The sequence below is a fragment of the Tachypleus tridentatus genome, unplaced genomic scaffold (genome assembly GCF_004210375.1).
Source record: "Tachypleus tridentatus isolate NWPU-2018 unplaced genomic scaffold, ASM421037v1 Hic_cluster_2, whole genome shotgun sequence".
Lineage (NCBI taxonomy): Eukaryota > Metazoa > Arthropoda > Merostomata > Xiphosura > Limulidae > Tachypleus > Tachypleus tridentatus.
In genome coordinates, this window is record NW_027467782.1 from 29,582,610 (window position 1) to 29,654,698 (window position 72,089).

At 33.2% G+C, this 72,089-nt stretch overlaps 1 protein-coding gene and 2 long non-coding RNA genes across 43 annotated transcripts; 2 read left to right on the plus strand and 1 right to left on the minus strand.

The window, feature by feature from the left end:
* Positions 1-6,749: 6,749 nt before the first annotated feature.
* LOC143242558 (dynein axonemal heavy chain 7-like) lies at positions 6,750-36,325 on the minus strand. Of its 40 annotated transcripts, none has more exons than XM_076485995.1 (9): positions 34,951-35,012; positions 33,859-33,938; positions 26,608-26,785; positions 22,454-22,518; positions 21,263-21,446; positions 17,509-17,786; positions 9,721-9,932; positions 8,119-8,263; positions 6,750-6,810 (listed from the first exon to the last, which is right to left on the minus strand). In XM_076485995.1, the coding sequence occupies exons 3-6, from the start codon at positions 26,608-26,610 to the stop codon at positions 17,589-17,591; spliced, it is 450 nt and encodes a 149-aa protein (XP_076342110.1). In that variant the 5' UTR covers positions 26,611-26,785; positions 33,859-33,938; positions 34,951-35,012; the 3' UTR covers positions 6,750-6,810; positions 8,119-8,263; positions 9,721-9,932; positions 17,509-17,588. The 40 variants fall into 40 exon arrangements, with proteins under 40 accessions (XP_076342110.1, XP_076342109.1, XP_076342108.1 ...); XM_076485994.1 differs by having other exon boundaries at positions 8,119-8,279; XM_076485993.1 differs by having other exon boundaries at positions 8,119-8,922.
* Positions 36,326-38,825: 2,500 nt separating this feature from the next.
* Positions 38,826-42,389, plus strand: LOC143243121 (uncharacterized). 2 transcript variants are annotated; one of them, XR_013023919.1, is made up of 3 exons: positions 38,826-39,112; positions 39,815-40,118; positions 42,214-42,389. It is a non-coding gene; the product is annotated as an uncharacterized LOC143243121 (long non-coding RNA). The 2 variants fall into 2 exon arrangements; XR_013023920.1 differs by having other exon boundaries at positions 39,855-40,118.
* Positions 42,390-61,077: 18,688 nt separating this feature from the next.
* On the plus strand, positions 61,078-68,697 carry LOC143242561 (uncharacterized). Its single transcript, XR_013022926.1, has 2 exons — positions 61,078-63,768; positions 66,122-68,697. It is a non-coding gene; the product is annotated as an uncharacterized LOC143242561 (long non-coding RNA).
* The last annotated feature ends 3,392 nt before the right edge of the window (positions 68,698-72,089 follow it).

The following is a 72,089-nucleotide window of genomic DNA, read 5'->3' on the forward strand; positions in this document are numbered from 1 at the left end:
TTAGCCGGTTTTATTGTCGAACGCCTTACCTTATTCGCCTTAGCAGCTGAAGCCGATGACCATAGTGTACGTTTAGTGTACAGTTAACAACAGGTTCGGGCCTCTCTAATCCAGACGTGCCCTACATCACCCCCCTCCGCTCCCTTTAGTCTGAGCCTCGATTTTACAACAGGGCTCATTAGACCTGTGTTTGTGGCTCTCATTAAACCATGAAATTTCAGATTATCACCACCCTTTAATAAAGTGCTGGTGTTTTATGGTAAAAGAACAATATATTCTCTTGTCACACATAGTAAAAATATTGTATTTTCTTGTATAATTGTTGACTACATTGTTGATCAACAGACAATGTATATAACACGGTGTACATGTCTCATAACAAACTATTCTGACTTTTTTTTTCGTTGTATTCTCGAATTTATCAAAACAAAACATCACATATATACCCGAAACTGTTATTTGTTAAGCTTCTCATATATGTATGTATATATAATAATAATAATAGTGCCCCTAAATTCCGTAAGGAACAGAGGGCCGCAAACTCTGCGGTTTCAAAACAGACTTGGTTTTTTAGTGAGTAGGTTGTTAGCCTACGGCCCGGCATGGCCAAGCGCGTTAAAGCGTGCGACTTCGTAATCTGAGGGTCGCGGGTTCGCATCCCCGTCGTGCCAAACATGCTCGCCCTTTCAGCCGTGGGGCTTTATAATGTGACGGTCAATCCCACTATCCGTTGGTAACAGAGTAACCCAAGACTGGGCGGTGGGTGGTGATGACTTGCTGCCTTCACTCTAATCTTACACTGCTAAATTAGGGACGACTAGCACAGATAACCCTCAAGTAACTTTGTGCGAAATTCAAAACAACAACAACAACAATTGTTAGCCTACTGCACAACCCCAACCAGGAGGACAATTTCTCGGCCCACTGAGTGGAATCGAACCCCTGATGTTAGCGGTGTAAATCCGAGACATACTGCTGGACTAGCGGGGAGCGTGTATATGTATATATACACATTAATTCCAGCTGACAGGTGATATAATTAGTCTCATAACTTAATGATTTGAATGATGCAAAAAATTAATTATATTAATTATTACAAAGTCAAATTGTTGCTATTATTGCAATAACAAATACATTTTCATCTGGACTTTTTTAACCACTATGGTAACTTTCAAGATGATATACATTTAATCACACAAAAACTAAAATCCCACATTAATATAGTGAAGGGACTGGTGCAAGATTTACCTATTTCAGCTCCATTCAGAGAGCACCCAAAGAAACTCATGGAGTGTGACACCCAATAGCAGGAGCTTCACATGGATATACTTGTGGGATACTACTTGTGCAAAATTTTGAGAAATAAAAGTACTCTGAGTGGCACCGTGAGCCACTTTACAGAATCCTGTAAAATAGAGAAAATGTATTCATCTGACTAAGGATGGTAAGTAGATTGGAAGATAACAGACTGGAATAGGCAGTAACTCACATGAGATGAGACAGCCAGGTGATGAAGATAGTGTGTGATGAAAGTGGAAGATGTAGTCCACATGCCAGTCTGTAAAATGTCATCAAGTAGCCATCAAAACAAGAGGCAAAAGAATGGGTGAGATGGGAGATTTGATGAGAAGAAATATGGAACAGCCTGCAGGTATTGACATCCAATGAAAAGTAGACCAACAACAGCAGTTGACAAACTAAGCCTGTAAGTTTAGATAGTGATAAGTCCCTCAAAGAAGAAAATCCCAGGGAAGAAAGAAGTGAAGAAGGGAGCCAGGAAATTATGAGATGTAGGCTAGGTAGCAAGATACAGCATAAACAGAATGCGACAGAAGACACAAGTCAGATTGAGCATGGAGTTGTGAAATGGAAGGGAAGTATGGGAGAAGGAGGAATCACCTTCCCAAATGCTGAAGTCTTAGAAAGAAAAGAGACCAGACACGATAAAGTAAAAGATATGGAGGATAGAAAAGGGTATGGAAAGAGTTCAAAGCATAGAAGTCTGAGAGGTGGTGACCTAAGGGAAGGAGTAAGAGGAAATAGAACTGTAGGGAAATTTAATATCAGGAGTAGGCGACCATTGGCTCAGAGAAACTGGGTAAGAGTATGCACGATTATTAAGGTCCAAACTGAGCAAGGGAACAGGGCAGGGATATCTATGGAAGGAGAGGAAAAATATGGATAGAACTGGGGAAGACAGTACCTTGCAAAATCAGGAAAGATAATGGGTGGTAGACAAGGCAGCCTAATGACCAACAATGGTAGAGAGAGCCAACCCTTTGTTGAAAAATATTGTAAAAAAAAGAGAGATAGCCAACAATGAGACAGTCAGGATGAAGATGGTGATGAATAGGTCAGAATGAAAACACTATTACACTGGTAGATAGACAGGGTAGATAAGCAACAAGAATAAGACAGGAAAAAGATCACCATATAAGAATGGCTGGTTTGACAGGTAATGGATTGGATAAATCCCAAGTATGAAATCAAATAGCAACATGTTGCAGCAAGAAAGAAGGTGTGAGAGGAAGGAAAAGAGGGAAATAGCAAGACAGAAGGCAAAAAAAGAAAACCAGTGATGAGTCAGTCAAAGAGGTGCCACAAGGGCCCATAATAAAATCATGGAGGTGTGGCAAAAGCACAGATGCATAGACTCCCAGGAGAGAGCTCGCTCATCTGAAAACCCAAAGTCAATAAACTATTCCATGGGGCAGAACAAAGTCTGGTCAAGATATATGGCCTACATTGAGGTTTACAACATATAGTACATGACAGACAATAAGGCAAATGTATTGAGAAGTGACACACGAAAAAGAAGGTATAGGGTTTGAAAACAAAGAGTCCTGGATCTGATACTTTTCTGACACTTGATATAAGATATGACTGTGAAGTTTAAAGAGTGAACCATAACTAAATGATCCAACAGGAGGGGTAGAAAATGGGAACTTGCCCAAAGTACTGCCAAAAGTTTGAGTACATTAAGCTGAAGTCAAGATACATCCTTGATCAGAGTGTTCAACATAAGGTTGTCATTCAGAGATGCCTCTCTTCCTAGTAAGAATATATTGGTGAAAAAGGCATAAGAAAAATTTGGGTGGAAGTAGGTGCACATTTATAGTGGTATCGAAGTGGTAGACAGCCACTCAAAATGTCTGTGAGAAGAGAAACAGTAGGCCCAAAGGTTCCTGTGATTCATTACACTGGTTGCACAAGGGCATTCAGAGATGGTTGATATGAGCATGGCCCAGTAGAATAAACAGTTTCAGGAAAGCTATAGTTACTAAAGACAATAGAGTCTCTCAGGCAACACGAGTAGGACAGACTCACATCCCAGTGAGAGAATGTTCCATCATTTGCAGATAGACAGGGTAAGATTCAGCCCAGCTGAGAAAGAAGTTGAAAAATACTCCCAGAAAAACAAGGTATTTGATGGGATAAGAAAGCATTTAGAAGTCTTGGCAAGCCATCCTACAAAGACAGTTTCCTACAGAAGGAAAGTATGAAGGTAAGACTTCTCCTGTTAATGGGACAGAAGAAGCCAATCATTCATGTAATAATGAAAATCATAGAGCAAGTTCTTTCAGATGGTACACAAAAGCCTTGACTGTTCTGTTAAAGACATAGGAGGTCAATGCAATGCTAAAAGAAAAAAGGATCGCTGAACTGGAAGGAATGATTTCAAGAAACAAATTTGAAATATTTTTAAGACTCAGCATTGGGAATATGAAGAAACATATCTGAGATGTCACTCTTGCTCATCCAAAGTCCAAGGAAAAGAACCAACAAAGAGTAAAGAAATTTTCCATGCAAAATGAGGGATGACCACCTAGCAGATGAAAGTGGAAAGGTAGATTACCAGCCTCCAGTCCCCAGTTTTATTGGGGACCACAAACAGGTGAAAGTAAGACCCTCTCTATGACTTGTTTGTGCAACAGATCTGGCACAGTGACTTCCAGATATTGAAGATAGATGTAATTTGAGAGAGAAGTGAAGTTAACCAGCTATTAACTGAGAGAAGAATTGAAAGGACAGTCCATGAAAACTAACAAGTATGACCCATCTAACTGCAGATAGTTGTTAACAAAGATGTGCATATCACAAAGACCAGCCCCCATGACAACTGAATCTGCTCCATTGTCATTGATGAATCCAGAAAGTCTGACACTGGGCTGAAGAGTATTGAGCAAAAGGATAAAATAGGAAAAGGGGTAAAAATATAGGAAGTGGGAGGAGTATAATGAAACAAGTAAACAGGGAAAGAGTAGTAGTACAGTCTATGGCAGAAAGGAGAAGGGAACAGGAATTGCCAGAAAATTCAAGTAGGGCTCGATGAATTGTCTCTTACATGAAGTGAAGAGAGGAAAGGTAATAAAACACAGAAAGTAGTATTAAGCAAAGACAAGAGAACTAAGCACTGGAGAGTGAAATCGACCTCAGTGGGCTTGCTCCCAAACAGGCAAAAAAGATTTCAAGGTCTATGACTCTAGAAGGAGGAAGTTCAGTTAACTGTAGGCCATGATAAAGGAATTAGAAAGCAAGGACAAGAAATAAGATCACTGACATGGGGTAGATCTATAAAGGAAGCAATATTATTAACATAATTTTCAGAAGATAGAAAAGAATCAAAATTATTTAAGTTGGGAGTTGTGATGTAGAGAATGGGAAATATAGTAAGACAATGGAATGAGAGATAGAGTGATAAGGTCCAAATAGCATGAGGATGTCTAAAAATTCTCCTCAACGACAAGAGAGCATAACCAGAAGGGGGAGACAAACAGTAAAAGTTGTCTTTCTCATCATATTCCTTCTCAAAATGAGGGGAAATAATTCATGGCTGCATAATAAAACCTACTACCCTATGCACAATGGCTATCATGCCATTTATGTTTAACATGTTTTCAGTAGCCAAATTAAGAAATTGACAATTGCAAGGTTATTCCTCATCTCAGCAGATGCCAAAGTTGCATGAACTTGAAAGTTCATAGTTTGATAAACTAAAGAAAACAAAGTTCCTTTATTAGATTGCAAACCTCTGTAAGTTATGAATACAACAAAATACATCAAATACACACAGTGCTAAGGAAGATTAATGAAGAATCTCAGTGGAAAATCTCAGTGCACAGGAAGATTATGTCATGCTCATATTAGTGGAGGGCTTTTATTACATAATAACATCATTATGTAATGGTGAAAATCATGAGAAATCTAGTGAGTGTTGGTTGAAGTTGTTTAAAGAATTGTGGAATGCAAATCTCTCAGGCAGATGCACAAGAAAGATTGCTTTCTGTGTGAGAAGGTAGGTATGGTCTCAGAAGTAAGACATTTTATATTAATGAATGTATTATTGTGAACAGTGTGATCTATCTAAAATATTTATCAGGGTTAATATAATACAGTTCAGAAAATGATGGTTTAATTAAACACAAGTGCAATAATAATGTGAATTTACTGAGCTTATTTGGAAATATGCAATCCACTTTGTTGATTTTAAAAGTAAAATATACACAAAACTTTACTTAAAACACATTGATAATAGCAAAACAATTATGTCATTAACTGAAATGTTGTGGAAAGCAAAATATAAAACTAAGCAATTACACATGAAAAGTGGAGTGGTCCACAAATGGCATCTAGCACATGAGTGGCATGTGCATTTATGTTAGCAATTTGCTTAGAGATGTGAAGTGTGAAAGTTGGAGTAAAAGTTAGCAATGAAGTGAATGTAAGGAGAGGTATTCCTAACAGTTGGCCAGACTTCTATAAAAATTATATATCAGTGGTGAAGTGAAGGTGACAACAGCTGAGTGCTTAGCAGGACATATTAACGTTATAAAATATAAACAAATCAAAAAAAACAATTCCCTATTTTGTTTATTTGATTTATATGTGTATATATCTTTATTTAAGTTAGGTAGTGAAAATTTATGACCATTTTGTTTTCTTGAATATTTTTATAGATACTTTTTTAAATTTATGATGGGGAACATCCCAGAGGTGAAAACTGCCATTGAGTATACTAAAGTTATCTTCTGAATGAGATTAAACAGTTTCAACAAAAAGGACTGCAATTTTACCTTTTGAATCAGTTCCAACAACTCACTGGATTTCTTTAGTTTCTCTAAATTTTTTTCAACCTGGAGAACTGCCAGTACATGTCTGTCTAAAACAGCAGCTTTCATGGTGTCTCTCCAGTTCTTGTCTACAGTTGTGAATCATCTGTATTGTATGATAAGAGTATTAAGATGATGTAATTATTCAAACAATTATTTAAAAAAAACATCTAAGATGTTGGAACACATTTAAAGTTTAAATGTACCACAAAATTATTTAAAAGGTGGTGCTACCCGTAACAATAGATTTAAACAAATAAAAATATGTTTTCTATTTGTATTTCTTTCCTGTATGGAACGTTTTTAATAACTGCATTTTATTTTTATCACAACTACATTTTTCTATTTCAACTAATAAGTATAAGAAGATAATTGAATTACACAAAGCACTAATAATTATATTTGATGTTTAAAATACTAAGCTATATACATAAATATGTATATAAAGAGAATAAAAAAGTCAGAGATAAAACAATAATATATAAATTGTCTTCACACAAGCAATAAAATACTACTTATACAAATTCTAAAAACATTGAGGAAATATTAAAATAGTTGTAGTGCATACCTTCCCTCCTCTGGCATTTGAGCCATAATATCAGGGGAACTAAAGATTGGCTCTAAATATAGCCATGTAGCTTGAACTTTTAACCACTCATCAATTATCTCTCCTAACATCAACAACTTGTGTTCCCACTCTCTGTAAAAATGAAAAATAAAAAAGTGAAAATACTTCACAATTTGAAATATATAGTATATGAAATATAAAGGTATATATAGTGTTTATCATAAAATAAAAGTAATATTTAACAAAGAAAAAATTATTAGAATATAATTAATTTGATAAAAATATTTTATCAAACCTTTTTTTACATTTGTGAAACATTACCTTTAAGTTTTTCTAAAAACACAGTAAACATTACTCCTTAGTATAACACGTTTCTTTTACACTATCATTTCAAACATAGTCCTTTTTAGATTTTTTTCATGTATATATCTATCTTTATGTGTATTTGTCTTTAAGAAAACAATACACACACATACACATGTATATGATTATATCTGTACTTAAAAAAATTGAGAACGACCATCAACTATGTTACAAAAAAAAATTAATTTTTTGCAGCTTACTTTAACCACAAATAGAGTTAGCTAGCATTCCTCTCAAATGAAATGCATGTGTATCAACATAAAACTAATTTATTCGTTGTGGGCCTGGACTATTAATGAAATATCCAGTTTCAGACAAGAAAGAAGACTGAATATTGTTTGTGAGTTTGTAAAATTTTAGTATATAAATAATTATTTCTCATAATTATTTTTAATAACTGTTATTATAAATTGTATTGTTTTTTTGTATGTCAAAATTGGTTTGTGTTAAGAAACTTGTGTGTATTAATCCTGTTGGCAAATATTGTAAATTTAATACATTGTGACATTTAATTATCTTCTAAATTAAAATTAAAATGTCTAGTTATTTGAAATCGTAATATGTAATGTATGTAACGTAATTAGTTGTAGACTAATAGATAAAGTATAATATGTAACATACGTAATAAATGTCAATATTATTTTCATTTCTTACCTTAGAGTTCATCAACTCCTGAGTGCTTTTGGAATGGTTAAAGCTTTATCTACAATGTGTTTGTACTCATCACAAATCCTACAAGATAAAAACTTATACATGTTGTGCCATGTTAGTTAAAATTAAATAAAAGTAGGCATTTATGAAGAAAACTCAAAAACTGCATGTTAAATATATAGAGCAATCAAACAATTTCTCTTAAGTGTTTAGTTTTTTCACATCTGTATAATTAAAGTGTATTTTCTTTAACAATAAATCATTACTTCTTGGTGTTCTTGTGTGTCAATCATATGTGCAAACACAGGTATTTTAACCTTTAGTGAATACAGTGTACACAGTGTAACGTGGTTTCATACACTTACTGCTACAGTAATTATATCTCATACACTAAGCCAATAATGTACAGTGACTCCTATTTCTTACTTGTGTCAAAGAGGCATTAAAAACAGGAAGTTCAATTCCAATAGCTGTTCAGCAAACTTATTCCTTTCAGCAACCATCCTATTCAAAAAATCCTCCACAATAAGCAGTTTGAATATTCCAACTGGAACAGCCTCTTGTAGCAAACCTGTAACCAGTTGAGGCTATGCAATAAAATAAATATTAGTTGGACTGATACATTTAGCTCGAACAATCAGCCACCTGTCAGTTTATACCAGTATTCCAGTGCACTGTCAGTGTCTGGGTTATTGTATCTGCCATGAATGAAGCAGTTTGGAAAAAAACCTAGTATTTACACTCCAGTCCTCTTGAATCATCAGGCTCACAAGCACCGGGTTCATAATTACTACCTACTTCATCCTCTTCAAATGACTGTGCATTGGAATTTTGTAAATTACTTGCAGTTTCATTCAGAGTAAAACTCTAAACAACTTTGCTATCTTGTTGCCATAATAGTAATCAAAACAAGGCACTGCAGAAATCTCAGGTCATGTGAACTGAAATTTTAGTAAAAAAATACTTTCTACTAATTGAAAGAGGGAAACACACATGCATGATCATTGTACAATACTAAAGGACTGTTTATCTGTTTGCTTACACACAGTTATAGCATCTTTGCTGATTGATGTGTTAACACATCATTAGTGCCTGATTAATAGAAATGACTCATTAGTACTTCATTGGTGATGAACATGTTAATCCAACAATAATAGTAAGGCTTTTCTCAATTGTACAGAATTTCCAGTCATCGTGTAAGTCTAATATTTTGTTTATTAGGGTGAAAACCTGAAGGTGAAGAATAGAAGTGATATAAATAAACAAACGAAAATGGTTATAGTTATTACTAGGAAATAAGACTTTATTAGTTAAAAGAAGTTTCAGTTCTATATCAACAAAAATCATAAATAGCAAGAGTACTACAAATGACTCAATACAATCTAATGATTTTAGGATTTCATTTTCTAGTTCATTGATTTACAACAGTAAGTAAATTTTACAATTTTTTTTATACTGGTTGACTTTCATTAAGGCATTTTATTTTAATTATGATCTGTAATAACTGATGTAGTTCTAAACTAGTTGGCTTTTGACTATAACATACATAATTTTTGTAAGGGTCAGATATGTTTTAAAATTGTCTTTCACAAATTATCAGTGTTACCTTTTAGCTCTTTTGAATATTTGTAGAGAATAATAACCCAATAAACAATAGATTCCTACTTCCTTCTATATATACTTCCTTCTGTTTAATAGATTTTACAAAAATACAACTTAACAACTTATGCATCATTTTTTATTTGTTATCTTTTTTATGTCAGGATAGGTTATCAACTTTAAAATATTTTAATAAATTTATAAAATGACTATTATCAAGTAGATAAGATAATATATTAGATGACATAACTGTGAAGGTACTTATTAGTGTAAATTAATATTTACTGTGCAATAAAAAAATGCTACACACTTTTTAAATTAACAGTATGTATCTAATACCCTCTCATTTTATGCTTTTTGTTGATAAACTGATTAGATTAGAATTTATAACATTAAAAAAGTCTGTGCTTAAATTTTTTATGGTGTTACCTTTTACTTTCTTCCTGGTGCTCATTTGAGATGTTATTCAATAACTTTTCCAAAAGGATCTCTGTTTGACTAGCTAAAGACTCATAATGTTCCCGAAAATCCAACTGGAACATTCCAAGATCAACAATTTTGTCTGCAGTGTACATAAATTTGTTGATCCATGATTTATACTCATAAACCTGTTTTCTCCATACTACAAAGCTGCTCTCACTCTAACATATTAAACAGTGATTTTTTCAGTCTAATGAAGATGCATTATTGGGAAATAAAAAATAATAAACTAAAAAATACATAAAAATGTTATCATAAAACTGTTTTTGAACAAAATTTACAGATTTAAAACATATTTTAGGATAGCAAAACTATTTTAGAATTAGGACCTCCTTCTTTTCTTTACTAACATCTCTAACTGAACACTTCAATGAATGAAGTTCTTAAAAATAAGTTCAAACAGTGTTAGGTAGTGCAAATCAAAGACCTGCATATCACATAACAAGGTTCTTGAAATTTCAGTGGAAAAAGAACTAGAAGGTTTCGATGGAAAAATTTAATATCTAATAAACTTAATAAAATATCAAATTAAAAGTATTTATATACGTCTAATAATGTAAATGAAGAGAATTTATCTTTACAGGAAAACTTTGCAAAAAAAAGCATGAATATGACTTATTGCAAAAGTTTTACTATATCAAAGAAAGAAAAATAGTTTTTTGAATCAATAATACAAGTGAGTTTGGTAAACCTTAGACACAGAATTATAAATTCAAAATGCAAAAAAATTATTTTTTTAAAGTTCAGAAGTTGACATTTTTCATACACTGAAAATGTATTATAAATAGGTACTTACTTCGTCTTACATAAAGCTATCTCAACCTTTTTCTGCCCTCTAAGCATTGTAAAACATTTTCATGATCAGCCTGCCAGTTAATATACTTCACCAATTTCACATGATACCTCAACATGTACATATCATGTGAATACTCTCCACTAATTTTTTGCATCACCTACATTTGTGCAGCTACCTCCCTCTGCTATTGTTATTCAATCCTCACTTTCATGGCAGGTTATAAAGAAGAACACCAGCCAAGGGTAGAGGAAGTAAGCAGCTATCAGAAATGCATTTTCAGTGCATGAAATATGTTAACTTCCAATATGGTCTTACCTCCTTTCATATAAAACTTGAATTCAACACTGCAAAGTTTTAGCATACAATGTGGGAACCAAGTGGAAAGTGACTCCCCTGAATGAATGTATGTGCTTTGAGATGAAAATGAAACACACTTATGAGGTACCATACTGACTTCTGGAACAGGTATGCTCTTTGCTCATGATGTAGGAAATGAATCTGTCATAGGTGTAATCCACAGTAAAATATAAACAGAATTAGCTACATACACGTGCAATCTCAACCAGACAAATGAGATTTCATGACTTGTCCTTGGCATTAGAAGGTTGATGATGAAAAAAAGATAAATTATGACATAAACATAAACGTGACTAAGCCACGTGGACTGTGTTATCTATATATATACGTAACAAGCCTAATCATAAGTATACAGGAATTAAGAAGTGGAAGTTAGCTTCTGGCTGAAACTGGACAAACTCCCAAAACCACATTAGGAACAAGAAGTATAATACATCAAAACTAGCATTACAGGGTTGCCTCAAATCAACCTCATGAACAAAGCAATATCTGTAACCAGTGTCACGAACAGAAATCGTTCATTACCCAGTCATAAATACAGGAAAGAGATATCCAGCATCTGGAATTATTAGGAAGATTTGTAACACTTACTCAACCATAGGAACAGTGCACTTATGTCCTGTATCTGTCACTGAGAAGCAGGTGAAGTCCCCCAAACTCAATTGTAGGAGCTGGAAAAGAACCTCCTGCAACCAGAATTAATGAGAATAGGAGTCTCTACCATAAACAGCTATAAGAATAGGAGAGTGTCATCCTGCACCTAGTTTTAAGAGGAGGATTCTGTATAGGCTGGGCCTGCTCTAACCTATTTGTTACTTTATTTTGACAGGAGTCCACCTGATAAAAGCATCCAGAGGAAATGGAAGAAGGCAGATCAGCCTTGCCCTCTTCTAACTGGTAAAGTAAATTTCTAGTCTCACTCATGATCAATCTTTTCAGAAACTAAGAAATGGGTAAGAACTCCCATGTTACACTGAAAGAAAAAAGGGGGAATTACATGTGGTGGGGAGTCCAGAGGACCATCACACTAGAGAAAGTACAATGGGTATCTTTAATTCCTACTTTTAAAAGCATATCACTCCCAATTAATGCAATCAAAAGGTCAGCAAGCATGGGTGATAATCCCCTTCTGCTTTACTCAGGAAGTCCATGAGTGATGGTCTCCAAATGATATATACATATACATACCACAGGGTATGCTACAAGTGGTCTTGTTGAAACATCCCATTCCTACAGTGAGTGTTATAATGTAATCATGACGTCAATAGTGCATATCTGACCAGGCAAAAAGATATGACAAAATGATGAATAAGGTGAGAAAACACATTGTGGAGGTGGGGGCCTTCCATGGAGGAGTTAGAATACACCAGCCTAATGAGTTATTATGAAAAATGAAAGGTTTCCAGGGTATAAAAGTTGGGAAATTGAACCTCAAAAGTAGTCAGGAAATACCACATAAAATCATAAGGAGAGAACTAGACAAAAGTTAATCAGCATCAGCACCAGTGAAAGATGAAAGTGATAGTCAAACAGCATCCATGAGCAGCACAAATCTTAGGGATGAAAGACCAGTTAAGCAGTATGACATAAGAGAAATGGTAGAAGAAGCAGGTAACATTGAAAACAGAAATATCTAATTTGTGATTTCCATAAGCAATGAGGAGAAGAAAATAAAATCTTGAGGGGAAGAGGATGATGGAACATGAAAATGAAAGTTCAAAGGAAGGATGGTAAAGATGTAAAGAATCACACAAAGATCCCAATCATCCATATTATAGGAACATAGAGGATGCATGACTTGAAATAATAAAATGGAGAGAAATGAAAGGGAAAGACAAAACCTGCAGAAAAGGAATGTGTTTGACAAGTCTATCAGATATCTAGAAATGACCAACGTGGAGAACCCTTTGTCAAACAACCAGGTGAAGAACAATGAAAGAGAATGAACAGAAGGGTAGAAAGGAAAAACTCACAACAAATAGATCAAAGTATTAAGGTATACTCTCACCTATGTGGTAAATGGACATGAAAGGGTACAAAGAAAAAAAAAAGATGTAACACATGGAGTCAATCCCTGGGCTGAAACAATGCACCTGACAAAAGCCATGTGTGAAGGCAGAGTGTGGTGACATCTGGACGAACAATATATAACTGAAATCAACAGAATACAGATTTAAGGGTAGACAAAGGTTACACAAGTAAAGGCTGGAGCAGTGAGAATGATGGTTATATTGGCCAAGACAGAACCACTAGTAAAACAAGACATAGTGTGGTTTGGAATAAAAATAGAACTCTTGAAAGAATATCAAATAAGATATTAAGCATAATTGTGAAGAATTCTCCATACTTGACTGAACACGACTACCCCCAAAGTTAGTGGATAATAAACAGAAGAAGAAAGAAAAGGAAATTTGGTGATCCAGTGGAGAAAGGCATAAATGAGATATCTCCAACTGAAAACATATCCACCTACAGGCCTGTAGATTAAGAGACTATTCCACATGTAGAATCTTGTTGGGAGGAGATAAAATCCACTACCAGATTTAGGAGAAAAGGCAAGTGAAGACCACAAAGTGGTAATTGTGGGCCCAGAAAAGAGATTTAGGATCTGAAAACACAGAGACCTTGAACTGTTACTTCCTGGCTCTGTGATACGAGTTACTACAGTGAAGATGTCAGAATGTAACATTACCACCCACTCCATGATAGAGAGAGGAAGAAAGTAGGATAAAGCTTGATGAACTGCCAAAAACTTGAGAATGGTGATATGGAAAGAAGAACTCCAAGCTGTAGATTACAAGGATAAAATGATATTACTAGTGTCATGAAAATAAGAAAAGAAACCAAAGCAAAGCTCAGCTCTGTAACCAGGAAAGAATAAAACATGTCAGTGATGGAACAAAACAAACATTTAAGTTCTAAGTTTACAAAATTAGTATGATAAGGCACATAGTGAAGAATTACAAAAAAACAACAGCATTTATTCAAATAGAACAATCAAGTACCTATTTCTGGTATGTAATCTAGAAATTATCTAAATCTACCTAATTAGCAAAGTACTTATAAGTATCAAATAGACAACCATCTAAGTGTATCTAGCCCACAAAATATGTAATAATAATAACTGTGCAAAATGATTAAGATTACCTAGAAAACACATTAATAATCCACATCTAACTTACAATTCATCTGAAGTAATCTAGATGACAAAGGACACATAATTACATCAAACACTGAAGAAAATTATGAGAATAAAGCATGGAGATAAAAACAATGAAAAATATCATTCTTATAGATTAGTGAATTACATGTTACTAGTAAAGATATGTGACATACAAGCTATTTAAACATATATAGCTTAAAAAGTACTGATAAATATCAGACAAACCATCTAAATCGGCATAGTCCACAAAATAATAAAAAAAATGTGCAAACCAATAAAATTACCTAGAAAACACATTAAGAATCAATATTAATTCACAAATCCTCTAAATTAACCTAAAGAAAAAAGGACACATTTAAGTCCTACACTAACAAAAATTAAGATGATAAAGCACACAGTTAAGATTGATGAAGAAAATTATGAAAAGATAATAAGAATTGTTTGTCTGAAGTTAAGCACAAAGTTTCACAATGGGTTATCTATGCTCTGTCCACCATGAGTATTGAAACCCAGTTTCTGATATTGTAAATCCACAGACATACTGTTGCACCATTTGAGAGCTGGAATAACAAATAAGATGTTACAAGTAGTAATCATGTGTAACTTGCAATCAATTTAAACATACTTAGTTAAAGAACTTAGTAAAAATAACCTAACAAGCCCTTGAAATTTGTTAAGTCTACACAGTATTTAATATTAATGAATATGCAAAGAAAAACAACAAAGTAATAATCAATATCTCATTTGCAATGCCTCTAAAGACACTTAGATGACAAATGACACATAAATTTCTAACATAGCAAAGTCCAAACAGAGATGACAAAAAATACTTAATTCTTCCATTTTAGATAAGGACAAAGCCACACAAAAGTATTGGAGCCAAGCTACAAGTGTATTAACCAAGTGTGAAGCATTCATGTTGAAATACTTATCATGGATTCCCTGATAGAGCTGGAAGCAACAGGATAAAGGACAGGAAGAACAATTCACCACCAAAGTGAATGACATTGCAGTACAGGAATGGGTGGAAGGTGAAAACTCTTTAAGAAGTGTACAGTGTAATAGATTAAAATAAGCTACTGGAGAAAAAGAGTCCAAATTATTTTCTCATTAATTGTATTTTTCTCAGAAACAATGCCACATGAAAAATAAGAAGAAATAACTGTTGAACATACAAACGTAGCTTCCTGCAAATTAAGACAAACTTTCTTTACAGATGAAGTCTAACCTGATTCCTGAGAAGCTGTTTAACAGTAACATTTTCGACTGTAACAGGAAATGCATAGTTGACACAATGTTTGCAATTCATGAGATCTCTTATATTTCAGTAGCATGCAAAAAAACATAACTAAACAATGCTGTACCAATAGAGAAGGTGTGAAAGGAGGTAAGACCATATCAGAAGTTAACATTTTTCTTGTGTATTTCTTTCAGAATCTGCCAATTCTTAAAAGTGAGGATTGAGTGAGAATGGCAGAAAGAGCTAAGCTGCTTCAATATAGGTAGCACAATACTGTTGGTGGAAAGTAGTCGCATGATATGTACATGTTCAGAAATGGTGCAAAATTGATAGGGGTATATAGACTGGTGCACTGATTGAGAAAAGTTTTTAACAATGCTCAAAGAGCAAAAGAAATGTGATATAGCTGTGTTTGAGATCATACTGGAATAATTATTATTAAAACAATGCAACACATATAATACAATATGTTAATAATATAATAACACTTATTTATTGCTAAAGTACAGTTTATTAATACAATCACACTGTCTGCTTTAAACTCAATTATCAAATAATACAAATATTACTATGTAACCAAGAGTTTACCAACACAGTTACATAATAAACTCTCTAAAGACACAGAGCATTGTTTACTAACACAATCACATTGTAGTGTTAATGAACAAAATGACATTATGATTTTTTTGGTTTTAAAACACTTAAGTAACACAGACACAAATATCAGACACTAAATATTCCACTTAATAAATCAAGTAACAAAAGTATTTAAAATTTTTACTCTCAGAATATAGTCTTCTAACATAGTCCAATGCAGAACTTCATATTGTTTTACATTAACCTGCTATATTGCTGTCATTTACACAATATTTAATTATTCTTGTTAATTTGTCTTGTGAGGTTCATTAACATATATTTCTTTACATCTAGCAAATGTTTAGTATTATTTAATTGGTCCTGAAGTCTCCACAATGTTCTATTTACAAAGGCCTTCAGTAAATTCTTAAACTAGAAAAACACATTATAGCAAAAAAATATCTAATAATAATGGCCTCTGAAGAGAATACATAAAAAAAGTTTGTGTGTGTGTTTTCATACAGCAAAGCCACATTGGGCTATCTGATGAGCCCACTGAGGGGAATTGAACCCCTGATTTTAGCGTTGTAAATCTGGAGACATACCGCTGTACTAGCGGGGGGAGAAAAGCTTTAATGAAGAAATGTAGTAAAAATTTATTGTTGTTTTAGTAAAATCCTACACATTGGACTGTGTTTTCTGTCCACTGTAGTGAATTGAACTCATGAATTTAGAGATTTAAATCCATAAAGTTACTGCTGACCCACTGGGTTTGGGGACTGCTAAAAGTTAGAATTCAGTCAGTTTTGCTGAGGTTTGTTTTTGTAATTATAAATATATTTAGAATAACTTATCCATTTTACAAATGCTCTTAAATGTTTACTACATCTATCATACATATATATATCAAGCAGAAATGTTGTTTGTGCATATACACTTCTCACCTACACTTGGCATGCACCTTCAGGGCCTCTACAGAAAGTCTTGATGGATCAGCACATAAACTTAGTTCTCTATGTTATCCCCCTTGGCCACTATGTATTTTACCTACTATTTTACTGATATCTATTTAACTCTGAAAGTACTCTTAGCACCCTCCTAGGAGTGATATTGGTGGGCTTGCATTTGGATCTAATCGCTGTATGTTACTTTCTAAGGACTACTGTGTCTTCTCCCCGTGTGCTGAGAAGATATATCAGATATTTGAATATCATAAGCATGGGATGGCTTTGGCATGACTGTAACCATTCTGCACATTACTCAAGCCTACTCAGTTAGAGACTGCATGATTATTCCCATTTCTAAATAAGTCATATGTAGAGTTTTTTGTTTTAATCTGTAATTTGTCTCAAAAGGACAGTGTACATCCTGTGCACAATATTGCTGTGGGTCCATACTAAATTTTGCACTTCGCTGCTCCACTAGAAGTAACATGTTAGGCAGCACAAACATAAGCAGTTTTTCTATTATCCCATAGTTAGCCATCATAATCAAATATAAAATGATTAAATATAATGGAAAAAACTGTTAATTCTTTATATTTTAACATGATCACTGATCAAATGATGCAAATAAATTTCCTACTTTAATAACTTGAAAACATACCTCACCATCTAAAATGTAAAGATACTTATTAAAGTTGTTCATGTATTTCTGAAGATGCTGGAATTGTTCTTTGACAACAGTTAATATCTGTGTCTTGATAATACTTGAGAGCCAAAACATACTGTATTCAGATGATTTTCAACTCGAGGAATTATTCTGACAGAATGAAGCAAAGAATCCAAGATATCCAACAAAACTGTTTCAAAATTATGGTAAGTTGGTTCAAGTTTGATCTGCTGTCCAACTGCAACCAATTTTATAATAAACATGTGATTTTCCTGAAACAAAAAAGACATGTATACAAATTTTACTCTAAAGAGAAATAGATATTTTTGTGCAACATACTGGATGGTTGCATCTTACCTACTCTACAAAGCCTAAAAACACATTTGTAAAAGTTTAGAAAATATTTTAATGTTTTCTAACTAATCTGTAACATTTTTTTTCTTTTTGTGACAAGCAAGTAAACAACTGCATGAAGGTTGTATAGGTATGCAAACATGTATTTTAAAATGCAGTCCTCTGTTATACAGAACTTATCAACTAAAACTAACTGCTCACCATACTTAACTCTCAATTTGTATAAAATATATTTTTGTACAGCCAAGGATTTGAACTGTACAAGTAAATGGCTGGGTTCATTTTCTACTTATGTATGTGTGGTGATGAAAAGCATTATTTTTACAGTTAATAGGTTTTAATTTTTATCTTATGTGGAGTAATAATCAAAGTTTAAATTTTTATCTTATCTGAAGTAATAATCAAAGTCTTAATAAAAAAGGTAAACAAAGTTCTGATACTGTAATGAACATCACATATGAACACAAACAGTACAAAATGATTTACAGTAATTTAAGGTGTATGTCTAAAACTCATGAACATTACACTCAGATTAGTTGACTAACTTTTATCCACAAAGAAGAAAGAAAAGTATATTTAGCCCATATTTGGAAGTAAATTTTCTACAATGCTAAATAAACAACAAAACCAATGTTTAAAGTAATTTTTTAAGAAATTTTCCATTGGTTTTTTTGTAAACAATGAAAATATCTTTTCTGTGGTAAACTTTAGAAAATAACATGGGGATGTATTAAAGGTACAAGTTCTTTTACAAGGCAATCAAGCTTGGTCATTGAAATTACATAATATACATAGAATTATGCTATTTTAGGTAAAGTAATAAAAAACAAAAAAGAAATGAATCCTACTAATTATAAGCTAATCAAGCTTACAAAAGTTAAATGTGAATTAAAACACACAAGAGAAACAATCATGTATACACAAAAATGTTTTGGGAGAGTAACCAAAACTGTTTTTCCTTCTTCTCTGAAAGCTGTTAGTTTGTATCACTGTAGTTTAACTTTTTTTTAATGTTGAAGAATATATACTCAGCAGTGTGTTGTGGTTCTTGCACTTGTATACTTCTTTGTAAACCTTTTTTTGAAAATGCAGAAAAAAATGTTTTAGGACTGTTTCTCTTTGTGTGTAAATTAAAGTTTTTCTACTTTTATTCTTAATGCAAATCTTATGTGAGTTGTATGATAGTGTCAGTTAACATTAACTTTGATATTCAAAGATGACTACAACGATAACTTGAATCTTATAATTCAGATGTTTTACCTCCAAAACATTGTAAATGGGTTGGTAAATGTTGTGTAGCAACTTTCCACTGGCTAAGGCTAACCACTTCAAAAAGAATTTCAAAAGATTAAAAAAAAATAGAAAGACACAAGAGGCTTATGCCTATCACTATTATAAATAAAGAGATGTGTAAACTGTGGGAGATGGCAGCAAGGGCTTAAGCTTTTATAAGAAAGGGTACATCAACTAACAATGATTTTCAGAAAGTTAGGAAGAGTATTATACAGTGGAGGTAACTGTAACGAGCCTGTTCTATTGAACAAAATATTTTATTCATTGAATTGTATATACAAGGAACTACTAAAGAGAAAGTCAACAAAAGAAACAGAGAAGGATGTGGATGATAACCTAAGAAGATTGTAGTTATGGGTGATTCCTTGACAAAGTATGTGAATAGGATTGTCTATGGGGTAAATACAGAGAAAATAATTAAACAAATGTATTCCTTTAGAAATAAAAGGGTAGCTCCAAATACAAAATCAGGTTGGTTCACAAAGGGTATAAGAGATAAAATTAAAGAAAAGCATTGTATATTCAAGAAATATTACAAAGTCTTCAGATAAGGTAAAACCCTTTAGAACTGATAGAGATCGGCCTATATTTAATGATTATGAGAAGGCTGGGTTATTAAATTTGTTTTTCTTCAGTTTTAATTAATGAATATTTAAAAGGTATTCCTAATCTTGAACAGGTTGAAAAAGATGAATTCATTAATTCTGAGATTGTTTAGAAAACATTGAGCAGTTTAAAGAACGATAATGCTACTGGGCTAGATATTTACCAAGAAATTTGAAGGAGGTTAAGGATTAGATATATAAGCTGCTTGCTACTATTTTTGTTAGTTCTTGAATAGTGGGCAGGTGCCAAAGGATTGTAAGTTAGCTAATATTTCACTCCTCTTTTCATGAGAGATAATAATTCTCCCAGTGATTATAAGTGTATTAATCTTACATCAGTTGTGAAAAAAATTTAAGAAAGTCTGATAATAGAGGCTTTACAAAGTCATTTCAAAGGGTTACTGATTATGTAGATGAGGATAACAGTGTAGATTTGGTATATTGACCTTCAGAAAGCATTTGACAAGGTGCTAAATAAAACATTTAAAAGGAATTATCTCTGTAGGTATTAGAAAAAAATTACCTAACTGGATAGAAGAGCAGCTGAATGGAAGATTGTCACTGTAAATACAATTCAGTCACACTATTAATATCACAAGTGAGAGACAGGTTTAGAACCTTTGCTCATTTTTTGATTTACATCAATAACATAATAAAGGAATGATTAGTTCTAATAATAAAATAATTGTACAGGTGAGAAAATAACAAATGCAAAATAGATTATAAAGTAATGTTGAAAGAGTCAACAATTTAAAATAACTTTATTGATAAAACATGAATACCATGTTTTGGGCAACAGCACTTCATCAGCTCTGGAGTATTTGTGTACAAATTATTGTTATGAAATAATTTCATGTGGCTTTGCATATGTGAAGATTCTCTTTAATGAGCTATGAAAGTTGGTTTACTCCTAACAGGTTCAGTTTCTGTTTTTCATTTATCTTATCAACACTATTTACTCTTCCACTTCACTTATTTGCTGAATGAAATTTTCACATTTTTCCATCTCAAGCAAGATCCGTTAATCATAGTTTGAGATGCAGTGATGTAGTTGGTTGATTGTTCAGCTTAAATTGTTGATCATAAATGAGGAGTGTTTTGTATTTTCTTTGCATCCATTCATCATTCAATGAGTCTTTTATTCTGAAGTGTCCACTGCTCAGTTTCTCACTTCAGTCTTAGTTTAGATGATTGTAAATTCCAGAGTTATTCAACTTTATATGCTCCAGGTCCAGTATTTAACACATTCAGTTCAATGAGATGTCAATAAAACATTTAATCTATAGTTACACATTTTTTTAAACATTTTTTGTATTACTGGTAACTTTCTTTTACAGATAATCAATTCTTTTGGTAAAAATTAATTATGTATTTATAACAGACAAAATGTAGTAAAGTTTATGCATTTACAAATAGGAAATAGGGCAACCCATGTTATTCTAAAGATAAATTAAACATCTTTCTTTAAAATGTCAGGCAAATATTGGCATAACTACCTTAGATCTGCATAAAAATTCAGTGTATTTTTCCATAAACACCTTGCAGAGAGATTGGAGTTGCAGAGTCATTAGCATTGCTGCATTGTCAAAGAAAGACTGTAGATGAAGCTGAATAGTGGGAGACGGAACATGCTTCTGCTTGATACCATGATGAATTATGTTTTGTACAGCTGTAAACCACCTGAAAGAAGAAAACCTACTTATTAATACGTTGTAAACATCACAATCTGAGTTGATGCTTTTCAGTTTACCTATTGTTATTATACTAACAAGCAAAAAAAGGATTTACAAATCTGTATTTTATAAACAGAATTTTAAGAAATGTTCTGATCTTCCCACATTTTCTATAACTGAGGATATAAAAACTTGCTTTCTTAAAGAACTCATTATCTTATATTCTACATAATATTATATTTCTCTGTTTTCCTGTTGTTATTATAATAACAAGGAAAAAAGGATTTACAAATCTATATTTTATAAACAGAATTTTAAGAAATGTCCTAGTCTTCCCACATTTTCTGAAACTGAGGATATAAAAACTTGCTTTCTTAAAGAACTCATTATCTTATATTTTACATGTGAATGATTAAGTATACAAATACTACATATCTTTCTTTCCCATAGTATTTATTATTTACAACAATCTTTAATTTTTTTAAATTCTGATTAAACCTGGTAGCTGTCACATGAAACATCAAACCTGAGGTGTTACTTCTTTGTGACTCAATATTTCAAGAAGACAACGTACTATTTGTGGGATAGTTTAATTGCATTCTACTTGACCTTGTGTTTGTGAGGATACTTTGAAGTTGTCACAAGAAACAAAGACATTTCTATGTCCTGGTACCCTTTTCTGCATTTTCTTGTGATAAGCAAATTTTATGGTTATGATGAAGCCTTCAATTGAATCTGCAGGAGAGTAGTCTGTCTTTAAGAAAGCCAAAACTTGGTTCTTGAAGTCTTATCAATGTTTATACTTACTGAAAATGTGTACTACAGTTTAACTTTCTCATTTAGAATATCCTTTAGTTTCCCTTGATACAATAAATAGTGTTGAATTTGTTGTCTTTTTTTATTCCATTTGTTACAAATCACAGCAATTTTCTTCTCTAAATTAGATTCCTGAATCTCTCATTTTGTGGAGATCAAGAGATGCATAATGATACAGAAAGTTCACTGTTACATTACCGATTCGTTGTTGCTTGATTAAGTGTTTTATGGCACAAAGCAGCTAGGCTATCTGCACCAAACATCTGGTAAAAAGTTAAAAGTAAATTTAGTAAAATTCATAAAAGGAAATTAAGGTAAAACAAAACAAAGTTAAAAAAAACAACATAAATAGCATAAAACCAATGTTTACATCTAGTCTACAAAGTCAAGAAAAATTACAGAAATTTAAGTTGTAAAGGACTTTCTGTAGTGTAACTGTAAAATGATAACTCACCAGGAAGACTAACAGGTAAGTACAAAAACCACCATCAGTCACCTGATATAATAATACCTTGCCAGGATGACTAATGGGTAGTTCGAACAGCAGCGTTAGTCACCTGAAGTTGGCCTTTCCAGTCCTTGCATCGAGTTATTTCATGTTAGGCCAGTTTCTAATTTTAAATTGAACTAGATGATTTTAAAAGGGAACCACATTAAAAGGTGTAATGTAGAAATTAAAAGATTAATGACCTTTAGAAAACTAAAAACATTACCAAGGTGGACAGTGTCACCATCACTGTCTAACATTATGGACAAACCTTGGGACAGAACATGTTTAAAATGGTGCCGTTGTTGACAGTCATAACAATGACAAGAAAGTAAAATGTGGCTTATTGTAATTTGAGTGTTACACAAACTACACACTGGTGCATCAGTTCCAGATAAAAGCAAATGATGAGTTAAAAAACTGTGACCAATGCGTAGTCTAGTTAAAACAACTTACTCTCTCCAATCCTGACGGAAACAAGACGACTAAAGTCCAATATAATGTTTTATTTGGAAAAGCTTGTTTTCATGTTGCTAACTCCAAGTCAACTGCCAGCTGGCACAGAGATGAGTCTTGAATACAGGACCATAGTCTATGTATGGGACAGGTACAGTGGTGATAGAGCCAGAGCAGATAGACTTAGCTGCAGTGTCAGCAAGCTCATTCCCATGAATACCAAAGTGGCCTGGTATCCAGAAAAACTGGATAGAAGTAGATGTTAAAGAGAAATGGGCCAGTGGTTTTGAATATCAGCAAGAACAGGGTGTAAATTAACTTGAAGCAATTCCAGGGCCAGTAGAGAACTATGCGAGTCAGTACAAATAGTGCAGTTTGACTACTGCTTAACTTCTATGTGATCCAGGGCAAGGGAAATAGCATACAGTTCAGCAGTAAACACAGAGGCTGTAGTGGGGATTCTGTGGGCAACCACCGAACCACAACAATCCATGGCAGAGCCAACACAGTCACCTGATTTTGAACCATCTATATAAATAGGAATGCAAGGATGGTTCAAAAGATGTTCAGCAAATTGCAGATAATATTTCCAATCAGGAGTGTCAACTTTTCTCAGATGATTTAAAGATAAGTCACAATTAAGAAATGTAAGAAGCCATGGTAGGATCGGCTAACCAGTGGATACAGCAATGTTTATTGAGAACAGACCCAATTCATCTAACTGTACCTGATATGAATGCCAAAAGGAGCAATGGCAAACCATCTGGTCTGAAAAAGCATGGCCCAACAAGGAAGGAAAACAAAACCCCAGATGAGATGCTTTGGTAAGTAACAAAGTATGAAAGCATATTGTAAAGACAGTTGCAAACAATGGAGGTGCAAAAAAGGTTCATGAGACTCTGTGTATAAGCTCTGAACTGGGAGGTGCTGAAAGCCCCAGTGCAGAGCCAAAGACCTCAATGATGAATAGGATCTAGCATCTTTAAGGCCAAAGGTCAGCCAGAGTTACAGTTCAATAATCCACAGTCAAGTTGCGACTAATAAGAGCACTACATATCTTTAGCATAGAACGTCGATCTGCTGCCCAAGTGGTGGAAGAGAGGACACAGAGGATGTTCCGTGCTCTTATACATTTGACCCATGTGTGGTGTAAAGGTCAGCATACAGGCAAAGATAAGTTCCAAGAACCTTGTCTCAGGGACCACAGACAGCACAACTTCAGTGATATGGAGTTCAGGATCAGGTTTAATACACTTCTGACAATTTTGTTTAAGATCCAGTACTTACACTGTTGACAAGTTTGATCAGATTCAGTACTTACACTGATGACAAGTTTGATCAGATTCAGTACTTAAACTGATGACACGTTTGATAAGATCCAGTACTTATACTGAAAACAAGTTGGATCAGATTCAGTACTTACACTGATGACAAGTTTGATCAGATCCAGTACTTATACTGAAAACTGATTCGGTACTTACACTGATGACAAGTTTGATCAGATTCAGTACTTACACTGATGACAAGTTTGATCAGATTCAGTACTTACACTGATGACAAGTTTGATCAGATTCAGTACTGATGACAAGTTTGATCAGATTCAGTACTTACACTGATGACAAGATTGATCATATTCAGTACTTACACTGATGACAAGTTGATGATCAGATTCAGTACTTACACTGATGACAAGTATTACACTGATCAGATTCAGTACTTACACTGATGACAAGATCACACTGATGACAAGTTTGATCAGATCAGTATTCAGTACTTACACTGATGACAAGTTTGATCAGATTCAGTACTTACACTGATGACAAGTTTGATCAGATTCAGTACTTACACTGATGACAAGTTTGATCATATTCAGTACTTACACTGATGACAAGATTGATCATATTCAGTACTTACACTGATGACAAGTTTGATCAGATTCAGTACTTACACTGATGACAAGTTGGATCAGATTCAGTACTTACACTGATGACAAGTTGGATCAGATCCAGTACTTACACTGATGACAATTTTGATCAGATCCAGTACTTACACTGCTGATCTCGGTAACACAGTGATCTGATGAAATAGAAATAACTTTGTTTATATCATTATGTAGAATGATATGGCTTTACCATCTTTACCAAATAATCCAAAACACACATCTGACAATATAAAATATCACAAGTATTTTGTTCAAATGTTGCTTATTTCATTACCAACAGGTAATTTTAACATGGTAACAAAACTAACATGCCAACCAGCCATGGTAACAAAACTAATGTTTTAATGAATGTTTATTGTTATCCAAATCAGATATGTGATAATTGAACTTATGATCTGAAACTGATCACCTTAGCTCACACTGTATCCACTAGATTTGCATAAGCTTCTCTCACTTGCCTCTTTTAAAGTCAATCACAGCATTTAAAGTATTTCAAATTGTTGGTGAACAATGTCCAGACCTCAGTAAAGAAATATCGATGTTTTACCACTTAAAAACCATCAGATGAATGAAAACTGGCCGATCAGAGCAGGTTAATACAAGTTGGTGACATGTACCATTAGCATGAATGTTGGACTATATCCAAACCTATATTACACATCTGGACAGCTTCATTCAAAACACAAACAGATGACCAGGATCTGCCAATTTAGATCACCCACAACTAAAACTATTACCAGAGAACCAGTCTTAACAATGTCATCCGTTTACCAGACACAGCGGAAACTGGATAATGTGTCAATGTACAGACGGTTAGAGCCAGACTTTATGTGGTAAACTGAATGATGTATCAGTTATGAATGGTTACACACTCAGTGAGGTGTATTCTCATCACAAAAATGACACAAGATATCTTTACAGATAAGTTAACCATGTAGAGATAGTTTGTGGGCTAATTTTGAAATAGTTATTACATCAACCATAATTTAACAGGAGATGACGTACATACTATGTACAGCTGTCAATGTACCCCTACTTAATTACCAGGGTCTTTAGAGTACATCATAGGTTATAATGGCTATAAACTTTATAATGTTTACGTACATTTGTACAAACAAATAATGGCGAAAACTTTATAATGTTTATGTACAGTTATAAAAGAAATAATGGCTATAAACTTTATAATGTTTATGTACAGTTATATGAACCAATAATTTTTAAAAATACATTTTGATATATATCTCTGCTGTGTTAGTACTTATTTTGTTTTTAATGTAATTACTAATGGTTTTTGTCTGATAATTTAATAGATATAATAAACTGTTATCAGTCCCATATCTCTGTGTTGTTTTATAAATGTATCTATTGTTGAAGGAGTTATTCATAAAAAGCTTTTAGTTGAATTTTATTCAGTTTGTTTAAAGTTAGGCACAAAACTAAACAATGAGATATGTTTGCTCTTCCTACCATGGGTATCCAAACCGGTTTCTAGCAATGTAAGTCCGAACACATAGTGCTGTGAATTTTATTCAGTGATTTGGAAAGTTACAATATGTCATCATTCTAATAACATTCAATTATTAATACTTTAAACAGCAGGCATAATTCATGTTGTGGTTCCACAAGGTAAACAATCTTTAAAAACCTGAGAAATAAAAAATAAACACATATGTACACAGAAAGTGAAGCCATTTTTATATCAATAAAAACCAAAACTAAAACTACTGTAAGAAAAGTACTAGAGAATAGTGAGTGTTTAATTTCAAAAAGTGAAAATTTACTTATCTATAAATTCAAATATTGAATTACACCATTAAAAGGACAGAAAATGAACCAGATTCATATGAAACAGTTGTCATAAACAAACACTGTCTTTTCACTTTACCAATACTGAAGTAAAAAATGGATAACACTTAACAATATAATTATGAATAACTTAACAATCATTAAATATTAAGTCATGAAATAATCCAAATAATAACACCAACACTAAGCAGTCTTGTTCATCCAGAAATAAGCCCTTCTTCAATAAAAATATTATCAACAATTCTTTAACACTATATACAAACACTGTTCTTAGTACATATCCTAAGTCTTCTTATATAGTCTACACCAACATTTGTTGTCCTCTCTTCTCTCATAGGGTCTCATGTAGAGGTTTACAGAAAAAGTCAAACAAAGAATTTCCAGTTAACTTAATAACTGACTGATTTATATTATTAGCTCACTGTACACAAGGACGACATTAACCAGTTTCACGTGTTAAAGTTACTCACATTTTACATGCAGACGTAAACTATTTACTTTAGTTTTTTGTGCTGTCGGGTTATTGATGGATCAATTTTAAGTTTATGGACTTATAACACTAAAATCCAGGGTTCTATTCCCTATGTTGATCAATATTTGAGGCTTCAGCTGCTTATGAAGTAGTTTTAATGTCATAAATCACAATCGATTCAAACCAGACCTACACCTCTTCACAGATGCTTATCTTTCTGGTTGCGGTACATCTCTGAATAGCTATCTCACCTCAGACATCTGGACCAGCATAAGCAATTCCTCCACATCAGTGTGCTCGACCTTTATTCTATCAAACGGAGATGTTTGCATTTCTTACCAATGCTAGTAGATGGTTTGATTATTATCCATTCTGACAGTTTCATGGTAATTTTATATATCAATAATAGAGTAAGTACCAGATCTTTAACTCTTTATTTTTAAACACTCGACCTCATAAACATCTATCCAGTGAATTTGCTTTATAGATTATAATGTATTAAGAGCGATGTACCTCATAGTAAACCATTTGTACCCTCTTCCACCTATTAAATAGCCACTTCACTCACAAGTTTCCTGATGTGTATGCTTTGTTTTGGATACTTACAACTTCTTTTCTCATCAGTAATGAAGATTCACGAGTACAGATGGAGCTAGCAAACATGGAATTGACATCACTCTCCTATTGGTAGAGAGAGGGCCTTTACTGCACAGTAACATCATTATCCAATAATATAATTCATGAGAACTTACGAAAGTTTAGGTGGGAGTTGCCTGAAAGCTAGTGTCATGCAAATACTTAAGGAAGATGCTAACAGAAGATGGAATCTTTCTCTGAAATGCTAAGTATCTAATTGAAACAAATATTTATGAAAGAAAATGTTAACTTTCCAAAATCAGATCTGTGGTGACTAACCAGCAGGAGTTAATGATGATGTGTTAAAATCTTCCTTTTTTGTTCTTTTATGTTTTGCATGTTGTTTGTTTGTGTTTCCTTTATTATATAGTTGTTAATTAACTAAAGTTTCAAAATTCACTCCAGATGAAAATGAATCTTGAATTTCATATGAATTTTAATACCCTTTTCACTGAGGAGAATTTTCAAAACATTTCTCAACGAAGCTGAATTTTCTTCCTTTTATTTTAGGTTGATCCACTTCTGATCTATCTTATAGTGAAGTTATTTCTATTTTGAAAGTAATGTCTATGATGGAAGTCCCTATACCTTTGACTCAAACTTACTTTCATACATGTTACTGAGTATGATTGAATTAATGGAAGATTTCTGTAGGTTCACTGAAATTCTCTATCAATCCCAATCTATTCAACAAGATTCTTTGTATCAGTTGAATACTCAACGCCTGTATACATTTACCATTTATCTAAGAAAGAAAAGCTCTCTCTTTTGGGTCTTTGTACCACATCCTTCAGCTCAGATGGTAAATTAATTTATTCAGGATTATACCAAGTTATCCACATACCTGCCTATTTCCACACATTAAAATTATATAGATATGATGAAAAATCATACCTACAGTTACAGAACAACTTATTAGACATTGATTTTCTAAGACAATTATCATAAACTCTTGCATTTCAAAGTTTCCAACATCAGTTTAGGGTTTAATAAACAATACCATAATAAACAGAAAAAAATTTAAACAAAAAATTACTGGTGATGAAAAATGAATTAAGAAGTGTCATGAGATAAAAGTAAAGATACAGAATGGAACATAGCTGTAAATGATGTACACATAATGAGAGGATGGCTGAATACTGTCCTCAAGAGGAAACAAAGTTGACAAAGCCTTATGTAGAAGATGGAAATAAATAAACAAGCTAAATTTCTCATTGAAAACGGGAGATGAAAGAGATTAAAACCATAGGAAATGAAGTTGTAGGCTACATAATGAAAATCACTAATATATGAAAATAGGCTGTCACGTCATCAACATGTAACTACTTTACCAAGCCACTGTTGAGATTTGACCTATGTGAGGTAGTTCTTCCATCACAATAGAGACAGAAATAGTAATACCAGCTTGTAAGTTCATAAGCTTTAAAATATAAGTCAAAAAACCAAAGTAAATCTCTATCATTTAAAAATGCATCTTTCGAATGCAGAACTATATAGGGAGCTAACAATTCGGGAGGTGGTGTCTACTCTAACTGTTAGAAAGCAAATGTATCATCCCACTTTTGCTACTCTCTTGCTTTACATGCGACTTTTGGACTAGCTGCACATGTACTTTCCATTCCTATATCCTTTGTTCCATATCAGAGAAAATTATAACTGGCTGAGTATTCTATAATCTACAAAATCCTACTGATTATTTTGTGAAAGAATTGGTTTTGACCAACCAAGTAATAATAGTTGACTAAAGAACCCTCATCATACTTTCTCCAGCTGGTTTATTCCTGGGAGATCTGGTACGGAAAAAGAGATGGACCAGTCTAGATGTATTGGTAAATAAGATAAACCAGACAGCATATCTACAGTTAAGAATGTCATACTCATTTTTTACATACAATTTAGTGACCTAGACTTTCAAGATGGAAGAATAATATACCTGGTTAGTGTGTTTTCTCACTAGCTTATTCCTCTTACAAAAATAACATTCCAACCAAATTCTTTAGACACTTTCCGAGGACTGCTTGTCTGGGTTCCTGAACCAAATCAATGAGAGATCCCCACTGACATTCCTGTTGTTACGTTAGTTTCAGTAACATATCGAATCAATGTTAATATTTTCTTACAGTGAAAACATAATTCTGACAGATACTATACTCTCCTCACACTTCTGGTGCTTCTTTTCTGACTAATACAGAACTGAAGAATGTGAACTACAGTAAATAGGAAGTTAGCTGTGATAGTGGTGTGTGTTTTAGTGATGAGTTGTTCTTGGACATTTACATGCTACAACGCAGCTGAATCACATTGAAACGTAAAGTAGGTGGGAGTTTCAAGACTAGAAGACAGTATAAACATTTTCACTCTTTGAAGGTTGCAATGAACAATACAAATTCTTATTGAAAATAGTATGAAAACTGATATTTTAGGGTATGTACAGTGATGTGATATAACTTCCTATGTATACATACACATAAACCATCAGTTATAAGTATAACTAGAAAAATAAAACTGAATATAACACATGGCAACTGATAATGTACTTAATATTTAAAATTAATTTATAAATAAAATCAGGTATAATAACTTTATATCAAACACAAAATATCTAAATAAAAATGTTGTTGAATAACTTGTTGAAAAAATATGTCGAGGAATAAATATTTTTTGTAACATTATACAACATGAAATTATATTGTGTGTGTGTAACATTATATAACATTAAATTATATTGTGTGTGTGTTATTATAACATTATATAACATTGAATTATATTGTGCGAGTTATTATAACATTATATAACATTAAATTATATTGTGTGTTTGTATTATTTTGTAATAAAGCCATATCGAGCTATCTAACATGTTCACTGAGGACAATGAAAACCCTGATTTTATTGTTGTAATTCTGTAGTAAAGTGCTGTACCACCCTGAGTTTCCAAGAATTTCCAAGTATGCCAGTGTTTTTAAATATTTTAATCTAACCTAGGCTGTGCTAACGTATCTACTTAAATAGATGTTACAAACTTGGGACTTCCTAATAGAGCCACAAGTCTTTTCATGTGTTATTACTGATATAGTCACCAATATGGTTGCCTTCAAACTTTACTCATCTTGGCTCATTTATTGTAGACGATATTTAAGTCACGGTGTGGGCATGCTTTCTCGGTAAACACAGATGAATTCCTTTTAGATGGACCAAAATTATCAAGGGTTTTTAGAGATGTCACAGAAAATTAAAGTATATCTAAGAGTAAAAATGTAGTACTACTTAGTTACACAGTTTATCACATCACTCTAAATAACAAAACATCACTGGAAAACACAAGATTCAGCAAAATATACTTTGAACTTTAAATGTGAACAATTAAGGTGGACTTAAATCGAGAGGCGAAAATGTAAAACGTGTACAAATTACACGGTTAGCAATTAAGTAATAAAGATATTTCACGAGGAAAACATCAGTACTTATTAAAAACTAGATTTATTTTAATATGTTAAATATCATGAGATCAGATTATATAAACTATGAAGTTTAAAACATATTATATTCAATTTTTACAGACTTATCACTGAGAAAGAGAATATGTTTTGGAATAAATTATCATTCACAAGTGTCAATCATGTCTTAGTTGTGTACAGTTTCAAAAAGTAATGTTTTCATTCTTTATTGTACAATAAATTACTTGATTAAATATCTCTATAAATGATTCCTTTTTAGTGAATATTTGTTAGCGCTGGTAAAAAGTTTATCATATCATATTTTACTTCATCTTTCATTATATTTTAATTTTTTATATAATTTTCTTTTATTCTTACCTATCAATTTAACTTGTAATGAGACGTATCTAATATTTATACAATAAACAATATTTAACAGTTTTACAGACATTTCAGTTTGAATAGTTTGATCTAAGACAGCTTTGTTTTTGGGTTTTTTTTAAAGAATTTCCAACCCAGAAATGAGACATCAAGACTGACATTCTAATGACCATTTGGCCGGGTTTTTGAATAAATTTGGTATTAACTGAAATGTCATATTTTGTTACTAGTTTTTGCCAAATGTTGGTTATTTTTCTGCTAATATCGGGAATATATGATATGCAACAGTATATGGTTTCATGATTTTTTGATTTGTGAGGTATATTTACTTTTGTTGGTTGATTTTGCTTTATGTTTAGGTGTGTGTGTGTGTATAATATTTAACTATGGTTTGTGGAGGAAACTTGTTGATGTTGACTAAGTACTGTTTTATTTTGTCTGATTCATAATTAATTTTATCTGGTGAGCATATTTGGTTTCTTAGTGTGTTGAGTTTTTGTTTTGTTTCATGTGCCGAGTCCCAAGGAATGTGTAGTCCAGTATGGGTGATTTTTCAGTGGATTTCTGTTTTAAATTGCATGTTAGTTCTTGTAATTTTGAGGTTAAGAAATGATATTTGATTACTTTCTTTCTGTTCACATGTGAAGTTAATGTTGGGATATATAGAGTTAAAGTGATTGAAAAAAATTAAGTGTGTGTTGTGTGGATGTGAATCTCAAAATTGTGTCATCTACATATCTGTACCAGTTTAGTGGCAGATGTAATGCTGTGTTCATTGTTTGTGTTTCAACTTGCGTCATAAAAATATTAGCTCGAACTGGTGTTACCGAGTTGCCCATGCTTAGGCGATTTGTTTGTATATAGTTGTGGTTGTTGAACATGAAGTTTGTCTTCATTGTGGTGAATTCTATGAGGGTTGCTGGGAATGTCTATTGATGAGTTAGGGTCTCGAATACAGAGTTCTAAGACTATCATACAGGCTTCAGCAGTTGGGACTTCTGTAAAGAGGGAAATAACATTGAAACTGGCCATTAAGGCTTTATGATTAAGTTGATTAAGATTAGACTTGAAATTAAAAGAGTCTTTGATGAATGAGTTGGTTGATGTTACATATTTGGAGAATGCCCATGCTCTGTATTTACCAAGATTGTAATTAAACAATTCATATGTGGATGTTATTGGTCATAATGGATGATCTGGTTTGAGAGGCTTGGGGATGCCGAATATTTGTGGTGTGCGTGAGTCGGTCTTGCGTAGGCAGGAATAAAGTTTTTTGAAACTGTGTTGGCTTTTTCATTTTTATTAGTATTTTGTTCAGTTGCATTTCATGTGTCTTTGTTGGATTTGTGTGTATTGGTTTTAATTTGTTTGTGTCTGATAGGATGTTCTTTATTTTTTGGATGTATTCATTAATGTTCATTATGACTATAACGTTTCCTTTATCTGCTTTTAAAATTTTTATGTTTTTGTCTTGTTTTAGGTTTTTAATGGAATTAATGTCTCTTTTTGTAAGATTGTTTTTAGCTTTCTGTTGTGAAATTATGTTGATGATTTTGTGAGAAAATTATTTGAAAAAATCTTTTAAAATGTTGTTCTTAGGTGTTTCTGGAAAATATAAATTTTTAATTTTTTGGGGAAGTTTGGCTGTTGAAAGTTAATAAAATTGTCAGAGTTGTCTTTCTGTTGAATGTATCACAAGTTTTCTGGCTAGGTCTTCTAAACATGTTTTAATTTCTAATGTTGGACCTTAGAACCAACCTAGAAAATAGTTTTTTGGCAAAAATTAGTCACAAAATATGACATTCCAGTTAATACCAAATTTATTCAAAAACCAAGCACAAATCTAAGTTTTATATTATGTAAAAAACTACAATGGCAAACACCACACCAATATTATTTATTAAATACAATGTGATAACTGTCATGACTTCTATATTGGAGAAACAAGGAGAAAAATGGAAACCACATTCAAAGAACACAAATAGTCACCTCCACACGTTTTCGAACACTGTAATTCAATCTTTGGCTTTCCTTCCATCCAACAGTTCCTCAACTGCAGAAGTAAAACCCTGGAATTTATTGTTCAACAAAACAGAATTATTATGATCAATTTCCTAACTTTTAAATCAAATAGTGTTCTTTCTGCCATCCTGAATGTCAATGTTAACTGATATATCTTTTCCATGTAAATGTTTAAGCTCCTCCTGAAATCTTACTGTCATTCTCCACAGTCTGCACTTTACCTGCCTCTTCTTTAATGAGGATACTCTCCAATTACAAATTCTACACATAAATTGCACATCTTCATTACTAGCTTCCTTCAAAATACCTGCCAGTCCAAAGCTCCCAAATGAAATCCCCTCATTGTGCTCGTTACATCTGGCAAACTTTGAACGCTTGTCTCCTAGTCTTAACCATTGTACTGATACTTGCAGCCTTACAGTTATCAATACTAATTACCATAATCTTTAGCTTACAGCTACTATTGAGCTTAACATTTAAGAATCAATTACATTATTTTTTTTATCACTACTCCTTCTTCACAATAACGTAATGAAGTTTAGCTATATAGAACTTTATAAATTAGTATAACTGACAACATACGTGAGGTTAATAACAAAATATTTTTAGTCTGATTTATAATCTACTTATTTTTATAAGCTGGATCAAAACTAGCGATCTCACTTGAAGTAATAAAGTTAATTCTTAAAACACCAAAAGATATTAAAACTTTTAGAATAGGCTCGTTACAGTTAATCGAGTTCACTAATTTTTGCTGTAATAATAAAACACGAAGAGAAAAACAGTTTTAGTAAACTATATTTTAGATTATATTTACTTAATAAAAAAAATATATTTATCCTGTTCTACGATTTATCACAAGCTTATCTTTAACGAAGCCGAAAGTACCGTTACAATGTTAAGCCTATTTAAAAATTAAACCTTGTTGTAAAACTCACACATTTTAAATTTTAAGTTTAAATTGTGACCATCCTTTTTTTTATTTACAAATCAGACTATATCTAGTTGTTATTTAACCCAAATGACTTCGAATTTTAATATCAAAATTAAATAACTCACAAAGTTATAAGAGCGACCACTCTCACCCTGCATCTCAAAACTCAGATTTGATGATCAGCGTTAACATCAAAAATATACGTATATATTTGATGGCATTTAAACGACAAAAAGCAACTTGAGCGTTGAGAGAATTTTTGTTCAATAGGAAATTTAGAATGAACAGATTTAAATAATAACAAATGCAAAGAAATGTACAAAATAACATTTGATACACACGTGTTAGAAAAACTACTGTGAAGAAAGGCTCAAATATAAGAATAAACCATTAATATAATGATAAATATGAAATATTATTACTTCATCAGCTTTTATGTCCTTTCCAACAATATACTTAGCTACTTTAGAAATACTCAACAATACACACCGTCTCTTAGGAACCAAACTATCACTACACAAGTTTCGAAGTCTGTGAAAAAAACAACTGCGGCGTATATTTCAAAATATTAATTTTACTAAAAGTAATTACAAAGGCTCTTTGGAAGATCTGAGTTAACATAATAATGATGTCTATTCTGGAGTGTTTAACTCATGTATTTCTGTTGCTTCTAATATGCTGTTGGAGGGATATCTTAATCCAGGCTCTCTTTAGGTTTTTTGATCGTAGCATCAATAATGACTTCTATATGCTACTTAATTAAAGTAATGACGGCTTCCTGTAAATGTAAAACCACGGAAGATATGAAAGACGCTTTAAAGTATATGTCTAAAGAAATCTGTACGGACATCTTGATATATCTTATTATAGTTGTGGTAACTGTCCTATGGCGATCACATTACGTATCCATGATGAATATCGCAATATTCCTGATTATCGTAGTTGTGATGATTCTCCTAATCTGTTTGATTATCTTAGCCATGACAAATGTACTAAAACATTCAAATAATGTCTTTTGGGTGGTTATCCTAAGTTGTTTCGTAAATATCATCCTGATGGTTCTCGGCAGATGTTTGACTAACATTGTCATGATAGCCGTATTAATATGTTTAACTTCACTAATCATATTAATTGTTTTGATGCGTGAGACTAAAATGATAATGATAGATATCGAGAGATACTTAACTGAAAAGGTGATGATCAGTATCTTAGAGAAACTGATTAAAGTAATAATAATGACTACACTCCAATTTATAATCAAAGAAAACATGATGGCTGTCCAATATATCTTACTTCACGTATTAATTAAGGTAATAACTTTTTTTATTTAATACAGTTATGGTGATTAGTGATGTCGATAAAAACCCACGTGTAGAGAACTATATATGCAAAAACGTTTCTTTTGGGTTGAGAAAATATTTTACATGAAAGAGCGAACAACATCACGTTCACAAAGAAAGAGGTAACTTACCGGAAGCTGACCATATGTTTGGAAGGGATTGTGTAACTGAGTGTCGGAATATAGAGGACGGTGTTAGATGTTTGAATATATAATTTTATTTGTATAAATAAATTACCGGTCAGTTACCTCTTTCTTTGTGAACCTGACGTAGTTCGCTCTTTCATGTAAAATATTTTCTCAACCCAAACGATCCATTTTTGCATATATAGTTTTGATGATTGTTACGAGAAAAAAAAATCGTATATAGAAAAGATAAATTGTTTGATAATTATCAAAATTGTTGTAATGTAATAAGTCAAGTAACTAGTATATGGGAGTGACATATGAAGAAAACTTTAGCGTTTAGTAAACATAAAAGATATCACACACGGTAAAGAACAACATGGAAAAGAAATCCAAAGAGCTATTGAAGTAAGTGTAAAATCTTTCAAATAAACAATTTATTCATGTCTTATCTGAATGAGGTTAAACGTTTTATAAACTTAAGAAACACCGAGATAAATTAATTCAGTCAGTATTTATTAGACGATTAGGTGTGACAGCATTATTTTAGCTAATTGTCTAATTACCTGATTGATAGTTGTACAAAAATATTTGTTCATGTTGATTACTGATAAAGAAAAAGAAGTGAGTGAGTACGAGGGCTGTTCAAAAAATACGCGGACTGACGTCATAAAACAAAATGTACTTTATTTAGAAGTTACAGGTCTGGGGCCCCTTTAAAGTACTCTCCTCTCCAACGCACACATTTATCCCAATGGTGTTTCCACTTGTTGAAACAGTCTTTGTACGTTTCTTTTGTAATGTCCTCCAGCTCCTTCGTCGCATTTGCCTTAATCTCGGGAATCATCTCAAATCTTCTTCCTTTCAAGGGTCTTTTGAGTTTGAGAACAAGAAAAAATCGCAAGGAGCAAGGTCAGGTGAGTAGGGGGGTGAAGTGAGGAAGAACAGTGATCGAGTGTTTGGCCAAAAACTCACGAGTTCTGAGGCACAAATTTCGCAGCAACGCGGTGCATCTTTAATTTTTCGGTCAAAATCTCGTAACAAGATCCAACTGATATCCCACACTCTTCAGTAAGCTCCCTTACAGTCAGACGTCGATTTGCCCGCACCAGGGTGTTGATTTTGTCGACGTGTGGGTCGTCAGTTTACGTGGAAGGACGTCCATGACGCTCACATCTTCAATGGACTGTCTTGTTCTTTAACAAGCACAACAAGCTGAGTCTAATGGCAAAGAAACCAAGACGATTAGAACTTGTAGAACTGCTGCAGCCCTTGTCTGTCCTTCCTGCCGTTGAGGAGTCCAGGTTGGGGTCTTGGGGTTGGGTCGTTTTTTGTCAAGAACCTCACCCTCGATCTTGCCATCATTGATGACCCTACCAGAAACGCAAGCCTCCAGAGGACATCGCTCTCAGTATTACTTGCACGTGCATGCCCTCTCACCACGGCAAGGTGACGATCCGACTGGAGAGTTAACAGGAGTAATAGTTTAACGTTTTCCTATTTTCTGTCTTTCAGACCCTGGTAACCCAAACTATCATGTGATTATATTTATTGGAATTTTACTTTCTACACCAAATTATAAGGCAATGTGTTAAGAAATTAATGAGATATAACGTGAAAAACTTTGATTAAATTTTGCATCAGGAGATGTTATATTAAGTATTTAGCACAGATGATGATGTTTCAAAGAGCTCTGCCGATTTCAGAGGGTTAATGACAAGTATCTGTTAGTCTATATTCCATGTTGTTACTATAAATAAGCTATTGACCATGTTTTGAGAAGAAACAAAGATACGTAAAGTTCCGTTTTGAATAATATGGTTGTGATCTTATTCATTTCTTATTTGATGGGATTTGTTAACGTGTATTGATAAAAAAGTCTAATCAAATTAAATGTGAAAGTGAAGTGCGGCGAAAAAGAAGAATTAGATGTGTGACTTAAAGGAATGAAATAAAATTGCAGACCAAACTGGTAGCTATACCTTTATGTCCTAAACTGAACAAACAACGTAGCCAGGCTAATTGATGAATGAATATTTTCTTTAGAATTATTTATTGTCAATGTTACAAGTGTAGCTAGAAGTTTGACCACCAATTTTGATTTCATTCTGTTACGGCTAGAAAAGAAAGGTGTATAAAAAGTAACTTTCCAGTCTTATATTTGTCATCACTCAATACGTTTTTTCGTTGAATACCAGTCTCATGAATTGAGCTATGTGATGAGAAACAAATAATTCTGTGAAAACCTCTTTACATTTGAAGTGTAATACTTTAAAAGTTACGTGTTAAGTGCTGAAAGGACAAATTAAGTTGAAAGTAGAAGAAATTATATTAAATTTATCACTTTACAATCAACAAATATATTCACATAATATAATCAACGCTTCTTTCACATGAAATGATAAGATTTCAGGGCTAACTGAAATTTCTTCTTAGTGCAATTATAAATTTATTAAAAGTTGAAACATCATCTTGATTAGTTGGAATGAAGTCAAATATTTAGTGTACGTCAGTATGAAATAAAAAATTAACAAATTTTCTCTAACATTTTATAGCTTTGATCTATCTTCGTTTGAAATGCATATGAGAAAAATCCAAATATTGGCTACGTCTTTTGTTATTAATTAAAAACTAATAAGTAGCAGTTTGTGTATTAGCTATTTGTTAGTTAGTTGTAGAGCCTTCAGTGTGGTTACGTCATATCCCTCCACTATATAAATGCTATATAAAAACTTGAAGAATTCTTTTTACACAGTCAACTAACTTACAGCTGATTTTAACGTCTTTTACTCTATCGCAGCTCAACGAACATGAAGACAGTTGTAAGTGTTCTACAGTTTATTCTATAAGTTAATTATATGCCAAACTGCAACACAACTCATCAGAGAGAAAAAACTGTATTTGTTGCACGGTATAATTTCAATATCAGAAGTGACAGCCCTCTACGTAGAATAATGTGAGATAATTTGACTAAAATTAAATCTTATGATACGAGACCTGATCGGATATTGTTAGTGAAATATACGTTTGATAACAATATTTTTTGAAAGGTATTCAAATTTAGTATAAAAGAATTCCCAGTAAAACAGCACTGTGATAAATGTTTTCATCATGTAAAACAACAAACAGGAGGAATTATGTTGAATTTCCCACCAAGCTTCTCGAGTGATATCTGTCACAACACCAGTATAATAACACTAATGTTGACTATATTCATCAAGTTAATCAACATTTGTAATTTCAATAACAATTATTAATATAAATTAGGCCAAACGATTTCGACGAAAAAAGAATAATGCCATTTATTTTACAATAATCTGTTCTATCTAAGAACATTTCACAATGAAATCATAAAGCTTTACGGGGAAAATGTTATTCGATAGGCTAATTTATATTGTAATAATTTGTGTGTCTGTTTTTCTTTGTTCCACACAATTTCCTCAAGGACCAAGCGAGTAGGTTGTTTGTTTTTAATGGTAATAGTTTTATAAAAGATATAATTTTGATATTTATTTTTATTACAGATTTTCGTTCTTCTTTTGATGACTACGGTCTTCACTACAGGAAGTTTCGCTAAAAATGGAAATAGCAAAAACATCCGAAACATTTACGATGGTTTCGGTGATCCAAGAAACACAGCGAGAGGAAGGGGAGTTATTGACCTACCTGGCTTTGACGTCGATCCAGGTTTTGGAAGACGTAATGGAAATGGAAAAGGCAACAAAAAAGTTGAGAAGAGACGCCATCAGAGACTTAGGCTTAGAACTTCATTCCAAGTTTGGCTTAAAAAGTGGTGGATAGTGGGTTGAGAAACGGAAGCTAACCGAGGTAAGTATTATTGAATATTTCAAACTTTAAATATGAAAATATTGCAAAGTTCCACTTTTCTCGTAAGAAGTGTAAATAATTTAACCTTCCAGCCATGCTGCTCGACAAGCAATCTGAAGAAACAAACTTGAACCTGTTTTAACTTATGTTGATGCCCCCAGTTGGTACAGTGGCAAGTCTATGGATTTAAAACGCTGAAATCAGCGTTTCAATTCCCCTCGGTGGACTCAGCAGACAGATCGATGTGGCTTTGCTATAAGTTTGTTTGTTTGATTTTTGAGTTTCGCACAAATCTACTCGAGGGCTATCTGTGCTAGCCGTTCCTAATTTAATAGTGTAAGACTAGAGGGAAGGCAGCTAGTTATCACCACCCACCGCCAACTCTTGGGCTACTCTTTTACCAACGAATAGTGGGATTGACCGTCACATTATAAAGTCCCCCCGTCTGAAAGGGCGCGCATGTTAGGCGCGACAGGGATGCAAACCCGCGACTTTCAGATTACGAGTCGCACGCCTTAACACGCTTGGCCATGCCGGGCCGGCTTTGCTATAAGAAAACACACACACACTAATGTTAATTGCATGGCATGACCAGCTGGTTAAGATGCTCGACACGTGATATGAAAATCACGGGTTCGAATTTCCGTCACGCCAAATTATTCTCGCTTTTTCAACCATGGGGCGTTATAATGTTACTCTCAATCCCACTATTCGTTTGTTCAAAAGTAGCCTAAGAATTGGCAGTGGGTAGTGGTGACTAGCTTCCATACATTGATAAATTTGGGATGGGTAGCGCAGATAGCTCTCGTGTAGCTTTTTGTGAAATTAAAAAAAAAGCAAAGAAACCAATTCAGTAATACAAAATTAAAAAGAGGTAAAATGATGAGGCAGTTCACAATATTTGAACAGAAACTTATTGACTGACCGACATTTACCCCCACGTGGCAGAGAGGTAAGTCAGCGGTTTTACACCAGTGGAAACCGGAATTTGGTACTTGTTGTGCGTATGCGTAATGTATAAGAACTCAAAATTAATACACATTAAACAATATGTTAAGTATGCAATGAGAATCATAAAGGTGTTAGCACACGTGTTCTTTTTAGTGCAAAGCTACACAGTGGTTTATTGCAATTCATCCACCGTATATAACCTAGTACCGGTTATTAGCGTTTTAAGTCCCTAAAATCATCGAAAAGTCGTTGAGAGAAGAGAGAGAACTATTGTATTTGTGCAGCATAAGTAATTCTCACGTTTAATAAAACGGTAAAAATGAAATATTGTAACCTCTACTTCACAATTAGCTCTAAATAAATAGGAGTATATTACTTAAGGGAATTGGGTTTATGATATATAATTAATAAATAAATAATTTTAACTTAAAAACAAATTAATCAAAATACGTTTAATTTATTTTTGTTTTGGCTTGTTTTCTTAAGTTAAAATTAATTATATAATTAGTCAGTGATTTGGATTTGCTGTTTTTAACGCAATCCTTTCTTATGATTTTTGGGTTCGAATCCCCGTCCCATCAAACATGTTTCTCCTTTTAACCATTGAAGCGTTATATTGTGAGGGTCATCCCAATAATCGTTGGTAAAAGAGTAGCCCAAGAATTGGCGGTGGGTGGTGATGACTAGCTGTCTTCCCTCTAGTCTTACACTGCTAAATTAGGGACTTCTAGCGCAGATAATCCTCGAGTAGTTTTGCGCGAAACTCAAAACTATCCAAACCAAACCTTCATATTTTAGTTAATTATTTTCACCAATATATATATATATATATAAGTATAATGAAAACTATTTCACAAATAATTCAATACACCGGTATGTCTGTGAATTCACAGCTCTAGAATCTGGGTTTCGATTGTGGTGGGCTGAGACCAGATGTCCCATTGTGGAGCTTTGTGCTTAGTTAGAAACAAGCAAACATATATGATATAATTCATATTTTTCTTGATACATAAACTTCTCCAATCCCTTAAAATCATTAAAGTTAATTAAATATCTTACTTATGACAACATTGACACATTTTGTGGTTTTAATTCAATTTGTATGAAACTTTAAAAGTACTTTTTATTCTTTATCACTTCTTAGGATCTTGATTCTCACTGAAAGAAAAGATGTTTTGAAATCTTACCTTCATTTAATTAACAATTCGCAAATTAAGTAGTGTACAAAAAATATATATATTTGAAATTAATTACAATAAAGTGAATTTTGAAATGAAAAACTTTGTATTGAATATCAAATAAAGTGTAATTTGTACCTAAAATAAATATTTTTTCTGTCTGTTCCTCCTCCACCAGAAACACATTGCGATACCGAATCAAGTGTTTGCTTCGGTTAGTTTTTGCGATCTTACTCACAAATATTTGAACGTTAATATTATATTATAAAGATATTGAGAGGAAAAAGAAAGTCAAACGTGTTACCAGTCGAATGGGCTGTAAATACTTATACAGTAAATAGTATAAACCATTAAAATTTGTATTTGTAAGTAATTTAAAATTACACAACTATATTTCTGTAATTAATATAAACTATACAAGTATGTCTCTTTGAACGGTTAAACTACAAAATTGTGTTTCTTTAAATACTGTAAACTACACAACTGAGTATGTGTGCTGAATATAAATTATCACAAGATTAGAGTGAATTAATCTATGAGACCTTTTCCCTCATTTATATCTACTATATTTTTGTGCGATAGAAAAGAGCGGGAAATTTAAACACAAGAAATATATTTATTTTATATTTTCTAACTGCACATTTTATTATTGTATGTTTTGTTTTGGTGGAAATTGTGTTCAAATATACCTATTTGCAGCAGTTCCTGTAGTAACAGTATAGAATCTAACAATTTATAAAATATGTTTATGGTTTTTGACATCTGGGAAAATTTAATATGGATTTAGTTCACATCTGTGCTGAAAAGTTAGTATGAGTTTGAATCGGTCAACTACTTAAGGTGAAGTATGTTTACAGAGAGTTTTACACAAGACTGATGATATATTTTAGATATATTATATGCATGTAGATTTTTGGAATAATTTCTACATTATGATGGCAATTTGTTTTAATTGTCAATAAAGAAAACTTATGTTGGTTAATATTAAATATATAAACTGTGCCGATATATATACTTACAGTTCTTTGTATGTTTAATTTTCGCACAAAGCTACACGAAGGCTATCTGCGCTAGCCGTCCCTAATTTAGCGGTATAAGACAAGAAGGAAGGCAGCTAGTCATCACTACCCAATGCCAACTCTTAGGCTACTCTTTTACTAACGAATAGTGGGATTCACCGTCACATATTAACGTACGGCTAAAAGGGCGAGCATGTTTGGTGCGACCGGAATTCGAACCCATATATACATTTATAATGAATTATAATAAACTGGATTTAGTGATAACTCCGCATGCAGTTGTGATTAAGCAAAGAGAAAACTTTACGGATCTATATCTTGAAATACATGACAAACGTATGATGTTGACATAATAAGACCTTTCCACACGGCTGTACAACGATTTTTGTGTTTGGAGCTGAACAAACATCGGTTGAAGTCATGCATTGCTTGATGTAGTTCTCTGTTTTGTTTAACGCAATTTATTCAAATCTATTCTTCACAAAACGGGATTTGATATATTTATAATTTTGAGTACTTGAGAAAAAAACAACTTGTAACACTGATCTACCTAACTTCTTTGATGCGTTTTCAATCAACCAGTGTTGTTTGAAATCATTGCTTACCAATTATGTTTAACAGCATTTTTGAAACCATATTTATAACAACGTGTTAAATATTGAACAAAAATATTTCATCAGTATACGGGGATAAAATACAAAAGCCTACATAGTTTTATTATACGAACATTACAGATCGAGACCATAAATAAAACCACAATGATTGGTCATCACCTGCTGTTATTTTAATAACTAACCAAAAATGCTCAGTAATTTGTATTGTAAGCTATTTGAATAAAGAACGTTTTGGTATACATACTGAAGATAATAGCATTCTTATATCACAGAAATATCTGATTTCAATTGTTTAAAATTGATTACCGAACTAATATATTACGTAAATAACATTTCTGTGTAAGAGAAAAAAAATGTTTTATTTTTTATAAGTCTTGGAATTTTGATGATCAACATAAGTATAGAATAAAGTTAACAAAATTAGAAAATAACCAGGCACACCTGTATATAGTTTTTGTTTTACATTAAGCACAAAGCTACACAATGTGCTATCTGAGCTCTCCCCAACACAGGTCTCGGAACCCGGTTTTAAGCGTTGTAAGTCGGCAGACATATCGCTAAGCCACTGGGGAGCCACATTTATATATCTTTAATTATTATTTCTCCAGACATTTCTAATATTGTGCAAATGTTTCGCATATCATATTCAATACTTATTTGTTGTTTATTTTATGTTTTTTTCTCTTTAGCAATAACCAAACAATCTGTTTATTGAAAATCACACGTAAAAATTTATCTACTCACACAATTTGATATGCACACGTAAATAATCTGTGTGTTCATACGGATTTATATACATGCGTAAATATTGTATCTAGTCACACTGATTGATTTTCACACGCAAACATCCCGTCTATCACACAATTTGATATTCACACTCATAAGTAGCCATTAACAACTCCGAATGTTAAAATTAATGATAAGTTGTAGAATCTTCATTTAAACGCTAAAACATTCTTTACCGTTAAAACACGAGTAGATGCCAATGACCACATCAGCGATCGGAACCTGATACTTGTTCTAGACACAAATAAGTACATTTTGTGCTAACTGATTTTATAGAAGGCCACTTTTTGTTTTTCACTAACTCAGGAATATTTTTGACTAACAACAGTTAACAAATAATAACTTTTGCTTTTGGTTATAGTGGTCTGCACTCTAGAAAGTTACGCTAAGAACGGAAATAACGATACACACCGGAACATCCACGATGGTTGCAGTGATCTCGGAAACAAAAGGGGATGTGCGAACGGTAATGACAGATATGGGAGTAACGGTGATCCAAATTTTCATAAAAGTAATAGAAATAAAGGAGACAATAAGAAACGGTTAGGAAGAGTCACTGTGATGAGGGAAATAATAAATAAATCTAAGTAAGGGTTTCTTTTCTCCCTTAATGCGATGATATTATTGGGCCACGCACTCACGTGACATTAACAGATCAATGTTAATACTTAAACAACCAATCCTCAAAATACGTTATGGGATATGATGTGTGACTGGCGACTGAAGAAGCTTTCTTTCATAATACTATTTTTTACTTTATACTGTGGCATCTAACGACCTATTTTCATTTTAACAAATGAAAGCAGTGACCGTCTGATTAATTAAAGTTTGCTACTAATCTTTACAACCATCTACAGTCAGAAATCATTATTAGACGTAATTTTATAATAATCTTAAATTAAAATCTCCTTATTCAACAGGCACATACACAAAACAATCTTTTTCTTTCCTTTTATACTGTTTCAGTAAAACTAGATGGCGCTATATTCAATAACCTTTTTTTTTTTTATAGGAAACTTCCATTTATCAAATGAAATCATGGTTTCAGAACATTAAAAAAAAATAAAACTTAAATTTATAGATTTTTCTATGTTTGGCAATTCGAGTCCCAACATATAGTATTTTTCTTGACCTATTTTAATCGTTTCCTTTTCAATAAGTAACTAAAACAGTATGGAAGAAAAAGGACATTGGCCATACTTTACCTTAGCACTTCCATATTTTCTGCATGGTTACAGTTTTACTGTGATGCAGTAAGTAAAGTTAGTAACATTTATCAAAACTCTTAAAAGCACAAACGGTTTTGCTATATTCACAAACTTCTGATCTGATGAACCAAAGATGATCAGAATTAGATAATAAATCTAGGGATTAATACAGAATAAGATTTCTACTTATTAACAGGCCAAATATAAACAATATCCCATAAGATCTAGGTTACGTTGAAACAAGATATCAAGCTAATAATGTAGTGTAATTATAAAAAAGAGAATAAAATAAAAAACTGATAAACATTATAACATTCATTTACAGTTAACATGAGACGTTATTGTTAGACCTATTACATTGTTAACCGTTGCACTTTTTTATTAGTTTGCAGAGATTTTCAAGAAGTTGAAGAGTTTATCATAATAGTATTACAACTACACGATATATGTGTAATATCTATTGATGAATGCGTGTTTCTTTACAGACCGGCTTGTATACGGCAAATATAGTTTGCGGAATACTATTTACGATCTCCATTTCATACAATATAACTTATAGACATTATAAATTAAATATACTACCGACATTATAATTAAAAAATAACCTTAAAAAAGAATGGAAGATACCACACGAAGCACATACCAATGACTCGGAAACATGATAGTAAAGTATATCAAACATTTGCATTGATTTCAAAACTATCTAGACATTCTTAAATAGCTTTTAATTGAAAATATAATATGGATAAAGGAACTTATTTAACGAGAACATGAGAGGTTACTCTTACATTCTATACCAACTGGGAAGAAACTGTAATGACATAAGTGCCTGTCAATAGAGAATAGCGATCGGTAAGTTTATTTATCTTCAGTTGTATGTGTTCTTTTATTTTAGCAAAGCCACATCGGGCTATCTGTTTGAGGCTTCCATATATTCAGTTGTCTCTACTGTGTAACATAGAACATTAAGTAAATATGAAATTATTATTGGAACTACCGTGGAACGTATAATTTAAGTAAAATGAGAACTTTACACATCATGTAGTTATAAATAAACTCAGAGTGAAAGTTTCACAAAACATAACATAATTTTACCTTCCCAAACTTAACAGGAGTATGACAAACAAATAAATAATAATAAAATGTAAAATAGAAAAGAAATTAAATATCTTACATGAAATAATTCAGATTGTAAGAAAGAGAAACGAATAATTCTGTAATTTACTTTTCGACGAAGTGAAGATGTAAACACCATAATGTTTATTTGGCATGATTTTCGACTTTGAAAGGACATCAATATAAAAAAGAAATTTAAAATATTTCCATAAAATTTATAGCATTCATTTGTTATTCAAATTTGTTTCGCAATATATCCGACGAAATAGCCAATTATGAAATATAACCTTCCCATAATTTAGCATATAACATACGAGAGTTTCGTAACTCACAGCTATGGCCTTCGGTATGATTGCTTCATATCCCCACATTATGTAAATACGAAAAGTTGAAGAATGCTTTTAATATAACAGTTTAACTTACAGCTGCTATCAACGTCTTTTACCTTATCGCTATCTAATGAGGACAGTGGAAAGTGTTCTACAGTTTATTCTATAAGTTAATTATCGGTAAAACTGTAACACAACTCACCGGAGACAAATAGTTGTATTTTTTGCATGGTATCATTTCAATATAAAAGTAGCACTTCTCTATGCAGAATAATATGAGAGAATTAGACAAAAATTAATTACTGATCAAATTTCGGGACATTGTAGTTGAGATATAAATAGACAACGTAATTCTTAAAAAGGTATTTATAAAGAGTATGAAAGAATTCCCAGTAAAACAGCACTGTGATAAATGTTCTCATCATATAAAACAACAAACAGGGGAATTATGTTGAATTTCCCACCATGCTTTTCGAATGGTATCTGTCACAACACCAGTAAAATAACGTTTATGTTGACTAGATTCACTAACTTATTCAATCTTTTGTAATTTCAAATACAATTATTAATACAAGTTAGGCTAAACGATTTAGACTATAGAAGAATAATGCCATTTATTTTATAGTAATCTTTTCTACACAAGAACATTTTAACATAAAATCTTAAAGCTTTATGGGGAAATTGTTATACGATAGGCTAAGTTACATTCTACTAGTTTGTGTTTGTGTCTGTAAAATAACTATGGATCTATACAACTTTCTCACAGAGTAACTAGTTTGTGTTTTATTGGTCATAGTTTCATGAGGAAAATGATTTTTTATTTTTTCAGGTTTTCTTTCTACTTTTCATTATTATCGTCTACACTGTCGGAAGTTACGCTATAAACGAAATAATCGAAAACATCCACAATGGTTATGGTGGTCATGGAGATAAAAAGTGAAATAGGAGCGCTGTCGATAGAGACAGGAATAAAAGTGGTTTCACCAGTAAACCAGGTTTTGTAATAGGTAGTGGAAATGGAAAATACAAAAGAATGTGTTTGGAAAAGACCCATACTTTGGCTTGGGTTTTGACAGTGGCCTTAACTTAAGAGATGGGTTGGAAAGAAGAACACGAACAGCAAGACAATCAGAAATGCAATTCGGAACTAATCGAAGAGGAAGAAGATTGGATAGTGAACTAAGAAGAAATGAAATTTTTATTTGGATGCATAAAATCACACTGCTGGATGATAATTGGTAAGAGGTCAATTAATTTCGATGTTGAAGTTCATAAAAATATGTGAGTATATCAAAATTTAAATACCAAAGCGTTTGGAATAAAGTTAATCAATTTAACCATTTAACATTAAACTCGACTTGTGAGTCTGTAGATCGCCTGTTCAAATTCCTATCGAATCAAACGTGCTTGCACTTTCACTGGTCAGAGTGTAGACCAAAATTCTTGACTTATGTAATATTTCTTTTATTAATGTGAATATTGTTTCACATGATATAAAAATGCATAGTATGCTCTTTTAATAACTGTCATACAATATCGTCAGTGGTTTGTTAATTTTTGGAAGAATCTGCTTTGTTAACTTTAATGTTTTTAAAAGTTCTGAATATTAAAAAAAATGCTTCTCTATTAAGGTTAAAAAAAGTAAATTGTTTTCTAATTAATGTGTAATGTCTGTGAGCTTAAAATTTCTACACATTAAAAAATTATTAGTTCTGAAATGAGAAACATAAGGGCCTCAGGCCAAGTTGTTTTCTTAAAGTAAAGCTACACATTGGGGTATGAGAAATTTGTAATTGCATAGAACCGAGTCCAGATATTAGTGATTAAATTCACTCAAGTCATTGCTAACTCGTTGGAAAATGAGAAAGGACTGTTGTATTTGTACAGAATAAGAAATTTTCAGTTTTATTAAAGGGTAACATTGGAACTTCTACTTTACATGTAACTGTGAAGAAAGAGGTTGAAATACATAAGTGGAATAGCCTGTGTGATACGTTACTTCTTACACAGAGATTTATATGTCAGTCTATTATATAAACATTTTATGTAAATTGAACATAAATAAATAGAAAAATTACGTATATATATATATATATATTAATAATAAAATAATAATAATACAGTTAATAAAATAACTTACTTTTAACAACATCGACAATTCTGTGGTTTTAATTCAATTGATATGAAAGTTCTTATACGTTTTCTTTTTTCACTGCTTTTAGGATCCGGATTCTCGCTGATAGAAATGATATTCTGAAGTCTTACCTTTATTCAAATAACACCAGAAGGTTATATAGTACAAGAAAAATATATTCTTGAACTTATTGTACACTGAATATTGAAATAAAAATTGTATTGAAATTTAGTTTCATTATTTCGTGGTTATAGAAAACACAAAACAATAAACTGAATCAAGTAAGAAATAAAGTGTAATTTATACTTAAAAGAAAACTTTCGTTAATCTCTCTGTGTATTTCTCCTGTTCCAGGAACATTTTTCGAAACATATTGAAATGCTTGCTTAAGTTAGTTTATGTAAAAGATATTTCGAGTGTTGACAATTCGAAGAAGAAATGTTCTAGAAGAACTATTACCACGTGGTGAAATGTTTGACCCTGATATTCATCTTTTATCTGTACTCACATTTTTGTTATCGATATTTAATCTATAAGCCAGCTAATAGCGTCAACTAATTACAGTCTAAACCAAACGCTAAACGAGCAGCGGAGACTTTCTCAACATGTTTTATAGAATCATTGTTGTTCTATAATCATCATTGTTTTATGCACGTGAGTACTGAAACTTCACTGTAACCTGTATCACTCTTCTTATAATTAAGCAAAATATTACGAGGCTTCTAAAATATTTGTTTAAAAAATTAATGTTTCTCTATTAGTGACCTTGTCTTCTACCAGGTTGTAAGGAAGTATTATTTTTGTTACACGTTTTCTTTCATATAAACGTTCATTAGGGCCTGGCATGGCCTAGTGCGTTAAGGCGTGCGCTTCGTAATCTGAGGGTCGCGGGTTCGCGCCCGAGTCGCGCCAAACATGCTCACCCTCCCAGCCGTGGGGGCGTTATAATGTGACGGTCAATCCCACTATTCGTTGGTAAAAGAGTAGCCCAAGAGTTGGCGGTGGGTGGTGATGACTAGCTGCCTTCCCTCTAGTCTTACACTACTAAATTAGGGACGGCTAGCACAGATAGCCCTCGAGTAGCTTTGTGCGAAATTCCAAAGAAAAAAAAAATAAACGTTCATTAGTTTATTGCAATAATATAAAATGAACTAAAAACACTGCTAGGAACAAAGTCTATGAACGGTACAACTATACATTAATTGTTCCAAAAGAAGCGTGAAAGGTGTTCTACACAATTTTAACATATGTATCTGGTACTACTGGTTATGCGGTACGTTCGAAATTCTTGTATCATACAAAGTAATAAACACTGGATAAAGAAACAATGGCTTCATAGAGTCAACTGATACCAAGCTAATACATTTAAAAAAAGAAAGACTACAACATATAGTTTTGAAAATAAAAGACGAGTATTTCCAAAAAATTCTTGATGAATAAAGATATAAATTCATTTGTTATCAATGTTATTTTCTTTCATCAGTTTATATTTTTCTTCAGAAACATTATAATAAAAAGTATTCATTGTGATAAAGGAAATAATAAATTAAACTAAGTTAGAGTTTGTTACCAATTTGTAAACAATTTCTTTGTGATAGAAAAAAAATGAATATTAATTTCGAAGTCTGCGTATCTTATGGAAAATCTATTTGTAAAAGCAAAATAACTTGTATGGAATTTAAGTTATTAGGTCAAAGTAATATTGCAAAAGATCTCAGGAACAGTATTCAAAACTCCTTATGCAATGATATTATTGGGTCACATTATCACGTGACACTAACAGATGAATTTTGTTAGGTAATTAACCAATTCCCCAAGTTCTTTTACGGGATATGAAGTAAGATTAATTAGAGTAAAAGCTCTCTTTCATAATACAGCTTTTTTATTGGATACTATAACATCTAACAACCTATTTTTATTTCAACAAATGAAAGCAGCGGTTGTCAGTCTAATAAAGTTCACAATAGATGCTTTACTACATCTACAGTCAGAAACCATTATTAGATGTGATTTTATCATAATTTTAATTTAAAATCTCATTAATCGACAGGCACATACTGTTTGAGTAAAACTATATGACGCTATATTCCAGAAAATTTTTGATAGGAAACTTACATTTATCAAATTAAATCATGGTTTCAGATTATTTATCTATTGATTCATTGATCTATTTTCATCGTTTCCTTTTTATTAGTTATTTGAAACAGTATGGAGGAACGAAATCACTGGCTTTACTTTACGTAACATTTCCAGGTTTTCTGCATTTTTAATGTTTTATTGTGATATAGGAAAACAATATGACATTTTATTGTCGAGTTTAATAAGATTCATCAAAACTGTTAAAAGTATAGCAGTTTGTTATATTCAGTAGCTTCTGATCTTATCAACCAATGGGGATCAGAATTTGATAATTAATTGAGTGACTAATATAGGTAATTGAAAATAACTTTTATACTTGTTATCAGTCATAATGTCGACAATTTCCCATAAAGTTTAGGTTGTTTCCAAACAAGATATCAAACTTATAATGTTGAATAATCATGATGAAAAAGTGAATAAAACGAAAAACTGATAAACATAATAACATAGATTTACACTTCACATGAGACATTAATGTTTGACCTATTACATTGTAAACCGTTACATATTCCAAATAGTTCTTTAAAGATTTTGAACAAGTAGAAGTGTTCATCGTAATATTATTACAACCACACTCTAAGCAAGTTTCTTTATATACAGTCTTATATACGGCAAACATAGTTTGCGGAATGCTATTTAAGTTAGCTATTTAATACAACATACATTATACATATTATAAATTAACTATATTACAGACATTATAGTCAATAAAGTTACTGAAAGTAACCTTAAAAAAAATTGAAACATATATTAGAAGAACACACCTATGCTCAGTAACATGATAGTAAAGTATATAAAACACTTGAATTGATTTGAGATTTATTTATACATTCTTCAAGAGCTGTTAATTGAAAAAATAAAGTGGGTAAAGGAACTTATTTAATGAGAACATGAGTTGTTAAGCATACATGAAGTGCCAACTGAGAAAACATTGTTACGATACAAGTATGTGTCTGTAGAAAATAGCGTTCGGTAAGTTTATTTATATTCAGTTGTATGTGAGTTTTCACGATGGCAAAGTCACATCGAGCTATCTGCTGAGTCCACCACTGGATCAGTTGTCTTAATTGTGAAACATAAAACATTAAGTAAATAAGAAATAATTATTGGACGCAACATAGAGTTTGTTTTGTTTGCAAGACTAACTAACGTGTGTCTTAATTCACGTTTCTTATATAGTCGTACAATATCTCTGAACTTTCTGTACTGGGATAAAATGTATCTGAATATTCTTTACTGGTACAAAATTCAACTGTTTCTGAACTGCGGTGTACGGTATCTATACGTACTGTAACAGCACATAACCTGACTGGACTTCAATTTCCATACTGGGATAAAATCTATCAGAGATTTAATCAATGATACAGTCTCTCTGAACCTTTTCTATACTGTAACACAAAACGCTATAATTCTAAGATAGTTTCTCTTCTTGAAGGGCAAGCAAAGAGCAACAATATTTAATAGAAACATTTATGACATAAAACCGTACTTGTAAAAAACGTATAGTTATTTACTAAAACACTTTTGAAATAAACGTGTTTTGCTTTTATATGTGATGAAACAAAATAATGTTTATCATTGTTATTAAATACTTGCCTTGATTTTTGTAAAAATTTTTCGCAATTTTGATTTTCTGTCTTATTTTTACTGCACTTCCTTGTTGCCTTACGTTTGAATTTCAGGTATTTTGCTAATACCGCATGTAAGTGCTAATTGTTTACTTCGGCTGTATTTTCATAACATATTCCTCAGTTCAGGTTCAAAGCAAGTTTGTTTTTGAATTTCGCGCAAAGCTACATGAGGACTATCTGCGCTAGCCGTCCCTAATTTTGCAGTTTAAGACTGGAGAGACGGCAGGCAGTCATCACCACCCACCGCCAACTCTTGGGCGATTCTTTTACCAGCGAATAATGGGGTTGACCGAAAATTATAACGCCATCACGGCCGAAAGTGCGAGCATGTTTGGTGCGACCATAATTCAACCTGCGACCCTTAGATTACGAGTCGAACGCTTCAACCCACCTGGCCATGCCGAGCCTTCTAAGAACGTATATTATCACAAGCCAATTTGTACAGATTTCTGCACAGCGCGTTTTAACAAGTGAATGTGGATAGATTAACAACAACAAGTTACACACTATGTAGCCCTTAAAAAAAAAAAAAAAGGTCAATACGTTTCCAGTCAAAAATGTCACAACTGAACCAGAAAACCTGTTCTAAATGTAGATAAACATCTCGAATAGACCTCACTGCACGTGTATTCTATACAATTTATTGAAGACAGCTAGAGTTCGATGTGTTATTATTGACGTGATTTGATATTCCAGTTGTTTAGAGAAGTATTACGAATCTCCAGTTGAAATATACATACAACGTAGTTTATTTGTTCTAATACTATTCTTTAATGTGTACCTTTAACAAAACAACATGAAAAACAAAGTGGCAAGTTTATTTTATAATATGTATATGATATGTTTTTTCTCAGCTGCAGCACAGCGGCTTATAAAACGGCTCAAAGTTATTATTATTTTATTAATATTTTAAGTACGAACTTCTAACTCATATCTTCATCACCTCTTGATCGATTTGAGAGCTAATATCGATTGATGTTCTCGATCGTACCAAAAGTATCATAGATTAATTCAGTGTAATCCTGCCAAAATAATTTTAATTGAAGGTAGGTTGATAGGAATCCTGAATAATACTAAAAGTGAATAAAATATACCCACTCCCTACCGCTGGTATTAGTAGTGTAAGTAAATATAGGTTGAAAAAGGACACAAAAATTGTCTCGTAGATTAATTTACTCAAATTCTGCTTAACAGATTTTGAAGTGCCCTTGGTTATTTAGGTTTCTGTCTTGTTTTATCAAATAATGCTTTTGATAGCAAAAGATGTGTTTTTAGTTATGTCTTACTGGAACTATCAGAGTTAACATCTCAACTGCTTGTTTTTGAATTTCGCGCATAGCCAATCGAGGGCTATCTGCGCCTACCAGTTCCTAATTTAGCAGTGTAAGACAAGAGGGAAGGCAGCTAGTCATCACCACGCTCCGCCAACTCTTTGGTTACTCTTTTACCAACGAATAGTGGATTGATTGTGGGATTGACCGTTACATTATAACGCTCCAACGACCGAAAGGGCGAGTATGTTTGGTACGACCAGGATTCGAACTCGCGGCACTAAGTTTACGAGTCGAACGCCGGGGACTTTTAGCGAGTGTGAGCTGAGATATAGGAGAGTTTTCTGCAAACTTTTGAGTTTATATGAATAGTGTATGAAAAACTTATAACCTGTGACAACCACCTTCACTTATCTGAACAAAGATAAATTACTATACTCACTTGGATAAAAATAATTACTGTAAGAAACAGCACCAGTTGAATGAGAAGAAAAAGAGTTACGTAATTCAAGTGAAAATTCTGAAGATGAAGGTGAAGAAACTTCTCATACAGAGGTGGAGATAGTTCCTTCCTACACTAAAAATAATACGGATTATGTTACTAACTTAAACAAAGCCTTGGATGTTGATAACGCAGAAACTAATGAAGAAGAAAAAATCTAGAACAAACAAATGAAAACCAAGAGTTTACTCTGGTTGTGTCGAAAAGAAAAAGTGGAAATTCATTACAAAATGAAACTACACAACCAAAAAATACACCACTTAAAACAAAACACCCAAATATTCTATTATTATTGAGGCGAGCCTGGCACATATAATCAACAGCAACTAGCAGCGGAAGTTACCAGATGTAAACCAGATGTTGAAACAGCTGGTGTCAAGCGTTTTACCTTAAGGCGGTGTCATTGTCCGAGGTCAATGAACTGCTGACGTAAATAAACTACTTAAAGAATGGCCCATGGTGCTGATGAACTGACTCATGCTGCTCTACCGTTTGTCAATATGTAATTGTGGATTATCGTAACAAATGTCCCGTATTTCTCTCCACAGTTCAGCTAAGCCTTTTAATTAACTTTCTCAGTTTTTATATAAGACTATTCAGCGTAAAACATGTTAATTGTGAAATCCAAACCATTGTTGTGAATATTCCATTGATCCATTTTTCTCTATCCCATCAAACAAAATGTCTTTCATCCTTACCAGATAATGCGATATAGAATGCACCTGCTAAAAGTACACGTTTCTAACTTTGGTCATCTCGTTGTGTGTATTTCATTGTCACTTAAAACCTTTCATCCTGTCACCTGTTGTCAGTGGTAGTTTTGTAGTGGCTATACACCCATTTGGATTACTTCGTTCTAAATGTGTATCTTACTGTTGTCAATATTACCTTCATCCTTGTATTTCAGTGTGGATTAAACTGTTAACAGTTCCACGAAAAGCTTGCTATTTCTCTGTGCCAACCACATTGTAATTATCCTGTTAAAGACCGCCCTTCAGTTTCTGTTAAAGTTTGATCTCCACTGTCTACTGGTTCGTTATCAAGTGAAACTATCTGTCCTTCTATTTTATAACACACTACAATTGTAATCTGCTTTTTTGTGAGATTATACAGGGTATTCGGAAAGTCACTGTGTAGTTTTGAAAACAGCGATAACAGCATTCATTCAGTCTATTTCAAGCCAGCAACTGATAGCGGTGTTTAGAAACAAAATAAGAAGGATCCAAGCCTGTATTGATGCCAACTGGAGTGACTTTCAACATTTTTTGCAATTATCATTCATATTTACCTCCTATTCGATACTGAAACATGTCTGTTAATAAATATACAAGTGCACAGTGACTTTCCGAATACCCTGTATTTCTAATAAATATTGTTCTGGGTGTTATCGTTGTTTCTGTTTTGTCTCAGATATTTCTATAAATCTCTAAATTTTAAGTAAATTTGTAACTCCCGAGTGAGCCCAGCATGGCCAGGCGGTTAAGGCACTCGACTCGCAATCTGAAAATCTTGGGTTCGAACCCCCATCACACCAAACATGCTCGCCCTTTCAGTCGTGAGGACGTTATAATGTGACGACCAATCACACTATTCGTTATTAAAAGAGTAGCCCAAGAGTTGGCGGTGGTTAGTGGTGACTAGCTGCCTTCCCTCTATTTTTGCACTGCTAAATTAAGGATGGCTAGTGCAGAAAGCCCTCGAGTAGCTTTGCGTGAAATTTAAAACAAAACAAACCAAAATCATATCTAACAAGTATTCAATTACACTACTGAACAAAAGTGTTGTCTCCCGCTGTTACAGTGGAAAGTCTACGGAGTTACAATGCTGAAATCAGGGGTTCGATTCCCCTCGGTGGACTCAACAGATAGTCCGATGTAGCTTTGCTATAATAAAACACAAACACAAAAGTGTTAAGACAAGAAAATATTTTGTCATTCTTTCCATTTTGTGGGGCTAATTCTTCCATGTCACCACGTAAGAAAACTCAAATATTTTATACCAAAATCAACATGGTAATACTTTACTGTTGACAACCGATGAATCAGTATGAGAATACTTGTCATTCTTTAGAATTTCCATAAACTTGTACCAAGGACATATCATAAGGGTTTTGCTTGAATGAACATACTGATTAAATTTAAGGTCTGAAATAACTGTCATGGTGCCCGATGCAGTGTGTTAACTATATAGAAAGAAGCTAGTAAGGAATTAACATATGGTACCGGTGTATGTTAGAAATAAATTTCATAAAACTTCACAAATAAACCTTCATACAGAGAGTGTTTAACACATTATATTAAGTTTTATTTTCATTGCCCAAAAAGCTTAGAGAATTGTCACTAGAGCAGAGAGTCCGTACAAAAACTTTACGTTGTGCTGATTGGACTCTATCGCAAATTGCTTCAGAATGGAAATGTTCTCCTAGAACTGTCAAGTACACCCTAGATCATGAGACTGAGACAGGTAAATTAGAAAATAGGAAAGGAAGAGGAACTCAGTTATACTGATGTTAAGTATCTTTGTTCATGCAGCTTTCAGGACAGAAAGAAGACTACACGAGATAAACAGCCATGAACCTAATGACAGAAAAGTGTCCTGATATACAGTGTCAGACTCAATGAGAATGAAATATTTGGTTGTGAAGCAGTTAGAAAACCTTTACTTATAACCTCCAATCATCATGAAGAGACTGAAATCTGCTAAAAAATACAAAAGCTGGACGGCTAATGATTGGTAAATGGCTTTATGAGTGGATAAGTCCAATTTTGAAATATTTGGTTCAAAATGTAGGTCGTACGTCCGACGGAGGAAAGGTGAAAGATACTTACCTCAGTACATAGCACCAACCATGAAATATAGGTGGAGTCAGTATAATGGTATGGAGGTGTTTTTCTGTTAATGCAACAAGAGATACTTGCAAAATAAATGGAAAAATGAACCAGTACAGATACCATCAGATACTGATCCGCCATGGTATATCCAGTGGTTGGTGTATAATTGTTTAAGAATTCCACTATCTAGAAAATAACTACCCTCTTTCAAACATTAAGAAAGAAACTGCTGAAGTTATTTTAATGATACAATGGCCCCCATAGAGCCCCGATCTCAACCAGCTTAAGTAGATCTGGAACATGATGGATCAAAAACTTGACATGTCAAAAATTACTTCTAAAGAAACTTTATGGAAGTGTATTACAGACATTTGAAGTAAATTCCCAAAAAACACTTTTATTAGATGTGTTGTAACGATGGTTGAAAGACTGTCTGCAGTTATTAAACCAAAAGGGGGACACAAAATATTAGCTATTTACTGAACTCAACACTTCCATTGAGTTTCTGTTGAACTATATTTACCGAACTCAACACTTCCACTGAGTTTCTGTTGTATTATGTTTACCGAACTCAACACTTCCACTGAGTTTCTGTTAAACTATGTTTACCGAACTCAACACTTCCACTGAGTTTCTGTTGTATTATGTTTACCGAACTCAACACTTCTACTGAGTTTCTGTTAAACTATGTTTACTGAACTCAACACTTCCACTGAGTTTCTATTGTACTATGTTTACTGAACTCAACACTTCGACTGAGTTTCTATTGTACGATGTTTACTGAACTCAACACTTCGACTGAGTTTCTATTGTACGATGTTTACTGAACTTAACACTTCCACTGAGTTTCTGTTAAACTATGTTTACTGAACTCAACACTTCCACTGAGTTTCTGTTGAACTATGTTTACTGAGCTCAACACTTCCACTGAGTTTCTGTTAAACTATGTTTACTGAACTCAACACTTCCACTGAGTTTCTGTTGAACTATGTTTACTGAACTCAACACTTCCACTGAGTTTCTGTTAAACTATGTTTACTGAACTCAACACTTCCACTGAGTTTCTGTTGAACTATGTTTACTAAACTGAACACTTTCACTGAGTTTCCGTTGTAATAAATAGGAACATTAATAACATTTTGATGTTTCACCTGTGATTTACCTTCCAATGTTCCTTGACAGAAACCTAAAACCTAATCCCTGATTTTGTCCTTACAGTTTTGCACAATACTGTATGTCGGTAATACTGGGGTTTAAATAATTTGTCTGAAGGAAATAAATCTGTAATGCTGAATAAATAACTTGAATTTCACTGACTGATTACAACTTGTTAAACTTTTACACAAAAACCAAAACTTGTTTCCGTTAGTAAAATCCTTTAGCTATACTTGTTAAAAACCATTACAGCCGGTAAGTTGATAATTGTCAAACCTATTGGCATCATTACGAATACAGGACTCAAGATGGTGCTAATCTAAACTGCTTAAATTGCAAAAAATCTAAAATTTTATAACAATGTGGTTAAAAACTGGTTATGATTACAGGTTGTGGTTTCGGAACATCTGTTTGGAACATAATTTGAAATAAATCATGTAAAAGAACTTGGAACTTATCGCAGCTTCAGTTAAGTATATGATGTAATTGGTTAATTTTTGTGTAACAAAAGAAAATGTACTATTTCAAGTAAAGATTAACAGCCATCTTGTCACTACTCTGACATCATCACTTGAACAGTAGATAACCTGCCATGTAAAGCTAACAGTTGAAACTAAGTAAGTATATAGGCAAATAATATGAACGTTCATATACGTTATAAACTGTCACAACTCCATTATAAAATAAGTTTCATATTTAGAGAAGGAATATCGAGGTTTTTTGTTGTCTATTTTAAACAAATTAATTTGAAGTAAGGATTATGTTTTGATACTGAGCACGAACAAAACCCACATGAAGTAAAATGTATCTTAAGATAGCTGGTATGGGTATTAAAACTTTAATTAAAATGAAATACTGAACAACGTTACGACCTTCTTAAGTGATATTCTGGTTAACAGGTCAAAACGTTGTTCTGCAGTTTATTTTAATTACGTTTTAATAGCTATACCAGTGTCTTGAGAATACAATAACAAAATAGCTGTCAGCATATACTGAAAACTAAGATTCTGCTCTATCTAAGTGTTTAGTAGAAGTTTTATAATAATATCTGTTATCTTAGTTGTAAGATATTCACGTTAAAATAAAAACTAGAAATAGGAAAAAAACATACTTGTTGTCATTGTTCTATTAGCTAATAGTCAAACAAATAAAAAGTGAACGTAACAGAGTCTGTTTACAACTAGTTTTTAAAGTCAGGATTATTTCTTATGCCAAGAGAAATGCTTCAATATTTGTAATAGAACAAAATATGTCTGCTTACAGAATTAGTTTCAGGAAGAATGGGGTATCAAAACTGTATTATGATACAGTTTAAATTAAATATCGAACAGTACACTCAATTCTGTGTAATTTTCTAGTATTCGAGACCAAAGGCGTTGTTGCTGGTGGTGTTTTATAGCGCAAAGCTGCACAATGAACTGTTTGCACTCTGTCTATTGCTGGAATCGAATCGCAGATTTCAGCACTGTAAGCACATAAACTTATCGCTGATCAGCTGTGGTGGGTGGAAAATCAAAGGCAAAGTTCTGAATTATGATTTTATGGAATGGATTGACTGAAAAATCTAAACTGACTTCACAAAAGCTTTACTTAATTTTGTTATGGTTTGTTTGTTTGTTTTGAATTTTGCGCAAAGCTACACGAGGGCTATCTGCGTTAACCGTCCCTAATATTCCAGTGTAAGACTAGAGGAAAGACAGTTAGTTATTACCATCCACCGCCAACTCTTGGGCTACTCTTTTACCAATGAATAGTGGAATTGACCGTAACATAATAACGTCCTCATGGCTGAAATGACAATCATGTTTGGTGTGACGGGGATGCGAACCTGTAATCCTCAGATTGCTAGTAGAGCGCCTGAATTATCTGGCCATGCTGGGCCATTCTATTTTTTATTGCCGATTCTAAACGAGTACAAGCATGCCTTGTAATTTTGTTGGTCAGTATATAAAATCATGACTTTGTATAAGTAAGTTCTGAATTGTAATGTTAGTTTTGTTGTTTTTTTCCTCACTTGAAAAACCTCTAGTTTTTCGTTACTTCTCTTTCTAATAAAAATCACCGTTAACAAAAAACCGTTAAAGATTTTGTTTATTGGTTGTTTCTTTTCAATTTCGTGCAAAGCCACACGAGGGCTATCTGCGCTGGCTGTCCTTAATTTGGCAATGTAAACTAGATAGAAGGCAGGTAGTTATCACCACCCACCGCCAATTCTTGGGCTACTCTGTTACCAACGTAGAGTGAAATTGATTGTTACATAATAATGCTCCCACGGCTGAAATGGCATGTTTGGTGTGACAGGAATTCGAACCCACGCCTCTGACACTACTAGTCGAGCGCCCTAACCACCTGGCCATTTCGGACCATTAATAATTAACGTAAAGACAAGTCTGACACTCGATTTACCACTTCTTATCACATTTTATAGTTTTAATGGAATTTTACAATATCTAAAACAAAGCGTTATTCCAAACAAAATTAGGCGTTTTTTTTTTTTTTTTTTGTTTTGCTTTGTTTCTCAGACAAAACATAATGTTATCTCACCCTACGGGCCCGGCATGGCCAAGCGTGTTAAGGCATGCGACTCGTAATCTGAGGGTCGCGGGTTCGTATCCCCATCGCGCCAAACATGCTCGCCTTTTCAACCGTGGGTGCGTTATTAGTAACGGTCAATCTCACTATTCGTTGGTAAAAGAGTAGCCCAAGAGTTGGCGGTGGGTGGTGATGGCTAGCTTCCTTCCCTCTAGTCTTACACTGTTAAATTAGGGACGGCTAGCACAGATAGCCCTCGAGTAGCTTTGTGCGAAATTCAAAAACAAACAAACAGACAATTAAACTTAACAGAAAATTGTACTTCTGTTGTGTGCTTCCAACATATTGTACTCATTGATGTAGACCTGTCATAGCCAAGCGGTTAGAACGATTGACTCGCAATCTTAGGATCGCGAATTCAAATCCCCGTCGCACTAAACATGCTTGCCCTTTAAGTCGTGGGGGCGTTATAATGTAATGGTCAATCCTACTATTCGTTGGTAAAAGAGTAGCCCAAGAGTTGGCTTTAGGTGGTGACGATTAATTGCCTTCTCCCTGGTTTTACATTGTTAAATTGGGAAGGGTTATCTGCGCTAGCCCTCGAATAGCTTTGCGAGAAATTCAAAAAACAAATATAAAAAACGACAGTATTACTTAATTTGAAAGAAAACAAAACGAAGTTTCATTTGGAAGAAACGTCTTTATTATTATTATTTAATATACAAAGCTGTTAAAGTTTGCTATCATTAATTATGCAAATGAACTTGTTCAGAATCGACTCATCAATGAACAAATATATCCAATAGGAGACATTTGATTTGGAAAGTTGATAAATTTCACTTAAGAATTTTAACTTTCGGTTTAATATAGGAAAACTTCACCTTAATTAAACCTGTTAGTCCAGTAAAGGCTCTGCTTACCAGAAAAGACCCGTCACAAGATGAATGGATGTTCATCATCCCATACCAGAAAGTATCCGGGTAAACATCATTAACTGTTCCTTTTTTCATCAAACGACTTTACGAATGTAGTCAAACATCATGAAATATTACTCATTAAAATATGATAAGTTAACGTTTAATCAGATGACATCACCGAATACCCAGAAATATAATACCAGTTGATACTCATTCAACTGGTATCACCAAGTGTCCAAGAACAAATGGTCAGTTAATGTTTCTTTACGTGAAACCATCAAGTGCCAAGGAAACATTACCATTTAATGGTTAATTACTTGATACCACCAAGTGTCCAGGAACATATGATCGGTTAGCACTTATTCAACTGATACCACCAAGTGTCCATGAACAAATTACCAATTAATGTGCATTCCTCTGAAACTACGAAGTGTCTATAAACGAGCGATCAGTTTATTTTTATTCATCCGACACCATGAAGTGTCAAGAAAAATTCACCAGTTAATGGTTAATCACCTGACATTTAGGAACAATGACCGGTTAATATAAGGGCACGTGACATCACCAAGAGTCAAGGAATATATGACTAATTAATTGGTAATCACGTTGTACCACTCATAAACTAGAAACGGACCAACAAATAGTATTTTTATCAAACACAAGGAATTACATTATTATTAATATTAACGACTGTTTATTCTTCCACTTCATGAGGAACTAAATAAGAAGTGTTCGCGCGATGTGATCACCTACACGTCACTGATGTTTAGTCATTACACATAATTAATTTTCAGTCAATATTAACACATCGTCAAAATTATGTATTAATTGAACATTAATAGCACTTACTTTTTTTTTCCTTTAACAGATAACTTTCTGAAGTCACGATCGTCCTACGTGCCGAAAAACAAACTCATCCCATTGGCCCTTATTCTGTATGACGTCATGTCTCTTGAAAAATCGGTTGGCACTCACTCACTGTATGTTAGCTCGAGTTTGAGACAAGTTACTGTTACAGTGTTTTAGTCTAGAAAAGCGTTTGGATTAAGAGTGTTAACCTTATGTAATTGACTAAACATTCGAGGACAAGCTCTGAGCTGTAACATGTGCTCCATTTCCAAACAGCATGAGAACTCTATAATTGGTATGATTGTACATAAACCGTTCTTGCCTCAGTTAGACAGGTTTATAACGCTATCATAATGATAATAGAGAAGGCATAATAATACTGTAGATAAAAAGCAAACAATGCTGGGAGATATCTTGACGAAGACCAAGCTGGAAACGTCTGTTAATTAATCGACTGGCGCTAACAGAAAGGAATAAACGGCTAAAAGGTAAGTAAAACAACCACTTTTTGATACGTCTGGTGCTAATCGACTTTGAATTGTATTCGTATGTTTTATTGGTACCTATCTCACTATCAGAGTCGCAGTCAGAGTATTACATAAAAAAAAACAACCTTAAACTAAATCTTGACTGTTCAGTTCTGATTTCTCAGTAATTCCGGTGAAAACTTTGTGAATCATTTGTAAATCTACAACTTACGAGAACTTTAGTTGTAGTTGAATGAAATTGGAATACGTATTTGACTTCAATACGTTCCACTGTGGCATGTACACAGTGCACTATTGGTAACACGATTAACGTAAACACAATACATAACAATACGAGAAGTACGGCAACCCGTAGTAACAGAAATGTTCTTAAATAATAATAACAGATATGTGTAATTCTGTTGAAGCGGGGATACGATGTGAAAGTATGATTTTTGTATACTGGGAACTGACTAAGCAGGTTTACGTAGTTCTTACTACTTACTCTTTCTATTGGTCATAGTACTTAAGAACTTTCAAATGATTGGTTTGAAGGGCGGAGTTACTCAAGTTGATTTGCTAAATGTATTGTTATCTCGACAAATCATAGAAGAGGGAGGTTCTTATTTTATATTTATCAGGTCTGAATCTCAAATTCGAGTTTCTAATTCTTTATGTATTTGTACATGTTGAATAGTGGGCGTGATGAAATAGAAACTGAGTAACAAGACAGCTGGACGTATTACGTGACATACAGTTACAGATACTTAACTTTTGTCTTTACATTTCCTCTTAAATTAAGAAATTAAAACATATATAATTTTAAAATTTAGATTATGAACTGCGTTTTGATGCTAATCTCATTGACGTGAGTGGTTAAAATGTTAGTTCATAAAATTTTGAAAATAACGCGTCAAACGTCGTGACACGTGCAATTTAACCTACATGGGTAAAACAAAGGAATTTTGTTTCTTTTGAATCTCGCGCAAAGCTACGCGAAGGCTATCTGCGCTAGCCGTCCGTAATTTAGTAGTGTAAGACAAGAGGGAAGATAGCGAGTCATCACCACCCACCGCCAACTTTTGGACTACTCTTTTACTAACGAATAGTGGGATTGAGCGTCACATTATAATGCTCCCATGGCTGAAAGGGCGAACGTGTTTGTTGCGACCGGGATTCGAATCCGCAACTCTCGGATTACGAGTCGAATGCCTTAACACACTTGGCCATGCTGGGCCAAAAAGTTTGTTTTTTATAGTAAAGCCACATCTGGCTATCTGTTGAGCCTACCGAGGGAAATTGAACCCCTGCTTTTGGCATTGTGAATCTATAGACTTACCGCCGCACTCGTGGTAAGGAAGAAGCCAAAAGGATATTTGTGCTCAACCCATCACGACCATTGAAACACGGTCTTTAGCAATATAAGTCTGCAGACATACCGCTGTGCCAATGGGGCCTTTTACATATTTGTCATACATAGTCGGTTCAATTCATTTTCACCGAGTTGTTATTGACAATAATAATTCAAATACCATATAAACTATACAAGTTTAACGAAAATAATTCTTACTTCTTACAAGAAGTAGTAATAGTGTGACTCAAAACTTACACAATATTTTAATCTCTAATATACAGTTTGTTTGTTTTTTGGATTTTCGGAGCAAAAATACAAAATGGCTATCTGCGTTTGCCGTACTTAATTTAGCAGTGTAAGGCTACAGAGAAGCCAGCTAGGCAGTACCACTCATCGCCATCTCCTGGGAAACTCTTTCACCAAGAAATAGAGGGAGTGACTATCATATAATAACGCCCCCACGGCTGAAAGAGCGAACATGTTTACGAGTCGAGCGCCTTAACCATGCCCGGCCCTAGTATATGCTAAGACTTAATATTAATAAATATTTTACCTTTAATATTAAGTTTATTTCAAAATAGAAAAGATACTTTTGTGAAAATATTTCTCAAATTTACTATTACCAATAAATTCATCTCTCTGTCATACTTATATATATATAAATTTGGACATATACAGCAAATCAAATTGTGTTTCTAAGTAATACTCAAAGCATTGATCAGATGGCCCTAACAGTTTATTCACGATACAATGCAGGCGAACAACAAATCAGCAAATTAAAATTAGTTTACGTTGTAATAAAGTCATTTGAAACATCAAAGTTTTATTAAAAACGTTAATAGATCAACCAAGTAATAAATTAAATGACTGGTTACAATTTTCTTTCTTCAGAAATTAAAATCTATTAAAATACATTTCCAGATATATTTTTAAATTATTGGTTTATACAATATATATTATTGTTTCAGAGCGTTGATTTTAATTGCATATGAAAAAGTATGGGATTTTAACTCATTACAGTCTCCGGAGTTTACAGAGAATGGTGATAAAAAAAATTCAGTGAGCAACAGTTTGGTGGGAATAACACTGTCAGTGAGAAAGGCCAGACTCGTTCAAGCTGACAGGAAGACCACAATAACCATTCTTTATAGCAATGATGTGCAGAAGCATATTGGGCTGCATCAGCAAGAAGCCACACCGGGTTTTACTCTTGTTAGCTTAGAACAGGAAGATGAGGCTACAGGGGATCACCAAAACTGGATGATTGAAGATTGGAAAAACGTCGTTTGGACTGACGAATCTAGATTTCTACTGCGACATGCACACTGGGAAGCACACATCAACAGACAACTACAATACTCCTAGCTGATGCCAAATTCTACTAAAGGGACACACCAATTATCGACTCTATCTATACATAACTTGATTCAGCTTTGAAACTAGTTCCTCAACATGTCGGTCACTTCTGTTGAACTATAGCCTGAAAGGACGAGACAGTATAAACTATCTATATTTCACCAACAAGAAAGGGTCGCTGAAAGCAAGTAAACATTAAAATTGATGCACTTGTGGTTCATCTTCCATTGCTGACGAGTTAGTATCTCAAGCACTGTCTACAATTACAATGTGAAAATGTCTGAAAGTTATCAGTTAAAAGTTATAACAAAGATGTTTCTCATAAACAACACAATACTTCTTAAGCTTCTCACCCAACATAGAATATCTTTATGTGACACCTCTAAAGAGCCGCTCTTGCTACACTAGTCGATAAAGTGTACATTTCACCAAATTGTCAATTTTTCTTCTTGGTGACAATGGATGAACAATAAAAGCAACCAGTTACCTCCCATCATACATCTCTGACGACAGGGGAGAATTGATTAGTTTCTTGAAGAAGCAAAAGAGCTATAATCAAAATAGTTCTTGTGCCACAAAGTAATTACCTAGCTACATTGGGTGCACAGAGTCTCTGGAGAAACGTTCTAGTGTTTGAAGGAACCAACACTTCTAAATCTGATGAAGACAATGAACAAAGAACAAAACTCAAGTTTATCCTAATCTGATAAACATTTCTACCGACACAGTTCCTTCTTTTGGTTTGTGAATAGTTTTACAAGTTTTGAGTCCCTGATTATTACCCTGACCTGCTGAAATTGTTTAATTGTAAATGTTTATATTATTATGAATTTACGATATAAACTTAGAAGTACTTAACTTTAATGATAAAGGTATGATATAATGAAATCTCCATTTAAAATATTTTACAGACTCCCATTAATTCATTTATTTTCATTACGATATTATATCATTTTTAACTTATTTTCATGTTTTATCAGAAACTTAAGGAAAGGGAAAAAGAGATAACTTTTACACTTGTAGTTCGAGTGCTGTTTGAAAAGTTAAATGTACAACAACGGTGATTGATGAAGATAAATACTTGAAAATGTTGAACAAGAACTAAAAAAAAAACTAGGTTTAAGTAAAGACGTTAAAACTGTAACTGGATATGACTACTGGTAGGAAGTATTGAATAATACCTTAAGTTGATCAATAACATTTTAACTGAACACATTATTTGTGAAGAACATCATGTAATTATAACAGTAGGTTGACAAACAACGATTTATAAACATAAAGAAGTGTTTTACTGATGGTAAGAAATAGTGAACATATGTTTTCTGTTTCTTAAGAAGACAGACCAATGTATTCTTGAAACATGTAATATGTTCCACCATGAATAAAACACTTTTTATGCTTACAGTTAGTTGTTTGCTTATCTATTCTTTTAACGAAAATTTGTAGAATTAAGAAATTTATTGTTTCAACAAGATTTGTGAATATTGGAAGTGAATTGTGTAGCTCTGGAGAAAAGCTATCTATACAGTTAAGAAGGATTTTGTAAGTGAATTGTAATGTATTTTCTTATAGCAAAGCCGCATCAGGCTATCTACACTGTCTACCAAGTAGAATCAAACCTGTGATTTTAGCGATGTAAATGTGTAAGCTCGCCTCTGTACCATCGGGGAGCAGAGCGAATAATAAAAACATTCTTTTACCGTTTAGTTTGTAGACGTCATAAATTAATCTAGTGATGAACTGACAATGCCATAAATAATTTTGTTTTTATACAAATTAACAGAGAAAGTTCAAAATATGATGATAATTACATATATATATTATGATTAAAACATAACTGGGCTGTAAGTAAATACTTCAGCACATTATATTAAATTATAAACATAAAACTGGTTCTGTGATAATATAAAAGTATAAACATATTGTCACGTAATTTTCATGCTTATGTATGGAAATATATTTCTGACATTTAATTTAAAGTATGAAACATTTTTATTCCTTTATGATATGTTGAGAAAAAGCACATAAAAGCTTATTCTGTTGATTTTTCAAATAATTAGAAAAATTATGAAGCTTGTGAAAAAATTGAAAATATATACAAATAGTGGTGACCATGTGTTTACTGTATCAAATATATCTACATAGCTGGAACAACGACCAGTGTTAAATTTTACCTCTCACAGTGGAGCCACCCAGGATTTAATAATGTCCCCACATATGAATAAAAAAATTGAAATGTTTACAGATAGTGGTGAAAGTGTCTCTACTATATCAAATATACCGACATAGCCAGTGTTACCTTTTACATTGGAGTTACGCAGGATTTAATAATGTCTCCACATATAAACAAAGAGAATTAAAATATCCATTATTATGTTTAACATGGTGTTAGTAAGAGCATGGTTAGTGTTTGCGTACCACTTACGTATTGGTTTTGTTTGTTTTTTGTATAACTTCTATTTGAGTATGTATGTGCTTTACTATATAATTTCGGTTAATTTCCAAATTTATTTATATATATCAGTATCACATTGATTTTATTGGTCCATGTTACCAACTTATTGTCATAATGGATAATGCCTATGGGATATCCCAACTATCAGTCAAAATCCAAACAGTGATGTCAATCCAGTCAGCTGTCATGAATAATGATAAAATAAAAATCACACACACATATTATGGTAGGGTAAACATTTTTACATATCTTTTGTTTTGGAACGGTGGAGGTTGGGAGTACAATTAGTCGAAATATTAGGTGCAGGCTTCTATCCATTTGCTTTCTTTTATAATGTATTTAATTGTAACTGTGTTTCTAAAACGAGGTTTAGACAGTGAAAGACAGTAGAAGTTGAATCGTTGTTAGTGTGAACACTAAGCTTTGTACCATTACTAAATTTAATTTCTTTTTACGATTTTCCATGATGTTCGACTAGACTGACATTGGTTTTGATTATTTCTGAATGATGGGATATACCCAGTACATTCGGGTGGTATTAACAATTGTGACAATAATTTGAAAACTTGGACAAATAATCGTAATGAATTATTTAATTCATTATTCTTTTATATTGCTCATTTAATCGCCTATTAACAATAAATGTATTCTACAGTATGTAAGCTATTTATACACACATAGATACTTGAAGTGAAACAATGCCAAAAGTCAATTTTCTAATCCGAGGTCAAACAAAGTCCTTTCTTTAAGTGTCGTATCGGAAAAAGTTGGAAATTGTCCATACAGAGACTTGAAAGAGTTAACACTTTAATTTGAAGTGGAGCTAATAGGACTTTCTTTGTGTCAACCAAACATTTACGTTCAATGTTTTCTATCCTGCTATCAGGCTGACTCTGGGTGGCCATTACTTCTTTATCCGGTGCTGATTTAGTACTTTGCTTGTCCCATTTCACACAAACGCAGAAACTTTGTATAACAGTATTGTTAATCCAACAACATTCAAAAGACTTTTAGGTCTTCACAAAGTCGCCAAACACATTCTTTATATATATTCTTCCAAAAAAAGAAACGCAAAAGGCAAAATATGAAACATATTGTTAACAAGTTTATTTCGGGTAGTTCTGTATGACATGTGTAAAACTTTGCACATTCACTGCTGAACATCCAAAGTCTGCAAAGACGAAGTCCACGCTCACTAGTTAAAGTTTAACGCCACTCAATGTCAATAACGAGTATGCCCCCCGTGAGCATCAATAACTGCTTGGCATCTCCTGCCCATGGAAGCGATGAGATGACAAATCACATCCTGTGGAATGGCTGTCCACTTAGCCTGCAAAGCTGCTGCAAGCTGAGGTAGAGTCTGTAGTTGAGGTTGTCGCCGTTGCAGACGTCGGTCCAAAGATGTTCGATGGGGTTTAAATCTGGTGACCTGTCTCAAGAAGACAGTGGTGAGTCGGGCTGTGTGAGGCCGGGCGTTGTCATGTTGAAAAAACGTCGTTGACGTTCACCATGATGGGTTGCACATGGGGCCTAAGAATCTCGTCGACGTATCGTTGAGCCGTAAGATTCCCTCGAATGTGCAAAAGGTCTCTTGAGGCAGTAGACGTCGCAGTGGTAGTCCTATTCCGAAGGTGACGTAACCGGATGTAGCGATCTTGTGCGGGCATGGTTACACGAGGTCTGCCAGATCGTGGACGGTCACGAGTTGATCCATGTCGTTGGTGACGATTCCATAGCCTTGTGATGGTGCTTTGGTGGACATTCACAGCTGTGGCAACATCTGATCGAGATTCGCCTGCTTCCAAGCGACCAATGGCGTTGCTGCGTTGTGCTTCAGTCAGTCTTGGCATAATTGTATTGCGTGTCGGTGGCTTAACACTGAGCTATGAAAACCGAGAACCCATCACTTTTATAGGAATTTTGCACATGTTGCACTTGCAGAACATGCAGATCTTTCAAATACATTTATTGGACACGCATGCGTTTTGGCGAAAAATCCGATGTTTTCCTCCGTTTTCAAAGTGCACAACTTTTATTGTCATTTTGGTCTGACAATCAGTGCCTTAACACGTGTAACATCACATACTCTAAGATTGTAAAATTATTACATATATTTCTCAGAGTCACCTGATTTCAAACCATCCATATAAATAGGAATAAAAGGATGGTTCAAAATCAGGTGACTGTATGGGCACTGCCATAGTTTGTTGTGGTTTGGTGGTTGCACACAGAATCCCCTCAACATTTTCTGTGTTCTCTGCTGAACTGTATGCCAGTTCTCTTGCCCTGGATCACATAGAAGCAAAGCAGGACTTAAATTGCACTATTTGTACTGACTCGCTTTGTTCTCTACTGACTCTGGAATTGCTTCACATCAGTTCTCACCAATATTCAAAAGCAACTGGCCTATTTCTCTTTTAATATCTACTTCTATCAAGTTTTTCTAGATGCCAGGCCATGTTGGTATTTACAGGAATGAGCTTGCTGATACTGCAGCTAAATCTGTCTGCTCTGGCACTATCACTACTGTGTCCGTTCCATACATGGACTATGGTCCTGTATTCAAGACTCGGCTCTGTGCCAGTTGGCTTAAGAGTGAGCAACGTGAAAACAAGCTTTTCCAAATAAAACCCTCTATTGAACTTTGGCCGTCTTGCTTCCATAAGGATCAAAAAGAGGAAGTTTTCTTAATTAGACTATGCATTGGTCACAGTTTTTTAACTCACTGTTTTCTTTTATCTGGCACTGATGCACCACTGTGTTGTCTCTGTAACATTCAGGTCACAACAAGCCACATTTTACTGTCTTGCTGTCGTTTACGGCTCTCAATGATGGCACCAATTTAAACATGTTTTGTCCCATGGTCTATCAGTAACATTACAAATATTTTTAGTTTTTTAAAGACCATTAATCTTTTTAATGCCATTTAAATTTTTAATTAATACATTACATGTTTTTTAATGTAATTTTCTTTTAAGAATCAAAGTCCATGTAGTTTGATTTGAAATTAAAAATAAGCCACATCAGGCTGTCTATTGTATCCACCAAATGGAACTGAACCCCGATTTTAGCATAAAAATTCATAAATTTACCACCCTGCACAGGAACAGAGTGAATCATAGATACATTCTGTTTACCTTTTAGTTTGTAGATGTTATAAATCAATCTAGTGATGAA

Excerpts from the sequence above, each read along its gene's own strand:
- LOC143242558 (XM_076485997.1), bottom strand. Across the intron at positions 21,447-22,453 it reads AATCAAGCAACAACGAATCG|GTGGTTTACAGCTGTACAAA; the intron begins GTAATGTAACAG and ends TTCTTCTTTCAG. Across the intron at positions 17,787-21,262 it reads AATTTTTATGCAGATCTAAG|GAAAATCACATGTTTATTAT; the intron begins GTAGTTATGCCA and ends TTTTTGTTTCAG.